The 72089-nt window shown below is 37.8% G+C and overlaps 3 protein-coding genes across 3 annotated transcripts; 2 read left to right on the top strand and 1 right to left on the bottom strand.

Annotated features, from left to right (window-relative positions):
* The first annotated feature begins 32811 nt into the window (after positions 1–32811).
* On the top strand, positions 32812–33729 carry LOC143400214 (olfactory receptor 14C36-like). The gene has a single exon (XM_076857525.1). The coding sequence runs from the start codon at positions 32812–32814 to the stop codon at positions 33727–33729; it is 918 nt and encodes a 305-aa protein (XP_076713640.1).
* A 15441-nt stretch (positions 33730–49170) lies between these two features.
* On the bottom strand, positions 49171–54970 carry LOC143400213 (olfactory receptor 2H1-like). The gene is made up of 3 exons (XM_076857524.1): positions 54915–54970; positions 50236–51150; positions 49171–49345 (listed from the first exon to the last, which is right to left on the bottom strand). The coding sequence occupies exons 1-3, from the start codon at positions 54968–54970 to the stop codon at positions 49171–49173; spliced, it is 1146 nt and encodes a 381-aa protein (XP_076713639.1).
* An 8840-nt stretch (positions 54971–63810) lies between these two features.
* On the top strand, positions 63811–64833 carry LOC143400212 (olfactory receptor 14C36-like). The gene has a single exon (XM_076857523.2). The coding sequence runs from the start codon at positions 63811–63813 to the stop codon at positions 64831–64833; it is 1023 nt and encodes a 340-aa protein (XP_076713638.2).
* The last annotated feature ends 7256 nt before the right edge of the window (positions 64834–72089 follow it).

Genomic DNA, 72089 nt, shown 5'->3' with positions numbered 1-72089 from the left:
TTGGCTCCTGCTGTCCTTGTTTCAGTATCCGCCCATCAGTACCAACTCACAATCATGAGCCCTGACTGAGGGAACAAGTCTCCATGGAACCATGAAACCCCAGAGACCCAGCTTTCCAGCACATTCCTCACATGAGCCAGGATGCAAACCTTGACTCCCAGTGAATCTTAAGATGGGTTCTGTTAGAAAAAGCCATTGAAGTTCTGCCAAAGCTACACAGAAACTGTTAAGTGTTGCCAGCCATCTGGAAAAGACACACAGTCTTCTACCAGCATGACTGTGCACCAAGGAAAATAAAATAATGAGACTTTTTTGGGCTCTCTGACACGGGCAGTTGATTTTTTTCCCACTATAATTTAGTACAGGCTACTGGAAGTAAACTTCTTTCACCTGGTAAGACCAAAAACACACCCTCAGTGTCCTGTCAGGTAAATATTGACATTTCAGCCTTACATCAGGATTTTTAGCAGAGACTTGACAACCTGCACCATCTCCAGGACTAGCAATTGTCGATTGTGAAATACTGATTGGACCCACCAAGCAAGAAGCAGGAACTGCTCTTGGCTGGCTGACAATAATTTGTGTGTCAGAAACAGAATAAAAACAATAAAAGCTCAGGGTCTCACATATCAGGAAAACAGCTGGGATATCATAGTCTGGGTCATTAGATTTGCCCTCTTATGTGAAGTATAAGTCATTGTATCTGGTCTCTTCTACAACTGAAAGGAGTCACACTGGGTAGAGAGCTGCTCTGAATTTGCAAGACATCCTACTAGTTGCATGGATATGCTACTTCAGCCCACTGACCAGGTGGCCATGAAGCTTCTGACTCTCAGTGGGAAAGAGAAGAGAGGGCTCTGTGGCAAGTCCAAGCTGGCATGCAAACTTCTCAGTCACTTGAGCCCTAGGCTCCAGCAGAACCAGACATGTCTGAAGTGACAGTGGCTTTCAGTGACACCGCTCAAAGCATTTGGAAGGTCCCTATAGGTGAAGCACACTATGGATACTTCAGTTTTTGTAGCAGATTCTTGCCATATTCTGTGAATACATTTCTTTATTTTAATTGGTATATATTAATTAATTTAAAATGGAGCTTTGTAGAGACACAAAGCACTACAGGAAACCAGCATGAAGAAATGCATGCTGAGCACCAGAGGATGAGTCCTGGAGTGAGGAAAGGAATCTTGAGTTCATGCACTTGCCACAGCTTAGAGGAGAAGAACTACAACCTCTGTTCAGACCAGTAATGTGCAAAGCGAAGGTATCTGTGGGAAGTTATGAAACAGGCATGAAATCATCTTCCTGAAACTTCTACTTAGCAAGGAAGACTTCAGGACAAACAGATGAGATAGAGCAAGAGCATGCATCCAATAGGATAGGGAGAAGAGAAATTGCCATTGTCATTGTCTGATATATAGAACTCACACACGCCTGTGCAAACACACACCCAAAAATAATAATTGCAAAATTGATAGCACATTTAAAATAAAATTTTATTTTATTTACTCTGGCTTGGGGTGGTGTGATATCTTTTAACCACTATTATCAGTCACATGTATCCCTGGTGCACAAAGAAAGTTAAATATATATGGAGAACTTCATCGTCTTTAGATCTGTATCATAAGTAAACATATTTTTTGTTTGTTTGTTTTTATTGGTTGTTCAAAATGTTACAAAGCTCTTGACATATCATATTTCATACATTAGATTCAAGTGGGTTATGAACTCCCATTTTTACCCCAAATACAGATTGCAGAATCACATCGGTTACACATCCACATTTTTACATAATGCCATATTAGTGACTGTTGTATTCTGCTACCTTTCCTATCCTCTATTATCCCCCTCCCCTCCCCTCCCATCTTCTCTCTCTACCCCATCTACTGTAATTCATTTCTCTCCTTGTTTTTTTCCATTCCCCTCACAACCTCTTATATGTAATTTTGTATAACAATGAGGGTCTCCTTCCATTTCCATGAAATTTCCCTTTTCTCTCCCTTTTTCTCCCACCTCATGTCTCTGTTTAATGTTAATCTTTTCCTCCTGCTCTTCCTCCCTGCTCTGTTCTTAGTTGCTCTCATTATATCAAAGAAGACATTTGGCATTTGTATTTTAGGGATTGGCTAGCTTCACTTAGCATAATCTGCTCTAATGCCATCCATTTCCCTGCAAATTCCATGATTTTATCATTTTTAGTGCTGCATAATACTCCATTGTGTATAAATGCCACATTTTTTTATCCATTCATCTATTGAAGGGCATCTGGGTTGGTTCCACAGTCTAGGTATTGTGAATTGTGCTGCTATGAACATCGATGTGGCAGTATCCCTGTAGTATGCTCTTTTAAGGTCTTCAGGGAATAGTCCGAGAAGGGCAATAGCTGGGTCATATTGTTTGAATTGCTTAAGTTTAGGAAGATAAATTTAATATATAGCATCTGCTTTTTATCTCCAATATTTTACAAGAAGAAATTTTTTCAAAATTATAGTTGTATACAAGAGTAACTTTATTGATCAATGTAGATGTTAGATATTTTAAAGAATATGAAGAAAGAACTAAAGTTGAGAAAATTATGCTTCCTCCTGACTAATCATTTTCTTGTAGTGTCAGCTGCCGGTGGGCACCCATTGGCACCACCAATGAGGCCCAACCTGGCCAGCAGGTGGCCTCATACTGCAAGGTCCAACACATCTCCTTTCTATCTTCTGTGTCTAAAAATCTGAAAAATTTCCTCCAAAGAATCTATAATAAATTGCATTTATAACACATTTTATAATGCTAATTCATTTTCAAGCAATCCATTTCATGACACCAATGTGAAACTTTGACTTTGCATGTAGCTCAACACTGATTTTGATGTAGACTATCATGTTAATTATAAGTCTGCTCATGAACAGTTAGATGAAAAAATAAACACTTGATCTTTTGATTTGGTATGCTGACATCTTTTCCCATGTTGCAAAAATCTCTCTTAAATGACAGGAATTTCATTTTACTTTTTGGAAATCATTTTTAATATTAATGCATGCTATAATTTAACTACCTACACAATGTCTAGCATATAAAGATTGCAGTGAATATGTTGATCTAAGAAAATGAAATAGACCAATACTTTGAACTTCAAATCTAATTTTGACTCATTTCAATTTTTATTTTATTTTTTAGTTGAGATGTAGTGTCTGTATGTGTTAGACAGAAAACCATGTTAATGTGATTCCCTGTCAAACGTGTGATGATCAAAACTGAGCAACCTCCTTAGACCTTTGCCTTCCTGTATGCTGGGCATGCAATCCTCCTCTTCTCCAGTCCTTCTGAGTCCTCACCCCACCTGCTCTCTCCAGTAGCTTCCCACTGCCCTAAGGCAAGTCTAGGGCCCAGTCCCCTCTTCTCACTGGCTGGGTGGCCACCCTGACACTTCTTTCTGTCCTCCCTTCCCAGGCCTTCCGTGTCTTAAGTGATACCACCCCGTTCTCTTCTTCCCTCAGATCTGCTTTTCAGCTTTCACAAATGATTTTGAGTGTGTGGTGTCTGCTTTCTGGGTCCATTTATTCCACACAATGACCTCCCTTCCACCAGTCTGTGTCCAGCATCAAGCGACAACATTTCACGATTTTTCACCCTGAGTACCATTCTTTGTGACCATATTCCACACATTTCTCCATTCACCCACTCAGGGGTATCCAGCTGGAGGCCATGCTTCAGCTTCAAGGATTAGACCATCATGAAACCCCATTATCGAGATGATGTTTCTTGCTAGCATTTTTCATACTCAGACTGAATATTGTAAGTAAAACACTGTAATAAATAAGTTCATAAAAAGATGCCTTGATATTTAAGTTTTTCTAATTCATTTTCATTATAAGTAACACATAATAATTTTGCCATTAATGAGATTCATTGTGAAAATGAATAGTAAATGTGGCTCTACCAGAAAACTTCTAGAACTAGTAAATGAATTCAGACAAGTAGCAGGATATAAAATAAACACCCATAAATCAAATGCATTTCTGTATATCAGTGACAAATCCTCTGAGAAGGAAATGAGGAATACCACCCCATTCACAATAACCTAAAAAAAAAAAAAGACACTTGGGAATCACCTTCGCGAAAGAGGCGAAAGACCTATACAGTGAAAACTACAGAACCCTAAGGAGAGAAATCAAAGAAGACCTTAAAAGATGAAAGATCTACCTTGCTTTTGGATAGGCATACTTATTATTATCAAAATAACCATACTACCAAAAGCACTATACATATTTAATGCAATTCTGATCAAAATCCCAATGGCATTCCTCATAGAAATAGAAAAAAAAAAGAAATCATGAAATTCATTTGGAAATATAAGAGACCCAGAATAGCTAAAGCAATCTTTAGCAGGCAGAGTGAAGCAGGTGTTATTGCTATACCAGACCTTAAACTATGGTACAGAACAACAATAACAAAAACAGGATGGTACTGGCACCAAAACAGACTGGTAAACCAATGGTACAGAATAGAGGACACAGAGATTAACCCACAAAATTACAATTATCTTATATTAGACAAAGGTGCCAAGAATATGCACTGGAGAGAAAATAGCATCTTCAACAAATAGTGCTAGGAAAACTGGAAATCCATATGCAAAAAATGAAATTAAACCTCTATTTCTTACCATGCACAAAAGTTACCTCAAAAAATGGATCAAGGACCTATGAATTAAAAGAAGAAAAAGTAGACCCTAATCTCCATCAAGTGAGATTAGGCCTCAACTTCCTTAATAAGATGCCTATAGCACAAGAATTAAAACCAAGAATCAATAAATGGGATGGAATCAAACTAAAAAGTTTCTTCTCAGCAAAGAAACAATCTGTGAGGTGAACAGAGACCTACATCCTGGGAGCAAATTTTTTCCCCTCACACATCAGATAGAGCACTAATCTGTAGGATATATAAGGAAGTCAAACAGCTAAGCACTGAAAAAATAAATTACCCAATCAATAAATGGGCCAAGGACCCGAACAGACACTTCTCAGAAGATGATATACAATCAATCAACAAATATATGAAAAAAAAACTGGCCTAGACATTCTTGCCTGTCCAAATCTCCACTAAGCAAGTTTCTAACAGTGACTTGAGACTATGCAGGTTACTTGTTAAATGTCACCACTTATTTTTGGACTCTCAATTTACCCAGGGGATCAAGTGATAAGCTCATGCCCCAGTGTTTAGAAACAAGCAAGCACAGTATCTCTGCAAAGCTATATCAATAATGCATGTGCCAGGAAAGGGCCCTCAGCAAATGCTGTTGGTCACCCCTCAACTGTCACTGATGGAGGAAATGAGGCTGAAGCCACCATCGCACTGAATAGATTTATGCAGATTCTTCTCTGGGTGGTCTCTGTGATTTAACTAATGTCTTCTCACGTAATCTTTCTGAGCAGAAAATAAAAACTAAAGAAAAAGAGAGGCCTCTGGAGCACTCCTGTGAGAAAGCATGGTCCCAGGGAGCAGGGGAAGGGGAGGCCCTGTGCTGGGTGCATACGCCCCTACAGGGGGTGGCGCCCTCTACAGGCTGGACTTTAGCCGGCTGGCTTCTTGTGCCCAAGTTTTCACATATGGCCCAGGCCTTAAGTATATATTCCACTTGACACTTATATTTTCAAACAGTGAAATAAATATGGAAAAATACAAAATTTCAAATGACAGCATTTTATACACTTAAAGAATGTACAATTAAATATTACCTTTGCAAATGTTCATGAAAATTAAAGGATTAATGGAAAATAAATTTTAAAAAATCATGTGTACCCAAAAGAGTAGAGACAAAAATTCATAGAAGAAAACTACAAAATTGTTCAGGCAAAGATTTTTAAAAAGCAAACTATATGTTTACTGGAAAAACTCCATCTGGTGCAACAACAACTGAAAACAGGAGAAAACAGCAACTAAAGATAATGACTGACAGCCAGAAGTATCCAAGTCCTAAGTCCATGGCTCCATTCCAGTGGTGATAGAGCTTCATCAAATGCTCTTTCTTCAAAATACAGGCACTAGATGTGTTTTTGCACATGACAATAAATTGAAAAGCTTCCTTCAAACATTAAACGTGACTATAGAACTTGATATCCCAATGAAACCAGATGTCACTTAATATATAAAATATACAGAGAAGAAACTCACTTATGAGCATCAGTAGAACATTCTACCAAACTTCTAAATAAAGTGGGGGATGCACAATGACTCATATACAGACACACAAACACACACACACATACACACACGCACACACAATGCAGCAAATTGGAGATTAATTGACAAAAATAAGAGGTGGCAGCTTTATAGAACATGATACAATGTGTACCTGGGCTTCTAAGACAGTGCCTGCCCTCCACATGCCCAGTGTCCCTGGACTGAAACAACAATCTCTCTTCACCCTGAGGATGATATCACCAGGAATTACTGAGGGCAAAGAATGAGAAAGATGGAATCTCAGTTCAATTCCCATGTTCTGTGAACATATATGTTAATTCCATAAAACAAAATTATTTGGATATTGCAACAAAGTAGATGTGTTGTAGGAAGCTATGGGAACATCCAGCAAGCAGTATCAAAGCTCAGACTACAGTCTTCATGTGGGTTTATCTCAGGTTAACTTCCTTATATTCTCTTGCTTTACCTGCTACACACCACAATGACCATTCTTTAATATTCCACAATGAACAAGTAAAACTCTTATATGGAACTTGAGTTATTTTTTAAAAAGTGAAAGAGGATTGGCATACATATGAAATATAATCTATATTGCTGCTGTTTTCATTCATTTCCATATTATAATTAAAAACAACTAATGCTCTGTTTTGAATGTGTTTTGAGTATTTCCTTTAAAGTTTTATGTGCTAGAAGAATGGTCCTCAGTTAAACTATAGAGGTGGTGTTTATCCTAAAGAATTAAAGTCAGCATACTGCACTGATACATGCATACCCATGTTCATAGCAGCACAATCCACAATGGCCAAACTATGAAAACAGCCCAGGTGTCTCTCCTTGGACAAATGGATAAAAACTTTTGTGGCAATATATACAAAAATTTATTCATCCATAAAGAAGCATGAAATTATGGTCATTAGGAAAATTAATGGAGCTTGAGAAAATTAGATTAAGTAAAATAAGCCAAACTCAGAAAATCAAGGGTCATATATTTTCTCTCAGATGTGTAAGCTAGAAAGGACAAAAAGGTGTGTGGGGTGGATCTCATGAAAATCAAAGGGAGATCAGTAGAGTAGAGGAAAGGTGCAGTTGAGGAAGGAGGAGAGGAAAAGGGAAATATTGGGTATGCTATTGACCAAATTATATTGTTGTAGGTACATATGAATCTGTGACCATTTATCCCATCATGTACCACTGTAATGCAACAATGAAAAATAGAAAACAAAACAGTTCTGAGGTGGTGAGGCCTTGGGTGATTCCATCATCTGAGCAGCACCATCTGACGAGATTGAGGCAGTCCTATAGGACGAGATTCCTTCATGTGAAACCAGGTTTTTATAAAACAGTGAGCTCAGTTCCTTCCTTCCCTCATAATTCCTGGCTCACACAGTGTCCCTTCCTCGCCTGACCAATTCTCTTTGTGGTTTTTCATTGTTTTGGCATATCCAGTGGTGATACCATGATGTTTGGACCATGATATCTGGACTTCCCAGGCACCAAAATAGTAAGCCAGTTAGTTTTGTTTCCTTTAGACATTACCCGAAGCTGTATACTCTTACAGCAACACAAGAACCAAGAAAACTCTTCTTTAAACAAAATTATGAGAAGTCAGCAATATCATGGGCTATGAAGTCAGAAACAATCAATCCACATGGAAATATTGAAAATCTATAGACTGACCAAAATAGACTTTTGAGAATTATGGACACTCTTCAATGACCAATATTAACCCAGTGGATGTCCAATCACCAAAAACACACATCAAGTAAGTTGGGAATTTTGTAGAGTCTTTTGTTTTCTTTCTTTCTTTTTATGTTTTTTAATCTTTATTACATCATGACATAGACAAGAAGAGGTAGTCCAATTCCCAGTTTCCTCCCTTGGAAATAAAGGGACAGAATTTGATGTATTCTTTCATGTTTGTGGAATATCACAGGAGTTACTTCTATATCACTTGGCTCACAGGTCAAATAGTAATAGTGGCAAAGTTGGCTGCCAAAGTGAGAAACCTCCAATTGCTGTGACAGGTACAACAGGAATGAAAGATAAAGACCTGCAGATATGTGAGGGCAAGAGATCTTAGGCCAAGGAACATAAAAGAACAATCAGTTACTGAGAAAAAAAATAGATAAGAATCTCAGAAAAATGAAGACATTTAAAGCATCCATGAACTTGGGAGGATTGTGGGGAGAGATGTGCACAGGGAAGGGAAGACACATGCTGAGAAAAGATGCCCTCAGTGAGCCTTCAATCAAGCAGGTTTCTAGCACACAGAGAGCCAGGCATCAATGACAGCTGATGTCTTATAGTTGATGTCTTATATAAAGCCCATTTGTCAACAAAAGATCACAAGACACATAAAGAAATAGGGAAATGTGTCCCATTAAAACAACAAAATTAATCTACAAATACTAATATAAAGACACTAACTTCAAATTTACTAGACAAAGACTAAATATCCATTGCTTTAAATAATTCAAAAATATAAGGGAAAATACTAAGAGAGTATGAAAGCAAAAAGAAAAATATACATAAAAAATAAGAGTACTAAGATTATTGTAGAAGTTATAAAATAAAGTAAATGGAAAAATTCTGAAACCAAAACTACGAAACGAATTGAAAAATGTAGTAAAAGTTTCAATGTCAAATTTAAACACATAGGAAGAAAAATCAAGAATTGGAAGATGGTTAAATTGAAATGATCAAGTCTAACAAACAAAAAGAAAAGAAAATGAAAACAGCAAACATTCTTAGAAACTCACAGGATAATATCAAATTGTAGAGGAAGAAATTAAGACCTTCTTAAAAATAAAAAAATTACCTATTTAAAGATATGATATGTACATCCAAGACATTCATGTACTCCAATAAACCCAGAGATGAAGACTAAGAGTCATAAGTATCAAAGCGTCTAAAGCCAAAGGTAAAGAGAATATTAAAAGGCATAAGACAAAAGCAGCTCATCATACAAAACTAATCCTCTATAATATTACTGGTCAGTATCTCAGTAGAAACTTTGCACACTAAAGAACAGTGGTTTGATATATTTAGCACAGGAAAATAAAACCCATCAGTTAAGAATTCCCTATATGACAAAACTATCATCTATCTCCTTAAAATAAGAGAGAAATAATGATACTCTATGAAAAAAAGGAATCAACTTAATTAGTACTATACAGATCCAACAAGATATGGTTAAAATAAAAATAAATGACTCTAGATAGTGATCTCTAGACATAAAAAAAAACATTCTCTGGTAAAGGAAAATATAAAAACTATTAATATTGGTATTTCAGTTTATTACTCCACATTTAACTTTTCTTAGGGATTAGAACACAAAAGCAAAACACTGATTTTAGGTCTGTTAATTGGTAGACCATATGTGACATCAATAATATAGTGTATAAGGTCAAAACTAAGAGAGTAGAACTTTTGTACATGATCAAATTTAAGTTGTTATCTGTTTAAAACATATAGTTATAAACCAAGATAAACTAAGATTGATAGATGTAATTCCCAAAATAACTACACACAGACACACACACACACACACACACACACACACACACACACACATACAAACAATATCTATATATATTGCTTCAATACAAATGAGAAGTGAATCAAATATCACTACAAAAATAATCAAACACAAAGGATATAAATAAAGGAATGAATAAAAATGAAAAAAGCTCCAAGACATACAAAAAACAATAAATGGCAAAAAGAAGTCCTTCCCGTCATTAATATCATTAAAATTAACTGGATTTGATTGTCTAATCAAATCGCACACATCAGAAAATAGGATTTTAAATATCATACAACCTTATTCTGTCTCCTAGAGTATTGACTCAGATCTTAGTCCACACATAGGATAAGACCAAAAGGATGAAGAATGCATAAACAGCAACCCAAAGAGTCCAGGGTGCTACAACAATGTAAGAATGAAATTAATTCAAAGTCAAAAACTTTTAAAAATACAGTGATCATTACATAATGATAAAAGTGTTAATGTACAGGTGGGATTAACAATCAAGAGAACATACGTACCATGTATCAGAGCTTCACAATAAATTAAGAAAGATTAGGCAGGAAGAAAAGAGAGATACAGCTCTGAAATAATATTCATACACTTCAACATCCAACTCTATTCAACTAGTAGCTCCAACAGACAGAGAAGAAATAGGAACACAGAAACTAGAAGAGCCACCCCAGTCCTACATACCCAACTCCACCCAGTAATGGGGAAGGCATGGACTTGGGTTCACAATGGATTGCAACTACATAGCGAAGACGGAATGGCAAAATATGGTAAATATACAAATATGTGTAAATTAATATTGTCTCCTACGAAAATAAGAGGTCAGAAAAGAAGTTGCCTTCTCTACCAGAAAATCTCCTTATAAAAATGAAGTAAAAGCACAACACACTGAAATTGAAAGGATGCAGAGAGAACAATGGGAATGGGAGATTTGTATTTGAAAATACTCAGACTCATAAAAGAAAGATTTCATATCAGTCACTTAACTTTACACACTGAAGACATAGAACAAGAGAAACAAATTAGACATGAAGTTAGTAGCAAGTGGAGTAATAGAGATAAAATAAAAGGAAAATAAAATACAAAATCCTCAAGAAAAATCAATAAAACTTAGATTATTGATTCTTCAAAACAAAAATTTAAAGAAATGACACCAATCTTAGCAAATCAGCAAGATTCTCACACAAAAATGAGAAAAAATAAAAACATTGAAAAGGCCTGGCGATGGAGCTCAGTGTTAGGGTGTCTTGTGTTCAATTCCTAGTACCACAAAAAATAACTTTTATAAAACTTATACAAAAACAAAAGGCAGAAAATATATCCTAACACATTGTTTGAGACTAGTATTACCTCATAGAAAGCCAAAGTCAAATTAGGAAAATTAAACCCAAAACAGATAGCCCTTATGAGTATTTTTAAAATCATACACCTTGGTACTTATCCAAAATAACTAAAACCAGTGTACTACAATGAAACAGGTTTATCAATGTTTACAGCAGAGCAATTCACTCTGGCCAGTCAAGGACCCACCCAGAAGCCCACCAACAGATGACTGGATTAAGAAAATGTGGTACAAACACACAGTGGGGTTTGACTCAGCCACAAAGAATAAGGATATCATGGCCCTTTCAGGTGAATGGATGGAACTGGTGAACATCATGCTAAGTGAAGAAGAAAGACTCAGAATTCAAGGGTTGAGTGCTTTCCCTAATGTGTGGAAGAGCAAAATTAGTAAAAAAGTGAGGATATCATGAATGTAGAAGGAAATCCATGGAGTAAAGGTCAGGAGTTGAGGGGAGTGAGGAAGGATGGGAAAAAGATCAAACTATTGTATGTTCATATGTGAATACATCCTAGTGAATTCCACCTTCAAAACATCAAATGAGAAAAAAAAATGAATGGAAGGAATATCAGAAGAGCAGATGAAAGGGAGACGAGTAGAGGAAAAGGAGACACTAGGGAGTGGATTAGAAGAAACTATGTCCCATGCTTGTACAACTGTGCCATTATAATCCCCAATATTATGAATAACTAGACTGCACTAATAAAATATTGAAAAATGATATCAAAAAGAGTTTAAAAGCACAATGAAAGTGTTACTCAGCAAAATAAGTGGTGTGTATCCCTAAATGCAAGAGAGTTTCAATACACACACACACACACACACACACACACACGCACACACACACACACACAAATCTCTCAATGTCACAAACAGGCTAGGAGTCATAAGGGAGAGAAGTCACTCATGATTCTCTCCACTGGTGGAGAAGAAGCACTCTGTAAAACTCAGTATTTTCATGATCAGATATTAAACTGGAAATTCAAGGAAATAGGAATCCACAAAGAGAAACAATAGGAACAGAGAAAGAATGTGAATCGTAAGAAGTAAACACTAAGAAGAAAACTACCTCCAAATAGTCAGAATCTCATAGTAAATACCACAGCAAAGATAATGACCAACTCTGAACATCTGGGAGGTTCTTTTAAGATAAGAATAAGACAAATTTCCTGCTTTCACTATTTTCACTTAATGAAGTACTGAATGTCACAGGCAGAATTATGAATTAAATAAAAATAAATAAAAGATATCTGACAAAGTAACTGACAGAGTAAAATTATCTTAATTTGACACCATAACGTGATCTTTAGTGTTAAAAAAAAACAGTTTCCACAACGAACTGCAAGAATTACTAAATCAGTGCAGCTAAGATGCAGAATACAAAACTAATAGAAACAGACATTTATCTCTATAACATAACCATGAGCAATCAGTGGAGATAAAGAATTCCATTGTAGTAGCACCCAAAAGAATAAACATGATCTTCTTTTGCTCAGATTTCCTTCCAATGTTGACTTGAGGTCTCTCCTTGACAGTGGCCAGAGGCCAAGGTTGGCACTCCCTGGATGAGCTCTGACTGACATCAGGTTCAAGTGTGTCAGACAGAGGGCAGAGGGGGAAGAGAAAGTCCAGTGCACGACACAGAAGAATTGTACTGCTCTCCTATGCTCATGTCCCAGAGATGTTATAGGTGCCCACTGAGAGTTGGAAACGACAGGGAGTTGCAGTCAAGTTCCAGGGGAGACACCATGGGATTCTGCCTTTACCAAGGTCAATGGGCAATATCCATAGGCTTCCCCAGGGTACTGGCTAATTAAAAAACATAATAATAATAACACATGTGAATGGAGACATTTGTTCACCTAACTGTGGTGCTGGCCAGTAGGTTGGCAGTTGCAGGAGTGTTGGGTTGGGGCTCAATGTGATGGGAAACCAGCTGCCTCATCTCCACAACAATATGAGGAAAGCTTGTTTCACTCAGGGCAAAGGCAGGGTGCACCTGGGCTTCAAAGTGTTTAAAAAATTAAAAAATGCACACCAAGGCAGCAACTGTACTAAGCAAGGGCACAATAATAAAACATTCAGGAATCAACTTGAACAAGGAGGTTACAGTCTCATGTGCAGAAATCTCCAAAATGCTACAGAAAGTAGTCACAGTAGACATGGATGAATGGAAATGTATTCCACACCCATGTAGTTGAAGACTTGAACAACAACTTTGATAGAAATGTTCAAATTTGATAAAAATTCAGAGAACTTTGATAGAAGTGTTCAAGTGACCTAAAGACATTTCTCTAGATGAGATAAACAAATGGATTATGATAAGTTCAAATTATAATAAATTCTGAAGAGGATATGGGTAAAGGGAACACTTCACACTGTTGGTGGGACTGAAATTTAGGACAACCACTATGGAAATCTGTATGGAGTTTCCACAAAAGACTGGGCATGGAACCACCATTTGACCCAGGAATACCACTCAGTATTTGTCCTAAAGAATTAAATTACTCACTCTACAGGGATACATGCAGACCCATATTTATAGCAGCACAATCCACAACAGCCAAACTATGGAACCAAGCCTAGGTGTCAAACCATGGATGAATGGATAAAAAAAATGTGGTGTATGTACATGATGGAGTTTTAGTCAACTATGAAGAAAAATGAGATTATGTCATTTGCAGGAAAATGGATGGAACTTTAGCTCATTGTGCTGAAGGAAATAAGCCAAACTCAGAAGGTCAAGGGTATGTTTCTCTCATGAGTGGAAGTAGATAAAAAAAGAAAGAAAAAAAAGAAAGAAAGAGAGAGAGAAAGAAAGAGAGAAAGAAAGAAAGAAAGAAAGAAAGAAAGAAAGAAAGAAAGAAAGAAAGAAAGGAGGGAGGGAGGGAGGGAGGGGAGAGAGAGAGAGAGAGAGAGAGAGAGAGAGAGAGAGAGAGAGAGAGAGAAAGAAAGAAAACATGAGGGAATCTCCTGAATATAGAAGGAAGATCAGTAGAGTAGAGCCAATATCATGAGAGAGAGGAGGAGGAAAAGGGAAATACTGAGGAATGATATTTACCAACTTATATTGTTATATTGTGTATGTGTGAATATGTAACAATGAATTCCACTAGTATGTAAAACTATAATTCACTAATAAAAACACATACAAAAGAAGATTAAATAATATATCATACAAACTCAATCCCAATTTACAAAATTATATTTAAAATTCTTTATCATGACAAAGATTGATTTATTATTTCAAAACATCAAATGTTGTTTAGTCTTATTTGAGAAGAGACATGTATCATAAGACCTTAGGGCTTCACAAGTCTAAAGATGAAGAAGCATCAAAAACAATAACAGAAGAATGTTTCCCATTTAGAAATATGGGAAAAGATAGATAATTTTGTATTCATAGAGAGTGAAATACAGAAGAGTGTTTAAAACATAATTTTGAAAATTTAATTTTTAAAAAAAATTTGATTATACTATACAAGTTCTGAAATATTCATATGAGCATTAACAGTGCTTTATAGACAACCAGATTTCCATATGCAGAACAGCATGAACACCTCCCATCACATCCTATATGTATCAGCTCAACTGTATGAAAGACTTAATGGTTGGATAGTCTAACACTACCACACCAAGAATCTCAATCTCACCACTTCTACCACCCAGGGTATGGAAAGTACTAGGAGGAGGTAGCAGGCAAGAAAAAGGGATAAAAGTCACCCAAATCAAAAAGGAAGATATATAATGATCTCTGTTTACAGATAACATGAAGTTATATTTAGTACATTTCAAAGTAACACACACATACACAAAAAAAACTGTTAAGACTAATAAATACATTCAAGAAAGTCCTTGATACAAAATCAACATTAAAAAGTACATCTTGGCACAGATAATTACCTAGGTAAAAAAGACATAAAGAGAATAATCCCATTTATGATTGCATAAAAATAACTGTAGAACTGAATTAAGCAAGGAAGTGAAAGATTTGTACACTCAAAACTGTGAGCACTGGTAAAAAAAATATACAAGGAATATATACATGGAAAGATAACTTATCTTCCTGTATGGGGAGAATATATATGGTAAAATATACAAATAAAATATAAAATAACCATGCTACCAACAGAAATATAGATATGGTGGAATCTTTATTAAATCTCAAAAGACATTGTTCACAAAAATAGAAAAAAAATTCAAAAAAATTGTATGAAACCACAAAAACCTAAAATTTTCACAGATATACTGGGAAAGAAAAACAAAGTTGAAGGTATTCCACTTTCTCATTTAAGGTATTTTTACAAAGCCATTGCAATCTACAGGACTAGCATAATACTAACAACCTAGACAAATTGAACAGAGTAGACATGGTCAGAACTATTCTAAACATATGTAATCAGGTGGATTTCAACAAGGGCACCAAGAAGACACAGTGAGGAAAGAGGAGTCTATTCCATACACATTGCTAAGAAAAATGTGAATTTCCAGAAGTAAAAGAATGAAACTGGGTGCTCATCTTACTTCACATGTAAAATCAGCTTAAAATGGATAAGTGACATAAAAGTAATGCCTGGAACTATCAAACTTCTGGACAGGAACAAAAGGGAAAAATATCTCAATGCTGATCTTCACAGTGATTTTTTATTTATTTTTTATTTTTTATTTTTTTTTATTCCAGCCCTGGAATCTTACAAACAGCCTGAACTCAGAAAAAGCACTCCCAACCCACTCTGGGTACAGTTAGAGGGCCACACAGGACAGAGGCAGAATAATGAGCAAAACACAGAGATAATCATTGGCTGGAATCATGAGGGGAAGTTTGAAATCTGACAAATGAAATTTTGAAGAATCGTCATGGGACTCATTAAGCTAAGAAGGTAGAAGATAACCTCTGGGAGCTCATCAGAGCTCTGTCTTCTGAGCATCCCTCCCACATGAACCCTGGTGCCTCTAACAGACAACACCCAGAGGCATCCCATGTGACCCTCAGGTGTCTGATGCAAGCAGGGATCTTAGGGAAAACTAAGGAGTCAAAAGGACTGAGAAAATTAGTGCCCCAAAGCATCTTGAAAAGTAAATTGCCAAGAAAGAAGAGAGAGGACTGAGATGCTGGGGTAATTATGCTGCTAGAGGAGCACTTGGCTCCTGGCATGAACAGGCAGGACATTCCATGTTTCTGTGAGAGAATACAGTTTACCTTTCTATCACATTTTTTTTCAAATAATGTGAAAATAAAACATTGATAGTTTATATTTTTAGAAGGATGATTTTGATTGACAATTCTTTCCTTTGAGAAATGAGATAGAGAGGTGATTTACTAGATAATTCTAACCAATATTTGAAGAATTTACAGCAATCTTTCTCAAACTCTTTTGAAAAACTGAAGAGAAGATAACACTCTCACTTCATGCTGAGAGGCAAATCATTTTCCTGAAACCTCAACCATGGAAATTACAAGAAAAGAAAGCAAAAGAGCAATATCCCCAAGTGACTAGTAACTCAAAAATCCTGAAGAATAAAAAAACTAGCAGATTGAAGTGGACAGCACCTTTAAAAAAAAGCCATACTCCTGAGCAGATGGGATTTATACATGGCATGCAAGGATGGTTTAACCTATGTCAATCAATGTAATACAGCAAATTAAAAAAATGAATACAAAAACTATGATCATTAAAATTGATGTAGAAACATTTAACAAAACTGAACAAGATAAAAATGTACATTAAAGTAGGAATAGGAGGCAAATACATCAACGTAGTCAAAGGCAGGCATAAAAAGCCCACAGATAACACCAAATGCAATGGAGAGATGAAATCTGTGCATCGAAGAACAGCAATAAGGCAAGGTCCCCTCTCTCAGCACTACTGCATAACAGAACATAGGATGTTACATTCTACCCAGAGGACACAGATATGTAGAAGCAGCAGGAGGCATTCAGACGCATTAGCACACTTACCAGTTCACATAGTTATCATTATTTTGATCTGTGGTGAGAACATTTAGGATCTTCCCTCTTCAACTATCAAGTACACAGTGCCCTGAGTACAGTCTTCATGCTGGGCAGTTGCTGACCAGAACTTACTGACCCCACACAACATCACTCCATTTCAGCCTCACATACTTATGTGGGCTCAAAATTTTCAGATGTCACATACAAAAAGTTTATTTAAAATTATCATTTTGTGCATACTGCACATATGCCTCACAAGTACCTGAAACAGGTATATCTTATATATGTCTATATGACATACACATGTAATATATGTATGTAATAAAACATAGAAAAATTTTGGAAAATTTGTACGAAATCACAAAACTTTACATGTTCACAGACATAATGGGAAAGAAAAACAAAGTTGGAGGCATTCCACTTTATCATTTAAGGTATTTTTACAAAGCCATTGCAATCTACAGGATAGCACTGGCATAAAACCAGTAACCCAAGCAAATGGAACAGAGTAGACAGGTCAGAAATATTCTAAATATATGTAATCAGGTTGAAAAATTTTCAACAAGGACATATTTATATAGTAAATGTAAGCAAATTTTGTTGTTTCATTATACCTCTATTAGATGGAAAAAATGCCACTCTGAATATTCTTTGTAACAGTATTCTTTTTGTTTCCTTTTTCCTACAGCTCAATCGAGGTGTGTTTCACCACTGAACTACGTTCACTGCCATTTTAATTTTTGACCTTGAGGCAGGGTCTTGCTCCATTGCCAGACTGGCCTAGAACTTTTGATCATCCTGCCTTAGGCTCTCACGTCACTGGGATCACAGGCGTGCACCACTGCACCAGACCTCAACTACACCCTCAAAGAGAAACAATCAATTCTAACTCCTCACAGTTCTACAAAGTCACTGCAAATGCTGGATTCATAAACACTGCCCCGTTGCCATCATTAGAAATGCAGTTTAGGCCCTGAAAACTCTGATTGCAACTGATCACAGCCTTTTCACCAACCGACTACACACATTCCCTGTTCTGTGCATGTTTCTGGGAGAGGACCTGCTGTTCAATGCACCTCATCACTGTCAGCGTTGTGATGCAGGCCACACAAAGCTCATCCAATTGTAAGGCACATCAGAACCTAATAGTGCTCATGGACACTGGAAAGTAGGTCAACACCACACATGGGTGGCCTTCTGGACAGCAAAGCACCAAGAGCATAGTAACTAGAGCAGAGAGCCAGGACCTTGACAGAGAGAGAGGACACTGGTGTACAAATTGAGAGCCCAAAGAAGAAGAAGAAGGCAGAGTCCTGCTGCATCCTTCCTAAACCAGGAGTATGCATTGGGGTAACTAAAATAGTGCACTGTTCTTGAATTTTAGGGATGAGAGGTGGGAGGAAAAGGGAGAGAGAAGGGAAATTGCATGGAAATGGAAGGAGACCCTCAGGGGTATACAAAATTACATACAAGAGGAAGTGAGGGGAAAGGGGGAAAAATATAAGGGGGAGAAATGAATTACAGTAGAGGGGGTAGAGAGAGAAGAGGGGAGGGGAGGGGGGAGGGGGAATAGTAGAGGATAGGAAAGGCAGCAGAATACAACAGACACTAGTATGGCAATATGTAAATCAATGGATGTGCAATTGATGTGATTCTGCAATCTGTATACAGGGTAAAAATTGGAGTTCATATCCCACTTGAATCAAAGTGTGAAATATGATATATCAAGAACTATGTAATGTTTTGAACAACCAACAATAAAAATTAATTTAAAAAAAATCTTAATGATTCTTACATGAAAGTATAATAAAATCATTGTCCAAATAAATTAAAGTTATACATAAGTAGAATAATGTTCCATGCCTGTGGATAAGAAGTCTTAATGTTATTAAAATAACTTTAGTTTCTAAAATACTCTACAGATTCAATGCAATCATTCTCAAAAATTTTTTATTCATCTTTTTCTTTCAGTAACAAAAAATGTATTATAAAATTCATATAGAATAAAACTGTCCTGAAAAGCTAAAATAGTCTTGAAAAGAAATGAGCAAAATTAAAGGTCTCACACTGAGGTTTCCAAATATACAAGAGGGAGATTATTTATGACAGCACCTGCATCCCTCACACAGTGCAAACAGCAGAAGGTCGAGCCTCACAGCAGCCCTTCCACTCTGGGCCTGGAGATTTTAAACAAGGGTGCTGTAATTACCCAATAGGGAGTCAGGCTTCTCCATTGCATGGTACAGGGACCTCCACAAAAGGGTGACTTGGGCACCTGATCTTAGCTCAAAATGCACAAAAGCCTAACTGTGAGCCTTAAATCCATTGAACTCCTACAAGAAAGACCTGTGATAAAGCTCCAGGACTCAGGACATGATCACAGTTTCATGAATCTGAACCTAAATGCAGAGGGAAAAAATGAAAAATAAACAAATGAAAACTACATCAGGGGCTGGGGATGTGGCTCAAGTGGTAGCGCGCTCACCTGGCATGCGTGCGGCCTGGGTTCAATTCTCAGCACCACATACAAACAACATCAGCAAAGATGTTGTGTCCGCCGATAACTAAAAAATAAATATTAAAAAATTCTCTCTCTCTCTCCTCTCTCACTCTCTCTTAAAAAAAAAAACTACATCAAACTTAAAACCCTCTGCATATAAAAAATATTGTAAGATTGGAAAGGCAACCTGCCTGTGGGATGGGAAAGAGAAATTTGCATCTGATACAGAATTTTATTCTAGATGTAAGTGACTTCTATATTCAATCACAATGAGCCTGATTAAAAGTGGGCAAATGACAGATATTTTCTCCAGAGATAAAGCAAAGCACATCCCTGTGTGGGCGAACATGCACATGTGTGAATGTGAGCATGCATGGGGATGTCTATCACTGGGCATTTCCCAGCACTGCTGCTCACTTCATGTGGTTGCTTATGAAATAGAAACATACCCCCCTACCCTGCAAAGTGTAGAACACATAGCACATGGCAGTTTTATTCAGACACATACAAAATGAACAGGAAGTTCCTCTCCTTCCTAATGACCTCTACCTTGGTAAATAAAAAGTGTTTGAGTGAGTCAATAACTCTAATTTATTTTCTCAGAAACTTTTTTCTAAAATTACTTACCAATTCACAATTTCCCAGTTTTATGGGATTTTATAAAATTAGAATAATAGAATACTTCTATCCCAGCTACTTACGCTATCTTTTGTGATATCTTTCCTCCAGGCTCCAGGAGGAAAGACTGTGTTGTTTACTTCACTGTTCTAACTGGTGCAACTAGAATTGCATGTGGATGAAATACAAACATACCAAATAAAGTAATGAGTGCTTCCTCCCTTCACCCTAGAACATGGAGTGGGTGCTACCCATTGTTATTATGGTGGACAGAGTTTGGCATAGCTACTCACATGTGGGAAGTGAAACTTCCACAACCTCAGCCCCTTAACTCTGGGGTAGAATGAAGCCAGTTGCAGAAGCCTTGCAGATGTAGAGGGAGGAGAACCAGTCATCTCCACATAGCATAGTAGTCACAGCTGTGACACTGCCTTGCATAATGTTTCTTCACTCTTTTCCATTAGATGACGTAACCCTGATGTAGACAACACCACTTTATCTCAGGTGGTGACGCATGAACCAGCTAACTCCAGAGCACTGGGAGCGGTCATCTCTTTAGGGGCCTCCCTTCTTCCTGGATATTAGTGCTACAGAACCCCACAAAACGAAGGAAATCTCACCAACAACAAGGTAAAATTATGAACCTGAATTTTTTGATGTATTTGAGAACCTAACGTGCATAGCACAAATTATAATTTTTTTTCCAGTACAATTTTTGAATGACGTCCCAAATTAGCAAACCATGTAATCTTTTAAATTTTTTTTAGTTTGTCCTCAAACACAATGAATTTAATTATTTTTTACTGAGAAACCTGTTTCAGATTGAACAAAATGGTAAACAGAAGATAGGAGATAGAGAAAATATAAAGCAGCCTGTGTACATTTCTGTGAACACCTCCATGTAACTAATTAGGTGTCTCCATTTCCTTCCACATAGCTAGTATACAGGAAATATGCAGATATAGCTCTTTTATCTACATGTGCACAAACTGTTATGGGGAAGACCACTCAGAAAACATACCAAGTCCATTTTGTTCAAATTGGAGAGTCTTTATTTACCTGGCCAGCTGGCAACTGCTCCCTACAGCACCCACAAATTTTTCAGCAAGGAACAGCCCCAAGCCTGAGCATTTCAAGTTCTTTAAAGGCAAAAACTGCCAAAACTACATCTGGGTTGATGTAGCTGCAAGCAAGCAGGGGCACAGAAGCTACACTGAGCAGTTAGTAAGACAATGAAATGGGTACATTGGTATTTCTCATGGGTCTTTCCAGGTTGGCATAGCAGCAAGCAAGCACAAGGGAAATGGTTCAAAATGACACTAGTTGAGTACAATTTAGAGAATGGTTACTAACATCTAGACAATCAATCTCTGACAGGGTACACTGCCCATGAAAAATGGGAACCAAAGAGAGAACAATTTCAAATTGTATAAGAATTGCCAATTTATGCTGCAAACTTGCTATGCTAAGCAACTATTGATAGGTACAGAGGCATAGTGTTTCCATGGGAGATGCATTTCTTACATGACATGGAGTCTTAGGGTAAAATGGAGTCTGTTTGGTCATTGCCCATATAGCCTGACCCATAACACAAACAAAAAGGCACTGAGCTCTATATTTCCTTTAGCATATTTACAAGTAAATAAAGAAACTTCTTTGCCATTTATAATTCATTTTAAATAGTTATTACATTACAGTTTCTAAATATGCATCAACTTCATTGGAACAATTATATATCTTACTGGATCCTAACTTATCAAATTCCTCCACTGTTGATTGTTATACAAATTACTTTCAGATTTCACTACCATAACTGCAATTCACAAAGCCCACACTGTTTACTTGTTGGTTATTTTCTAAGTTTCTAAAAGTGGAATTTTAATCAATATTGTGATAACCTACTTACACATGTTGCTTGACTTCTTAAAAATTGTACCAACATGTGTTCTAGCTAATATGAAATGGATTGTTAATTTCATGATGTCATAAATTCTCAATAATCTTCATATTAACTGATTTTCAATTGAAAATCACATGGTTTTGTTCATTATGAAACAAAAATGTAGAGCAAAATAATGACAAAAATGATAATGTCCCTGTTTTAGTACATCCTAATTCCTGGGCATTCTATATTTATGAATCAACTGATTATTTACTAAGACAGACAAGTAAGAATGCTGCTTACTATTAATTTAGTAATAAGATCTATAGAATATGCATATTGAGAGTGTGATTCATTCAATTCTCCTACCCTGAAGGCACAGGCGTGAACTAAGCAAGCTAAAGAAACAATGTCACCAACAAGCAGAAGCTTATTCCAAGGGCTCACCCAGACTACCCTGTATACTTACACTCTCATATAGCTATTTAATTAGACCAAAATATTACATGGTATCTGTACACAGACTTTCCATACATGTAAATGGAAGTACTGAAAACTCTAGTAACATTCTAATGTGACCCTTCTACAGATAATCAAATGGTTCCTTGGGTAGTGCAATGTTCACCTGAAGTTTGTGTTATCTTTCTAGCTGTTGTGAGAGATCTCTGGACCCAATGGACCCTGGAGGTTCCTGGTGTTGTCATCTAGGGCTCCTGCATTCACTGGAAGCTCTATGTCAAGTCATGTTGACCACATCAAAATTGATAAAGAAAAACTGAGACCAGTATAATGTAAGAAAGTTTACTGCACTGAGAAAAATGTCTTAGCACTGGCCAGCATTCCACACAGAAGAAATTGCTAATGTGCCCCAGGCCTCACAACCAGGAAGACAGAAAATGGCATGCAGGGAGTCCCCAGTGGATGAGGCCTGGCCTTGGCCTCATTTTAGCATCACTGGACAGGCTTCGGCCTAGGATTGGCTGAGGCACAGTTGCTTAGATATAAGGACACACTGATGGGTCATGTTATATCCTGCTTGGAACCCAGCTAGGTGTAGTTCATGTATGGAGGCTGGTACATGCGTACTCATCATGAACACAGAGGCTTCCCTGATCTCCCTCAAATAATGATAGATTTAACAAAACTACAGATGTGGGCAGTGACAGCACCTACTGCCACCATCACAGGCAAGCTGCCTGATACCTGTGCAGCTTATGTCACAATGGCATTCCATTTAGGTGACTGTTATGCTCTCCTTTATTATGCCAGTCACAATAGCGCCATGATACATGAGAGATAACTGCCTCTAGGTGTTCAACAGCTCTGGGTGATTACAACACAACCCAATATCCAGAGAAAAAATACTGAAAAATACACACTTCCTCATTAAGGAGAGTCTCCAGGATGCAAGCTAGTCAATTTTCAAATTCCTTTTCATTACAGCCTTTTCTTGTTTAAATGTTAAACTTCTCTAAAAAGGAAGAAAACTGGCATCAAAAATATCATTCCAAAAGGAGAAGAAAAGCAAATCTGCTTCCACAGCTGGACAGTTGCTTGAGGTCAACTGCACTGGCCAACCAGGTTCCTGGAGCACCTCTCAGGTTTAAGGCTCAGAATATCTCTTCATGCCAATCCACACTCAGTCTTCAGAAATTCATCAGCATTGTCCTGTAAGTGTGCCACAGTTTATGGCCCCAGCAGCTCTGCACCAGGCAGCTGCTCTTGGCTGCCCATCTACTTTCCCCTATTGTATCCTCCATAGTCCAGGGAGGGGCAGCAGCTCTGCAGCCTTTAAACAAAACACTCAGGAAACTCCATTAGAAGCAAGTGACAGATGGGCACCCAGCTTCAGTGATTTATCATTTGACAAAACTCTGAATAAAGACAAGGCAAGCTTCCGATGGACACTCTCCTCACCTGCAGAAGGCTTCCTGGGTCTGGTCTCACTTTTGGTTTTTCTCCTTGTCTTGCTTGTTGCTGTTGTGTTTCTATAGGTAACTCAGAAAATCTGTTGGTTACAAACAAAAGATATTTCAAGGAAGGAAATCTACAGACCAATGTCCCTGATGAACATAGATGCAAAAATTCCCAATCTTTTTCAGAAAACACATTTAAAAATACATGAAGAAAATAATAAACCATGATCAAGTTATTTTATCCCAGGGATACATGGGTGGCTTAATAAATGCAAATTAGTAAATGCAATACACCACATAAATAGAATAAATAGATTTAGAGCTATGGTAACAAAAAGGGCATGGTTATGGCACTAAAATAGATATGAAGTCCAATGGAATTGAAAGTAGTTGCAGAGACAAACCCATGCACAATCGTCTGACTCTTGACAAAGGGGTCAAAAATATATGTTGGAGAAATGATTGCTGTGTAAACATGGTGCTGGGAAAATTGAGTATCCACATGTAGAAGAATAAAATTATGTCCTTATATCCCACCCTGCACAACAGTCAGATCAAAATGGATTGAAGATGTAGAAATCCAGTCAGAAACGTGCAACTTCTAGAAGAAAGCATAGGGTCAGCAAGTATTGGTGCATCCACTGACTTCCTTAGTAAGACCCCTGAAGCTCAAGAAATAAAACCAATGATCAGTGAGGTAGTGTTAAATTAAAAAGCTTCTGCATAGCCAAGGAAATCATAAAGAGTGTGAAGAGAGCCCAACTTCAGAGTGAGGGAAAATCCGTGTCAGCTATTCTTCTGACAAGAAATTTATATCTAGAATATATAAAGAAGTAAACAATCTGAATACCAAAAAAAATCAAATAACCCAATAAAAATTAAAAGAACTAAACAGATATTTATTTAGAAAAGAAATACAAATGGCCAGAAAATATATGAAAAAATGTTCAACATCTCTAGCAATCAAGGAAATGCAAGTCAAAATTACATACAGATTTCATCTCATACTAGTCAGAATGGCAATTGTCAAGAATAAAAATAATGAATGTGGGCAGGATATATGGGGAGGAAAGGACCCTAGTGGGACTGCAAATTAATATAAACATTGTAGGAAGCAGTATGGAAATTCTAGGAATGGGATCATGATATAACCCAGCTTTACCATTTCTTGGTATTTATCCAAAAAACTAAAATAAATATACTATAGAGATACAGCCATATCAATGTTTATGGAAGCACAGTTCACAATCGGCAGTTATAGAACTAGCTCAAATGGTTGTCAACAGATGCATGAATAAAGAAAATGTGATATATGTACACAGTAAATTTTATTCATTCAAAAGGAATAATTAAATTGTGGCATTTTCTGGTTAATGGATGGAAAAATGAAACATCATGCTAAGTAAAATAAGACAGACTCAGAAAGTCAAGGATCAAAAGTTATCTCCCAAATGCAGACTCTAGAGTAAAGTAAGGGGGGAAATGGAGTTGGATATCATAAAGATATATGGAAGACCAGTGGAATTGAGGAAGGAGATACAGAGAAAGGGAGAGGGATTGGAAATGGTCATGTGCATGTATAAATATACAACAGTGGATTTCAACTGTATGTGGATCTGTAAAGCACTAATTATTAATTTAATATAAACATTAATTAAAAATAAAGATAAGGCAGACCAGTCGAATAGAAGATGGGGAATCAGGGGAGGAAGAAGAGGAGAGAAAAGAGGGGAAATCAAGAACTATAATGCAGTAAAATAAGTTCAATGTACATATGATTATGTGAAAATTAGTCTTTATGTACAACTATAAAGCACTAATAAAAGAAAGATAAGTAAATAAAATAAAAAGGTTCCCATAAAGTAATTCTGAGACAAGCAGTTACTACCTTTGGAAATGTAGCATATCAAGTAAATGCTGGGTACTAGGGGAGAGATGACCCCTCAAATCTTCAGAAGAGACTCCTGAAAGGAGGGTCTACTAGTGAACTTGACATTGGGGGTTCTGAGCTGGATCTCGCAGTGCCAGGATGTGGACTTCTAGTAGGGAACTGTGCCTGGCCAATGCAGGTATCCCTGAAGAGTTCAAGGAGGCTGGTTCTCAATATGAACTGAGTTAAAGAAGAATAACCCAATGACTGTTATTAACCACTGTTCATCACACACAGGGGAAACTGTAAAAAGAGACTCTCTAATACACTCCCTTCTCAGAAATTAATGGTGAAAACCTATAGAGGATTGATATTCATTGAATTACAGAAGAGGGTGTGATAGAGGAGAAATTTTTGTGTTGGTGAATATGCCTACAGTGGCATTTCTGTTCATTATAATGTACTATCAAAAATCAATTAAGAAAAAATCATATTTACATTAGCATCAAAACTATGTATACACTTCACAATACTGTGATCCTGATTAGAATAAGATGTACTCCATGTTTCTATAAATATGTCAAAATATACTCTACTGACATGCAAAACTAAAGAAAATTAAACTATAGATCAACTATTTATGAAAAATTTAACCTAAGAGTGAACTATCTGTGGACCTAAACTACACAATATTGATGAGTGAAATTGAGAAAAAAATTAAAAAATGGTCTCAGATCTCTGGACCAGGTGGTGTGAGCTGCTGTGTGTACAGCTTGGCCAGGCACTGAGGGCAAAGGGCCACCAAAGCTTGAGTGGCAGCATCCATGTCTGTTTAGGGACCCTGGGTCAGGCAGAGAAAAGCTGTAGACAGAGCAAAAGAGACAGTGGAGGAGATAAGATCCCAGAAGATATGCAACATAGTAGATTGGATATTCCTGCTTTAATACCCAGTGTGAGGACTCAAAGTGAAAGGAGAGTCTCTGAGCCACTGTGAGGAGAGAGGAACGTCCCCTCAAGGTTGGTGACTGAAGGTGTGGGTCATATTCAACATGAATAAATTAAATAAATAGCAAAGGAGAGTAAAATGATATTGACTAGCCATATACTTAGGTCAGTTGGTGAAACTCTTGTAGCTATAGTTGAGAGAAATCAGTGTACTCACATATTGCTGAAAAGAACAAAATTAGCTCAACATAATATGCACAAATTTGTCCACCAAATATTGGCATAAATGCATACTGAAACAATGCACAGAAATGTTGCCTGATCTGGGTACTTTGTATGTATTTTGTATGCGTGAAAATGCGTGCCATTTTATATTGATTGATCATTCTTCCATACTTCTGAAGCTGGGAAAATTTTTGTTTATGGACTTTTTTCTGATGATCAACTTCCTTTGCAAAAATAAAAAGTAAACTAACTTTAAATTAGAGACATTTGAAGACATTAGAAAATATTCATTTTACTAAAACTATTAATGAAAATGCAACCATAACATAGCAAAACCTATGACATTCATGAAGCACTACTAAGGGAAAAGGTGTAATACTAAATGCCTACATCAAAAAAGCAGAAAGTCTAAGAACAGATCCTACAATGACAGTAAAAAAGCAAACACAAACGACACTTAAAGTAAGCAGTTGAAAAATCAATGATAGATATTGGAGAAGAAATAAATAAATTAACACTAAATAGCAATACAAAAAGTATCAATGAAAGCAAAAGTTGTTTATGAAAATACAAACAAAATCAACACACCTTTAGACCTTTAGAACTTTAGACCTTCTACACTAACAATAAAAAAACCCAAGGTAAATAAAATATCACAGAATAAAAGAAACCTTATAGCTGGTGTCACAGAAATGCCAAGATCATTAGCAACACTTTTGAACAACCACATCTCAACATATTGTAAAATATACAAGAAAAGGATAAATTTGGGACAAATATAGCATACAACATCTGAATTATGAGAAAATATATGACCTGGACATCCATAATGACCAAGAAATTTGAATCAGTATTAAATACTTCCGAGTAAAACAAACAAAAACAAAAACATAAAAACCTCCAATAGCTCGTGGCTTCACTACTTTTCTATACCAAACATTCAAAGAGAGGTGACCCCACCTGTCTCGAAACCACTCCAGGGAATTGAGATGAATTTCAACTCCTCAAGTCACATTCCACAAAAAACATCATTTCCCTAGTATAAGATCCAGAAAATTACACAAAAATCACAAAAAAGAGGATTAGAGACCCTTATCCTTCATCAAGACCCATGCAAGCATTCTCAGCAAAACATAGAAAATGAATTACAACAGCACATCAAAAAGATAGCACCCTTTGTACATATGGAATCTTTCCCAGAAGGGGAGAAGCTCAAAGACAATGACAAGCAATGCCACACTATGATAACAGAACAAAGGACCAAATGCTTATAGAAGGATATATAGACTTTTAAAGTTGCTGGTATACATATATAAAATGTTCATTCTCTAAAAGAATTAAATTGTAATAAACACTACAATGTGGATTAATTTGAAAAACATTTGACTGACCCAAGTCATAAAAAAGAACCCATACTAAATGATTCTACTCAACCAAACCTGCAAGACATAAATTTAAACATGGAGATTATACTTAGTGTCTTCAAGTGACTGTAAGTAAGGATACGTAGGGACAATGGATAGTGTTTCACTGAAAGTGATAAAAATATCTGGGAACAAGATGTATTTGGAAGTTGCACAATTTGTAATGTGGTAGATAACACTGAATTGATAACCATGAACTTTTACAAAGGTTAACATGATGTCATGTGAATTTTATCTCAATGATAAGAAATTTTTGCAGCAAAACTGCAGATAGTGTTAGAGGTTTCCCATTTACAGGCTGGTGAGTGAATGAGAGTTGCCCACTACTCTTAATATTATCTGACTCCCAAATACCCCTAATTCACACTGAGGTGAAGGAGGGCAGAGATGGAAACACACAGTGAGAAGCATCAGTCTCTCCTCAGTGTTTCTCATTTCTCCACTGATGTCCAGCAGAGGAATTCCACTGCTTCGTCCACTGTCCATGCTGGCATGTGGCCAGGTCCTTTCTCCTGGGCTCAGGAGGGATGATACCTGGTGGTGTGCTCAGGCCTCCTGCTGTCTCTGCAGGCTGAGCTCTGGGCTCCCTGGAGTCCTGCTACCACTGGGCAGGCACCAGGTTCACATAAAGCAGAGGGGAATGAGTCTCCCACATCCCACATAGCATTGAGCTGACTGCACACATGCACCCTGGCTGCAGACAGAGTTGATGGGAAAAACCAAGGAGAGATGCAGTTCTGCTCCCCCCAGAGAACAGGAGACACTCAGGAGTGAGTACTTGGCAGTCAGAGTCCAGGCACTTCTGAGCCTTATTTTCATGCTGCTCAACAAATTGCAGTTTCATCCAGATTGTCAGCCACCCCAGGAAAAAAAAAATGGTTAATTCTTCAAAGAATTATAGGAACAATGAAGTCTTGTAAACACAGTACTATTTTCTGATTTCCAGTGGACTGGACGTCTGCACAGTGTTTGCAAGTAATACATGTGATAGTTCTTCATGTTACTTCTTATTGGTTTAAAATTCTTCTATTCAAATAGCTTTTATTTACCACACACTTAGAAAATGCACAAAATTATCTGCACAGTTTTGATGGCTGACAAAGAAATATATTCAGATTAAGGCACAGGGACAAAATGCCAAATACATTGCAGATGACAGGGAGGTAGATATGAATTCATTTATGCAAATTACATACATTCATATTTTCCAGTAGCTGTTGGAAATAAAAACATCCAATACGGTATATAATTTTTATTGAAATATTTTGAATTCATCAACCTCAACTTTTTGTCCTAATCACAAATATGTTCTCATTTTCAATAATTGTTCACATTTTAGAATGAAAGCATATCATTTAATGAGGATGTGAGTTTAGTGGTAAAACTATAACTATAGGGTCATGCAGCTTTGGAAGCACAGTATGAGGGTCAGAAGTGCTAAAGTGCTCCTCAGCATCACTCAGTAACTAATCAATAAAACTAAACCATAATTGCTAATATAAAAATATGTAATTTAGAAAATAATTAAAACCTGTATTTTATAACACAAACAATCCACTGCATTTTTTAATGCAATCTACTTATTTGATAGTTAAGAACTGTCAGAGAAGTACCAAAAGGAAAAACTCCCAGCTTTCTCCACTAACAGACAAAAGTATTTGCAGAAGCCCTTCTTTAAATTACTGGCATTAAAAATATGCTAATTTATCTTTATGATTCTATTCTTGACCTTTTTGTTTCCTGACCTTTGTTTTATTTATGTCACCAACTTTTGGTGTTTATGGGAATTTTCAATAAGCATTTAATTCCTTAGAGGACAATGTAGTTCTAAACATGCTAAAATTATGAGGTCAAACTAGAAAATTGAAGGCTTATTTCTTATTTTTAAAAAAATCTAGGTGAAGAAATTAATCACATTTTGGAGATCTACAAGAATACTTGGAGGACCCCAGGAAATAAGGTAGTGGTCCCATATTTATTTTGTCATATCCATAATCTGAAGTTTCCTGTGAGACTGATCCATGAAAAAAGTAAGTCAAATATAGAGAAGAATTTTTCAAGAAGTAGTTAAACACATAAGCAATGAAGGACATCAATTAAATTCATATGATTCAAACTGATTACTAGAAAATTTACTAAGTTCTATTGGAAAAATAAAAATAGTACATGGTTTAGTATAAAAAGTGGAAACAAAAAAAGTCTCTGTAGTTTATGCCAACTTCCAGATCCTGAGCACATATTTGTTTATCTTATATTTGACACAAATGTCTAGGGGTGGTGAGAAAGGACTCCTGTAGTGTCTGGAAGTCAGTATAAAAGGATGAAAACCTGCAAAGTTTTTAATATGCATTTGTCTCATCACCCATCACCTTCTGAATTTGTCATATGCATTTATATTTTCACATAATGTATTATTGTATTATTTCTCTTAGGGTAATCAATTTACTTGAAAATACCAATATTTTTCTTCTTTCCAAAACTTAACCATCAAAAATAGCTGTAGCCATAGTTGTGTCATCGGTTATGCTTCTTGAGCAATTACTGCTATAAAGACATCTTACCTTGCAAGTGCACAGGGCACCTTCGATTGCATGACCTCCCACCATCCTGCACTGTGTGTGCTATAGTAGTGTAGAAGGGGCAGAGCCTGCTTGGGAGCTCTTCATCTGTAAGTCAGTAGCATAAAGAAATCCAGTCCAGGGGAGTGATCAGTCAACAAAGCCACCAGGCATTAGTTCATTACCACTGTGAATGAAGTCATGCACAAGCTACTAAAAAAGATGAACAATACAAGGTCCCAAATCAAGAAATTTTCACCAGTGATCTGAGTGATGAATACATACAGATTTAATTCAAAGCAATACAATATGTCTCTTTCTAACACTGTGCAGAAGGGGGAAAAGTTTAAGATTGTAAAGCAGTTTCCAGAGGAAAAGTTTCATTTGAGCCTTCTTTAAAGCCCAATACACAGTAATGGAGAAAAGTATATCAAACTATGTCACAGTTAGAAAAGGCTTCTGTCAGCAAGTTCCAAGGTATGCTATAAACAAGGGGGTCACGTGGGAGTGAGCCTCAGGTTTGTGTCAGGGAGGAATGGGGGATGAAGCAAGACAGCGTTCAGGTAGACAGAGTAGGACTCCTTGAACTTCACCCTCACTGTAAAATTAACACCAACCTACATGTGTCTGGCTACCCACCCCTGACCCTGGGGGACACACATTTCCAGAGGATCCCAGGGAGGCTCAATAGGAAGATCACTTTTCTAAGGGTAAGTGTGGTTAACCTAGAAGGTCCTGAGAAGGACCAGGTTTGCAGAGGGCAGAGGAAATGACAATATGAGTGATTCTGAATTGAGTCACCTATGGGTGGTCTGAGCTGCTGTAGAAGTGTTGTAACTAACCATGGGAAAAACATTCTTTTAACATATATATTCAGTACTTTTTGTATAATTATGATGCCATTGAGATGAAAGAAAAATAATGGAAGTGTCAACAAAAAAAGTATAAATTATTTTCTAGACAAAGGAAATTTCAACTTTATGGTGCTGAACACAGAGTGAGAACATATAAATATACAGAGTAGAGGTTTAGGAGAATGTCAGCTGGACGGGGACCCAGAGGCTCTGAAGACCTTACCCTGATTATCTGGAGAGGAATAAAGAGCCCCAGCAGGAGCTGGAACAGGTCTGGCTGAGGGTGTGTGTCCATGAGACAGCACCACCTTTGTCCTGGGGAGCACCAGGGAGAGTGGGGGACTTCAGCAGAGTTCAAGGGCACTCAGGTCACCTCAGTTTTCCACAACACTGTACTTGTGATGCTGGAAGGGGAAAATTTGAAATCTTGAGATCGTTTTCTCATGAGTAAAATGTTTTCATGTTCGTAGTGATCAGTACTCCACATGATATGTATAGATCTTTAAAAAAAACAAAAAAAATACAATATACAGTATAAGTTGAATTATTAGGTGTGGACGTAATGGCAAAATAATATTGAATTTTGTCTATGGAGAAGGATGAAGGTAAATAAACTACAGATCATTAAACAATGAACTGTCACACAGGTGGGCATGCAGGCGAGGAGGTGGGCAACCCTGGAAGTGCTCTGCATGGAGTCTCTGGAGGTCAGGGGAGGCCTTATGGGGAGCTGAGCACAACCCGTGCAGGTCAGGCCCAGACCCTGTGCTGCAGACTTCAACACCAGCACTGGGAGGTTCACTCTGCTCAGAAATGAGTAAACATATCAGAAAAACAAGAGTGATGTTTCAATGCAGAGAAAGTGACTACAAAATATAAGAAAATTATTTGGACATGAATGTGTGAACTAATTGCATTAATGAGGTTTTTTACTTCCTCTTTTTAACTCTTCATCATCTCAAACAACCAGAATTTCTAGTAAATGGCCAATTCCACCATGGTAACTGAATTTCTCCTCGTGGGCTCTCCTGATGGCTGGGATCTGAGTTTCCTCTATTTCACAGTATTCCCAATGACCTACCTGGGTACCCTGTTAGGGAACCTTCTCATCATCACTGTCACCACTGCTGACCAGAACCTGCACACATCCATGTACTTCTTCCTCAGGAACCTGTCCATCTTGGACATGTGCTACATTTCAGTAACTGTCTCCAATGCCTGTGTCAACTCTCTCACTGGCAACAGGGCCATTTCAGTGGCTGGCTGTGCAACACAGACCTTCCTGGTCTTTTTTTGTGCATATGTGGAGATGCTATTTCTTACCATCATGGCCTGGGACCGCTATTTGGCCATCTGCCAGCCCCTTCAGTACCTCTTCATCATGAACCCCCAGATTTGTGTCCGCATGACCCTGGCCACCCTGATCAGTGGTGTGCTGTATGCAGGTATGCACACTGGGAACACATTCTGGCTGTCATTCTGCCAGTCAAACGTGGTCTATCAGTTCTTCTGTGATGTCCCCTCTCTGCTGAGGCTCTCCTGCTCTGACACCACCAGCAACATGATTCTTATTCTTGTCTCTATTATAGTTGTTGGTGGTGGCTGCTTTGCTATAATAATCATGTCATATATTCACATATTTTCTGCTGTGCTGAAATTTCCCACCAGAGCCCCAGGGAAGGCCTTCTCCACCTGCACCCCTCACATCCTCGTGGTGTCCGTCTTCCTGAGTTCTGGCACAGCTGTGTACCTGAGGTCCTCAGAAACCTCTGACACTCTCCAGGACATGGTTCTCTCTGCCTTTTACATCATGGTTCCTCCCTTCTTGAATCCTCTCATCTACAGTCTCAGGAACAAACAGGTAAAGGAAGCTGTGAGGAGAGTTATGCAAAGACAGTTGTTCTCAGGGAAATGATAAAGTTGCATTTCAAGATTATCCTCATTTCCCTGTTTGTGGTTCTTAGATAAAGCTCTTCACATTTGGACTTTCCATCTAACCCTGCCTACACTGGGATTACATCATTAGGAGCTGATTTATTTTATAAGGTATATTTTGTGATTTACCATATTTTTCCATGGATACTTCATAACATGTGTAATTTTGTCATTGTATACATTTTTATTTTTAATTATTTGTTTTAATTTGTTATACATGACAGCAGAATGCATTTTAACTCATTATTCTAATTGGAGTATAATTTCTTATTTCTCTGGCGGTATATGATACAGAGTTTTACGGTTTGTGCAACCATACATGTATGTACATAGGGTGATAGCGACTGCCTCATTTTGCCAGCCTTGTCCACCCACATCCTTCCTCCCCTCATTCCCTTTTGCTCAATCTAAAGTTCCTCCATACTTCCCTATGTTCCCCCCATTTATGGATCAAAACTTCATATCAGAGAAAACATTTAACCTTTGGTATTTGGGGATTGGCTTATTTCACTTAGCATGATATTCTCCAACTCCATCCATTACCCGAGAATGCCATAATTTTATTTTTTGAGGCTGAGTAATATTCAATTGTGTACATACTACATTTTTGTTTTCCATTCATCTGTTGAAGGGCATCTAGTTTGGATCTATAGTTTAGCTCTTGTGACTTGATCTGCTATAAACATTGATGCAGCTGTGCCATTATAGTACGTTGTCTTTAAGTTCTTTGGGTACAAACCAAGAAGTGAGATAGCTGGGTCATATGGTGGTTCCATTCAAAGTTTTCTAAGAAATCTCCATACTGCTTTCCAGAGTGGTTGCACCAGTTTTCGGTCCCACCAGCAATTTATGAGTGTACCTTTCCTCCACATCCTCACCAACAGGTATTGTTGATTTTTGTTGATAATTTCCATTCTGACTGGAGTGAGATGAAATATTAGAGTAGTTTTGATTTGCATTTCTCTAATTGCTAGAGATGTTGAAAATTTTTTCATATATTTGTTGATCAATAGTATATCCTCATCTGTGAAGTGTCTGTCCAGTTTCTAAATCTATTTATTGATTGGGTTATTTGTTGCTTTGGTAATAAGTTTTTTGAAGATATATATATATATATATATATATATATATATATATATATATATATATATATATATATATATCTGTCCTGGAGATTAGTGTTCATTCATGTACATGTGGTAAAGACTTTCTCCTATTCTGTAGGCTCTCTCTTTATGTTCTTGATTTTTTTCCTTTGTTGTGAAGAAATGTTTTAGTTGATATCATCCCATTTATTGATCTTTGATTTTATTTCTGGTGTTGTGGGAATCTTTTTAAGGAAATCATGTCCTAAGCAAACATAATGAAGATGTGGTTCTAATTTTTCTTCTACTAGGCACAAGGTCTTGGGTCTACTGCCTAGGTCTTTGATCCACTTTAAGTTGAGTTTTGTGCAGGGTGAGAGATGGGGGTTTAGTTTCATTTTGCCACATATAGATTTCCAGTTTTTACAGTACTATTTGTTCAAAAAGCTATTCTTTCTCTGAATTATTTTTGGCACCATTGTTTAGTATGTGATAATTGATATTTATGTGGGTTGGTCTCTATGTCTTGTATTCTGAACCATTGGTCTACAAGTGTATTTTGGTGCCAAAACCATGTTGTTTTTGTTACTATAGCTCTGTAGTATAGTATAAATTTCTGTATTTTGATGCTTCCTGCTTTACTTTTCTTGCTAAGGATTGCTCTTGCTATTCTGGATCTCTTATTTTTCCAAATGCATTTCAAAATTGCTTTTTTCTATTTCTATAAAGAATAACAATGGGATTTAATAGAAATTGCATTAAATCTGTATAAAGATTTTGGAAATATGGTCATTTTGACAACATTAATTCTGCCTATCCAAGATCATGGGAGGTTTTCCATTTTCTAAGGTCATCAATTTCCTTCTTGTTTTTTGTTGTTTTCATTGTAGAGGTCTTCTACCTCTTTTGTAAGATTGGTTCCCAAGTATTTTTTATCAATACATAATTTAATAAAAAGTATAATTCAACATATTTGCTGAAATTCTTTGAGGATATATATATATATATATATATATATATATATATATATATATATATATATATATATATTTCATCCAATTCATCAAATATGTCCTCTTACCGATATCAAATACTGTGAAAGAGGAAAATTTTACCAATTTAAACTACAGATAACTTATACTCCATAATCTATTCTTACTCAGAGCCAGTGTCAAATATGCAAGAACTGTGATATATACTTTTGTCAATTAATTATTTGAAAAAAATACAAAAATCAAATCCTAAAGAATTTGTGACCAAAAATCCAGAGAGAAACACAATAATATTTCTCTCCATCTAGAACATTAAAAAAGAAGAATTTTTTCATCCATGAAGTATTCAGAGGACCATTGTTACCACCCCCTGAGTCCTGATAATAAATCCAACTGCTGGGAAATAGACCCCACCTTTCTTAGCTGTTCATGAGTGACCCAGTGTCAGGGACCAAACCCCAAGGCTGAAATGCAGGTCATCTTTTGGACAGTTTTCCTCCCACAATGTAATTGTCTGGCCTCAGTGTCTGATTCCATGAACACTTAAATTTCTCTCACTTTACTAGACTTTTAACTTCTCTCTGTACTTGTTTCCTAAAACCTTGGGGCAGTTTATTTAATTATTTATTGTTCCCAGAGCAGCAATTGAATTCAGGGGAGCATCTTCATAGTTTTATGTGTTTAATATAGAAACAGGATCTTAGTAAATTGTTTACTGTCTCATTATGTTCCTGATGCTGGCTTGGAAACTCTTCTTCTCCTGCCTTAGCTCCTGATGCACTGGAATTGCAGGGGTGGGCCACTTCCAAATCTTGTGGCAATTTTTCATCATCTCACAAAAGTTATTATTCTCCAAACATTCTAGTGTCCTCACTGACATATGCTTTGCAAACTATTAATTATAGCTGGCATATGCTCATATCAAGTTACCTAGGAATATTTATATAATAAAAAGAGAAAAAAATGTATATATATATATATATATATATATATGAAAATAATTACATCAAATTCTAACTTTTGAGAAACAATTTTATTCACCAGTACACTAATAGGAAAAAAATGCAAAAAAAAAAAAAACCTATGTAATTATTACCTAGGTAAATTTAAAAGCCTGAACATATTTGATTGATTAGTAAAGGCATTTCTTAAAGTTTGCAGGTAGGGGAATGCTTGTAATAGGAACCAGTGAACACCTCAGCACTGGCTGCTACAGGAAGCCTTGACTTGCTTAACAGGATCCAAACAGAACACAAGCTCCATCCACACACTGTGTCTATGGTTTCTGGTTCCCACTGCTCCAATGTTCCCTGCTAGAGCAAAAAGACCTTCAGAGTATCCCAGATGAATTCTGCAAACCCCACATTTACATGTATTTCCTCCAGAACTATAGCTTACTGAACCTCTATGGGTGACTTGTATCAACAATTTTTAAGTTAAGTTAGGTGGGTAAAGTTTATACTTAATATATGAATTAAGAATGAAATTAAATTGCAAAACCATCCCTAATGACATGTATCTATCTTGATGAAGACTTTGGATGTTTTCCTTATGTTATAAGATGTTTTATATTGAAATATTTGGTGATGAAGGAAACCAAAAGAGAAAATATTGATATAATAACTTCATGATATTTTATATCTTGTGTCAAATTACACAAAAACACTGTAGGTGTCTGGGTGTGATATGAAACTTCTTCAGAATTTAGAAAAAAACTTTACTTTGTGTGCAAGTTTTGTACAAAGAAACAAATTTTTATAGTAAGATAAATTGTGTGATAATATCTACTGTAAAGAGAGCCACCAACAAAACATTATGGTAACATAATCTACTGATTGCTTTCAGATAATATTCATGACTGACAATATTATGCCATACCATTACATTTTTCCATGTTTTAAATAGCCTTTACAATATTCATATAAATACCATAGACATATAGCACTGTAAGAAAGCAGTTGCTTACTTTAGTAGAGTTAAAATCCATACTTGATAAAGAGTTTTAACGTGATCATTGAGAAAATGAGGGCCAAGGAAGGTGTGGTGGTAAAGTCATTGCAGTCCCTTAAGAGATGTCAACTATTTCAAACTGACAAAATACAGAAGAAGCTTAGGACATGTAAGGAATTTGCAAGATCACCTCTGTTGTACACTCAAGGATGTAGAAGACAAATTCCATTCCAAACTGCCTTGGGGCCACCCCACTATCACAGGGGCCCAGAAAGTGAGTTTTCCCTGCTCAGCAAGGAAGACATTCAGAAATCATCACAGCAGTAATTTCAGGTACCCAACTGTAGCGCAAGCTGTCAACAGACTTTGGCATTATATGCACTGTGCTGGCTCTGCAGGAATGCAGGGTGCTCAAGTTAAGGGGTCATGCTGCCTTTCACCACCATCTCTAAAAAAGGCCTCATATGCCAATCAAACTGTAGTAGGGACTGAGGCCCTGCAGGCTGCTCCTGATCAGGTGATAGATGAAGCTCTGAAGGTGAAGCCAAAGTTTGAATAGAATTTCCAGAAATTAGAGGTTACCAAAAGCATGAACTGCAGGCCAAGAAAAGCTTCTGGCTACAGAGATAGCTAAAGTAAAAGAGAGCATTTGCCTGTGCTCTGCAAATGGCAAAGCCAAAGAGCAGGAATACCTAAGCACTTTGGAAATATCTTCTTGTAGTCAAGGGTCTTAGATGCTACCTGAGGAATTATAGGCGGAGTTGAGGGACATATTTGTTCAACAGGGTTTTGCATTTCCTCATCCCTAATCCATTCTTTATATGCCCCTATTGCTGCCTTTTGTTATTGGAAGATTTACTCTCTGCTAGTGAATACTGGATGTATGTAACTTCTTTTGATTTTTTATAGGGGTTCACAGCCAATAGTTCACCTACAGTTTCAGGAAAGATTTTGGACTTCCACTTTGGGGCAATGCTGGAATTATTAAGACTATGAAACACTTGGAGATGGACTAAATTAATTTTGCATTGTGAAATGGACATGGGGTTTGAGGGGCCAGCAGTAAATGTTATGAATGGGATGTGAGGTGTCTCCAAGTAGTTCCTCTGTTAAAGCAGAAGTTTTTGACATTTGTCTCTGTGTCTTCTATTCTGTACCATTGGTCTACATGTCTCCTTTGGTGCCAAGACCAGGTCATTTTTGTTACTATAGCGCTGTAGTATAGTTTAAGGTCTGGTATTGGGATGTCTCCTGCTTCACTCTTCTTGCTAAGAATTGGCTATTCTGGTTCTTTTATTTTTTCCAAATAAATTTTATGATTGCTTTTTCTAGTTCTATGAAGAATGTCATTGGGATTTTAATTGGAATAGCATTAAATCTGTTTAATGTTTCTGGTAGTACAGCCATTTTCACAATATTAGCAGAAGCATCCTATGACCCAGCTATCCCATCCCATTATTTATGCAAAAGAACTACAATCAGTAACTACAGTGATACAGCCATATCAAATTTTATGGAAGCACAATTCACTATATCCAGTTATGAAACTAGTCCAGATGATGGTAAACAGATGAATGAATAAGGAAAATGTGATATATGTACACAGTAAAGTTTTATTCATTTAAAAGAAATAATTAAATTGTGACATTTTCTGGTTAATGTATGGAGGAAAAAATCATCATGCTAAATGAAATAAGACAGACTCAGAAAGTAAAGGGTCAAATGATTTCTTTCATATGCAGAATCTAGAGGAAAGTAAGGAGGCAAATTGGGTTGGATATTATAAAGACATAGGGAAGATATGTGAAATAGAAGAAGAAGATCCAGAGAAAGGGAGAAGGGATAGGAAAGGGTCATGAGTGTGTGTAAATGTACTACAGTGGATTCCACCTCTATGTGCATCTATAAATTTCAATAAAAATAAATAAACAGAAGCTGGGGTTGGGGCTCAGTGGTAGAGTGTTCACCTAGCATGTGTGAGGCCCTGGGTTTGATCCTCAGCACCACATAAAAATAAATAAATGCAATAAAGGTATTGTGTGCAACTACAATGAAAACATAAATTTTAAAAATAAATAAATAAACAGATGAGGATAAGGTAGACTAGTAAAATAGAACAGGGGAATCAGGGGAATGAGGAGGGGAAAGAGGGGATCCAGGGATATAATAGAATAAATTAAGTTCCATGTGTGTATAATTATATTAAAGTGAATCTTTGTGTACAATTAAAAATAAACAAAAAAGGCAAAATAAGTAAAAAGAGTTCCATGAATAAATTCAGAGATAAATATTTACTACCTTTGGAAATGTAGCACATCAGGTAAATGCTGGGAACCAGGGGAGAGATGACCCCTCAAAGCTCAGAAGAGACCTCTGAAAGGAGGGTCTGCTAGTGACCTTGGTATTGAGGGTTCTGAGCTGGATCTAACAGTGCCAGGATGTGAACTTCTGGTAGGGAACTGTGCCTGGCCAATACAAGCATCCCTGAAGCCTTCAAAGCAACTGGTTCTGAATATGACCTGTGATAAAACAGAAGGACCCAGTGACTGGTATTAACTACTGCTTCTTACACACAGGGGAAACTTTAAAAAAAAACAATGTATAATATGAACAATTCTCAGATATTAATGAGGAACAACTATAGAGGGTTTATATGCAATGAACTACAGAAGAGGTTGAGATAAAGAAGAAATTTTTATTTTGATAAATTTGTCACCAGTAGCTTTTCTGTTTATTTTAATGTACTACCAAAAAATCAATTAAAAAAACCATCATATTTACAATAGCATCAACCTATGTATATGCTTCAAAAGACTGGGATTCTCATTAGAATATGATGCATTCCATGTTTGTATAAGTCTGTCAAAATACACTCTACTGTCATTGATAATTAAAAAAGAACAAATTTTTTAAAAAAATATAAACTAATTAGACTAAATTTAACCCAGGAAATGAACAATCCGTGCACTTAAAATTACAAAATATTGATGAGTGAAATTAAGACAGAAAAAAAAATGGACTCAGCCCTCTGTATCTCAATGCACACAGCTGGACCAGGTACTGAAGGCAAAAGGCCACCCAGCCTGGAGTTGCAGCTCCCCTGGTCTGTTTGGGGACACTAGGCCAGGCAGAGAAAAGATGTGGAAAGAGCAAAAGAGATAGTAGAGGAGATCAGAGCCCAGAAGACATGATACACAGTAGACTGGATTTTCTTATCTTCATACCCACTGTAAGGGGAGCCTCTGAACCACTGTGAGGAGAAAGGAATGTCCCCTCAAGTGTGTGACTGAAAGTGTGGGTTGTGTTAAAAGTGGATAAATCAAATTTTTAAAAAGAGAGTATATGTCTTGATCAAGGATCCATATATAAGCATTCTCAGCAACACCTAGAATACCAAATCCAATGGCACATTGACTAGTCATAAACTTCAAGTCAGTTGGTGGATCTCTTGTAGCTAAAGTTGAGAGAAATCAGTGTACTCACATACTGCTGACAAGAAAAAGAGTTAGTCCAACATCACATGCACAAACTTGTCCATCAAATATTGGCAAAAGTGTATTCCATGGTCAACCCACCTAACCCTAACCCTAACTTTAAATGAGAGATATTAGAAGCCACTGGAAAACACAGCTTTTACTAAGACTATTAATGAAAATAGAACCATACAAGGAAAAATGTATGACATTCATGAAAAACCTATGGCATTCACTACTAAGCGAGAAGGTGTTGCACTAAATGCCTGCATCAAAGAAACAGAAAGAATAAGTGCAGACCCTATCATGACAATAGAAGACAGACACCCACAGGTGTAAAAAGCAGTTGGAAAAGAAATGATAAACATTAAATCAGAAATAAGCAATGAACACTAAATATCAAGAGAAAATATCAAGAAAACAAAAATTTGTTTGTAAAAATAAAAACAAAATTAGCAAATCTTTAGCTATGCTAACAATAAAAAGACCCAAATGAATAACATATCAAAAAAGAATAAAAAGAAGACCTTTTCACTAATATTACAGAAATGATAAGACCTATTAGCAACTCATATAAACAAATACATACCAACATACTGGAAAATCTATACAAAAGGAATAAATATGGGACAGATGTAACACACCAGAACTTAATTATGAGAAAATAAAAGACTCAGACATTAATATGACCAATAAATTTGAATCAGTAATAAAAGATTCCTAATAAAGAAACCTCCAGCAGCTCATGGCTTCACTACTCTTTTACCAAACCTTCAAAAAGAAGAGACACCACGTCTCCTGAAACCACTCCAGGGAACTGAAATGAACCTCAACTCCTCAAGCCACATTCCACAAAACCATCATTTTCCTAATATAAGATCCAGAAAACTACACAAAAACCACCAAAAAAGAGGATTATAGACCCATATCCTTGATCAAGACATATACAAGCATTCTCAGCAAAACTTAAAAACCAAATCCAACGGCACATGAAAACAATAGCTCTCTCTCTCTCTCTCTCTCTCTCTCTATATATATATATATATATATATATATATATATATATGAAAAATCTAACACTATCTGCCATTTAGCTGCAAATTTTTTTTGTCATGGAGATGAAAGGCACATGTCATGAATTTAGCCTTTGTAACAATTTGTTATTATCAATTCAGTGTTATGTACAAAAATATGCAATTGTACAACACCCAAGTACATCTTATTCCCAAGTATTTGTTTCAGTCTTAATGAAACATCTATCCGTTGTCCCAACTTATCTTTACTTACTATCACTTGAAGGCACTAAGTATAATCTCCATGCTTGAATTTATGTCCTGGAGATTTCTGGCATATGCATATAATGGTATGTCATTCATCCTTAAGGAATGAACAAATGGTATATGCTACAAGGTGGATGAATCTCAATGATGTTAGGCTAACTTCAGTCAGAATAGAGACCATACACTGAGTGATTTTATTTTTATAAAATTTCAAAAATATGTACATTCAAATATACAGAATATCTGTAGTGTTTTCTAGTGACTGATATTAGGGATAATGTGGGCAATGTGTATAATGGATTAAGGGGTTAATTTGAAGTAAAAATTAAAAAGTAGGGGAGTGAGTGAGAGTTGCTCACCACCCTAAGTGTTAACTGATCGTCATAAACACCCCTCAATCACACTGAGGTGAAGGAGGGCAGAGATGAAAATACACACAGTGAGCACCATCAGTCTCTCCTCAGTGTCAATAGTTTCTCCATAACGACTTAGGGTGATGCCCAGCAGAAGAGTTCCTATGTATCATCCACTGTCCATGCTGGCAAGTGACCAGGTCCTCTATCCTGGGCTCAGGAGGGCTGCTGCCTGGTGGTGTGCTCAGGCCCCCTGCTGTCTCTGCAGGCTGATCTCTCGGCTTTAGGGGCCCTGCTTCCACTGGCCAGGCACCAGGTTCACATAAAGCAGTGGTGACTGAGCTCCCCACATCCCACATGTCATTGTGCTGACTGCACAGATTCACCAAGGCTGCACATACATTGGATGGGAAAAGCCAAGGACAGATGGGGTTCTGTTCACAAACAGAGAATAGGAAACACTCAGGAGGGAGTACTTGGCAGAGTAGAGTCCAAATACATCCGAAGTCTCATTTTTATTCTACTCAGCAAATTGCAATCCCATCCTTCATTTATCACTAGTCCAGGGAGTGAAGTGTTAATTATGCAAAAGTAACAGGCACAGAGAAGTCTTGTGAAAACTGTAGTTTTTGCCATGATTTCTAGTGCTTCAATAGTAATATGCATGGAGTGTGTGAGAGGTCTGCACAGTGTTTGCAAGTACTGCATGTGATAGTTCTTCATCCTGCCACTTATGGGTTTGAAATTATTTTTTTCAAATTAATTTTTCTTACTATACTCAGAACTTGTCATATATATTTACTTTTTATGTATTTTACTATTGTATTTGTCTTCTAATAGTAATACAATTATTTTAAAATTATATTAATTTACAAAACCTGAAGATCTGAAATATTTGTGGCCCTATTTGTATCCTCAGTAATACTTGTTGAGCAAGCACTGATCTAAATAGACTTACATTGCAACTTCACAGGGGCCCAAGGCTTGAATGACCTCATGGTAGCCTACTCTGTATGCTACAAAAATGCAGAAAGGGCAGAACGTGCTTAGTAGCTCTTCATCTGTAAATCAGTAGAATGAAGAAGCCAATCTAGGTGAGTTGTCAACAATGCCACCACGCATTATTAGTTCATTAACCACTGTGCAGTTTAAGGTCTGGAATAGTAATGCCACCAGCTTCACTTGTTAGGGATTACTTTGACTATTCTGGGTCTCTTATTTTTCCAAATGAATTTCATGACTGCCTTTTCTATTTCTGAGAGGAAAGTCATTGGTATTTTGATTGGGATTGCATTGAATCTGTATACTGCTTTTGGTAGTATGATCATTTTGACAATATTAATTCTGCCTATCTAAGAACAAGGTAGAGTTTTCCATATTCTAAGGTCTTCTTCAAATTCTTTCTTTAATGTTCTGTAGTTTTTACTGTACAGATGTTTCACCTCTTTCATTAAGTAGATTCTCAAGTATTTTATTATTTTTTGAGGCTATCATAAATGGGGTGGTTTTCCTAGTTTCTCTTTCTGAGGATTTGTCATTGATCTACAGAATGTCTTGGATTTATGAGTGTTGATTTTATATCCTGCTACTTTACTGAATTTATTTATTAGTTTTAGAAAATTTCTGGAGGAATTTTTTGGGTCTACTAGGTATAGAATCATATATCATTGGCAAATAGTGCTAGTTTGAGTTCTTCTTTTCCTATCTGTATGGCTTCATTTCTTTTGTCTGTCTAATTGCTCTGGCTAGATTTTCAAGAACTATGTTGGATATAAGTGGTGAAAGAGGGCATCCCTGTCTTGTTCCAGTTTTTAGAGGAAGTGCTTTCAATTTTTTTCCATTTAGAATGATGTTGGCCTAGGGCTTAACATAGATAGGTTTTACAATGCTGAGATATGTTCCTGTTATCCCTAGTTTTTCTAGTGTTTTGAACATGAAGAGGTGCTGTATGTTGTTAAATGTTTCCTCTGCATCAATTGAGATGATCACATGGTTTTTATCTTTGAGCCTATTGATGTGATGATTACATTTATTGATTTCCATATGTCAAACCAACCTTGCATCCTTGGGATGAACCCTACTTGATCTTGGTGTACTATCTTTTTAATAGTTTTTGTATTCAACTTGCCAGAATTTTATTGAGAATTTTTGCATCTATATTCATTAGTGACGTTTATCTGAAGTTTTCTTTCTTTGGTATATCTTTGTCTGGTTTTGGAATCCGGGTGATATTAGCGTCATAGAATGAGTTTGAATGTGTTCCCTTTTTTCTATTTCATTAAATACTTTGAGGAGTATTGGTGTTAGTTCTTCTGTAAAGGTCTTGTAGAACTCAGCTGTGTGTCCATCTAGTCCTGGGCTTTTCTTGGTTGGTAGGCTTCTGATGGTGTCCTCTATTTCCTTGCTTAAAATTGATCTGTTTAAATTGTCTATATCATCCTGACTTAGTTTGGGCATAGCATAAGCCTCTAGAAATTTGTGAATGCCTTCAATATTTTCTATTTTATTGGAGTAAAAATTTTCAAAATAATTTCTAATTATCTTCTATAGTTCTATAGTGTCTGTCCTGATATTTTCTTTTTCATCACATATTTTAGTGATTTGAGTTTTCTCTCTCCTCTTTGTCAGCATAGCTAAGGGTCTGTCAATTTTATTATTTTTTCAAAGAACCAATTTTGGTTTTATCAATTTTTTCAATTGTTTAAATTTCATTGATTTCAGCTCTGATTTTAATTATTTACCATCTTCTACTGCTTTGGGGGGATGATGTGTTCTTCTTTTTCTAGGGCTTTGAGATGTAATGTTAAGTCATTTATTTGTTGACTTTTTCTTATTTGAAGGAATAAACTCCATGCAATGAACTTTCCTCTTAGAACTGCCTTCATAGTGTCCCAGAGATTTCTATATATTGTATCAGTGTTCTCATTTACCTCTAAGAATTTTTTAATCTCCTCCTTGATATCTTTTGCAACCCATTGTTAATTCAATTGCATATTATTTAGTTTCCAAGTGATAAAATAGCTTTTATTTTATATTTTGTTATTGATTTCTAATTTTATTCTATTATGATCTGATATAATTCAGGGCAGTATCTCTACTTTTTTGTATTTGCTAAGAGTTGCTCTGTGGCATAATATATAATCTATTTTAAAGAAGGAACTATGTGCTTCTGAGAAGAAAGTGTATTCGCTCCTTGATGAATAATATACTCTATATATGTCAATTATGTCTAAGTTATTGATTATATTATTGAATTCTATAGTTTCTTTGTTCAGCTTTTGTTTGAAAGATCTATCCAGTGGTAAAAGAGATGTGTTAGAGTCTCCCAGATTTATTGTGTTGTGGTCTATTTGACTCTTGAACTTGAGAAGAGTTTGACTGATAAACACAAATGCTCCATTTTGGGGGGCATATATATTTATAATTGTTATATATTTTTGATGTATGTTCCCCTTAAGCAGTATGAAATGTCCATCTTTATTCCTTTTGATTAACTTTGGCTTGAAGTTATTTTGTTTGAGACAAGGATGGAAATCGCTGCTTGTTTATACAGACCATGTGAATAATACATTTTACCTCAAACTTTCATTTTCAGTCTGTGGATGTCTTTTCCTTTGAGATGAGTCTCTTGAAGGAAACATATTATTGGGTCTTTTTTTTTTAATCCAATCTACCAGTCTAAGACTTTTGATTGGTGAGCTTAGGCCATTAATATTCAGAGTTATTATTGAGACATGATTTGTATTTCTGGTCAATCTTATTTATTTAAATTGACTTGGTTTCTCCTTTGGTTTGTGTTTCCTTTATTATAGTTCTTCCCTTTGCAGATTTTTATTGTTGTTTTTTATTTCCTCCTTGTAGAATATTCTGCCAAGAATTTTCTATAGTGCAGGCTTTCTTGGTGTAAATTCTTTTAGCTTTTGTTTATCATGGAAAGTTTCTATTTTGTCATCAAATATGAAGCTTAATTTTGCTGGCTATAAGATTCTTGATTGGCATCCATTATCTTTTAGAACTTGGTATGTGTGTTGTTCCAGGATCTCCGCCCACTCCAGTGCTCTGTGGCCCAGCAACCCGGAGAGAGAGAGGCACCCCATGCTAGGTTTCTTTTTTACCAAAGTGTGGCTCCACAGCCCTACATCAGGGTACATATAGGCTTGAGGGTGCCATCACCATGAAACTGGAATATCACTGCTTCTATCAAGGGACAACAATAAGGACCTGGTAAGATATCACCAAGGTCCCTGTGGTCCTGGTTACACCAGAGTTATCTCTACTAGGGTTGGTAGCAGTTATCCTGTTGCTGAGGTGACAGGGAGTCTTGCATGGGTTTACCTATCTCTTGTTTCTCCTTCTAACAACAAACTTCTTATGATTACCCTCTCATTAGTCATATAATCTAATACCACCATACTCTCACATCCTACCTCATAAACATCTCAGCCAAACCCCCAGGCCCCCCTTCTACAATTAGAAACTGCAAACCATTACATAAACCTATTGACTATATGGTATAAGATAACCAAACTCATTTATGATTATAGTGACAAAAGTGTAAATGTAAAAATGGAAGCTAACTGATCTATGGCTGCATGTTGGGTACAGTGAATGCTGTGATATTGATCTCCCCCTTAAAGGTGAGGTATTGGTAACCTATAGAGACATTATAAGACAATAGGGCAGAAACTGTAATACATCGGATCTACGCTGCAAGAGAGGAAGTCACATAGACATCATGAAAACACAAGGGAGGAAAGTGCCCCAACAAACCAAGATACTACAATAATAGAATCCATAGATAGCACCATAGATGATGTATCAGAGAAGGAGTTTGGAATATACATAACTAAAATGATCTGGGAATTAAAGAACAACTTAAGTGAGCAGTTACAGGCAAAAATTGATCACTCCAACAAAGAGATAAGAGAGAAAATACATGCAACCATCAATCACACCAACAAAGAGATAAGAGAGCAAATACAGGTAGCAAGAGATTACTTCAAGAAAGAGATATTCTGAAAAACAAACAAACAAACAGAAAGTTTTGAAATGAAAGCAACAATAAGCCAAATAAAAAACACAATAGAGAGCATCAACAACAGACTAGATCACTTGGAAGACAGAACCTCAGAAAATAAAGAAAAAATATACAATCTTGAAAATTGGCCTCACAGTGAAGATGGTAAAAAAAAAAAACCATGAACAGAATACTCAAGAATTATGAGATACCATCAAAAGACCAAATTTAAGATTTATTGAGAGAGAGGAAGGTTCAGAGATTCAAATCAAAGGAATGCACAATCTCTTCAAAGAAATAATAGCAGAAAATTTCCCAAGCATAAAAATGAATTAGAAAATCAAATACAAGAGGCCAAATGTACAAAATTACAATATATCTACACCAAGAAACATTACAATGAAAATGCCCAGCCTACAGAATAAGGATAGAATTTTAGAGGCCACAAGAGAAAAAAAAATGAAATTACATATAAGGAAGACTAATTCAGATCACAGCAGATTTTTCAACCCAGATCCTCAAAGGCAGGATATCCTGGAACAACATATTATCAGTTTTTAACTTGATTTAGTTTCTCCTTTGATTGGCTTTTTCTTTAGTGTATTTCTGCCCTATGCTGGTTTTCACTTTTTTTATTTCATCCTCATGGTATATTTTGCTGAGAATATTCTGTAGTGCAGGCTTTCTAGTTGTGTATTATTTTAACTTTTGTTTATCATGGGCAGTTTTTATTTTATCTTCACATCTGAAGCTTAATTGTTTTGGATATAAGATTCTTGCTGGCATCCATTTTCTTTTGGAGTTGGTATATGTTGTTCCAGGAGCTCCTAGCATTGAGGGTGTGGGTTGAGAAATTAAATGAGATCCAAAATAGTTTCCCCATAGGTAATCTCATAATTTTCTCTTGTGGCTATTAAAATTTTATCCTAATTCTCTGTGTTAGGCATTTGTGCATTCATGTAGGTCTGTTGTAATTTTGTTCGTTTGGGGATCCTGAAAGACTCTTGTATTTTACTTTCCATTTCATTTCTCAGTTTGAGGAAATTTTCTGTATTATTTCACTGAAAAGATCATGCATTCCTTTGACTTGTATATCTGTGCCTTCTTCTATACTGATAAATCTTACATTTTGTTTTTTCATATTGTCCCATAATTCTTGGAATTTTGGTTTGTGGTTTCTTACCATCATCTCTTTGTGGTCAACTTTATTTTCAAGTGCCACAGTCTGGCTGGGCACAAAATAATCGAGCCGCCATGAGGCACTTGTAGGTTCAAAACAGGAACTCCTTTATTGCCCAAACGCCCATGAATGCCACCCACAGGGCCCTTCCAGGAACACCACCAACCAGAAATCCCTCCTCAGGAACTTCTCCAACCAATGTGAACTCCCCAGACATCCCTGCAAGAACTCCAAAGTAGTGGGTGCCAGAGGCAAACATCAGGGGTCTAATATACAATTGAATACACAGCTTAACATAACCATCATCATCTCAATGGCTCGCTGGCATCACCTCTCAACCACTCCCTTCTGGCAAAAATGCCATGCATCGTTCCAACTCGGCTGTGGCTCTCAGCATTCAAGATTATAGAATTTTCTTTTTTTTTTTTGAATTTTTTAACATATATTTTTTTAGTTTTCGGCAGACACAACATCTTTGTTTGTATGTGGTGCTGAGGATCGAACCGGGCCACATGCATGCCAGGCGAGCACGCTACCACTTGAGCCACATCCCCAGCCCAAGAGATTATAGAATTTCTGTTTGATTTCATTTCATAATCTGTCTTTATTGAAGTTATATTTTACCTCCTAAAATTTGCCTCTGATTTCACTCTTTCCATCATACTTTATGTGACAGATCAGCTTAACTACACGCATTCTGAACTTCTCTGATATTTCTTCCACTGTTTCATCAATGGATTCTATTGTTCTAGCATCTTTCTTTCTCTGGGGCACTTTGTTCCCTTGTTTTTTCATGTTGTTCATGTGGCTTCTCATACTGTGGATCTGAGGCAGCACAGTTTCTACCCTATAGACTTATATTGTCCCCTAAAGTCTTCAATATCTCACCTTTAAGAAGAAGATCAATATTAACAGCACCCAATGCAAACAATATATAGCCTTAAACTTAATAGCTCTTACTAAACATCCACAGTTTTGTCACAATAAACAGAAATGGTGTGATCAATTGTAGTTTAACATATAAGTAGTATGTTTGCAAAAGGGTTTACACCTCTTTTGCAGAGAGATTCTGTTTAGGAGACTGTGTGCATGTCATTAATAAGCTTCCTTTTTGATTCAAATCCTCCACTATTTGCTTTTCCTTGGGCTCACCCACTTTCCCAGCTGTCTCAGCCAAGCGTCCTGTACCTCTTGGTTCCTCAGGGTGTAGATGAGAGGGTTCAACAAGGGTGTGACCACAGTGTAGAAGAAGGTGAAAAACTTGCCATTCTTTGAAGCAAAGTTGCTCTTAGGGTCAGTGTACACCATGGCCACTGTCCCATAAAACATGAAGACCATGAGGAGGTGAGAGGAGCAGGTGGAAATGGCTTTCTTCCTTCCTTCCTCTGACTTTATGCTCCTCACAGCCTGAGCTATACAGCCATAGAAAGCCAGGATCAGCCCCACAGGGACCATGGTGAAGATGACAGCTGTGATGATCATCTGCCACTCATTGGCAGTGGTGTCTCCACAGGCAAGGCGCATGAGGACAGGCACCTCACACAGAAAGCAATCCAGGAGGTGATGGGGGCAGAAGGGCAACTGGAAGGTGGTGAAAGATTGGAACAGAGACACTATCAGACCAGACAGCCAGGCTAGGAAAACCAGCTTCCAACAGAGTGGACGGTGCATGAGGACAGTGTAGCGCAGGGGCTGGCAGACAGCAATGTAGCGGTCAAAGGCCATCTCCACCAGCAGCACGCCTTCTGTGGCTCCAACACAGAGGAACACACTCAGCTGGATGACACACCCTGTGTAGGTGATGCTCTTGTCTGCCCCCCAAAGGTGGGACAACATCTGGGGCACAGAGGCTGTGGTTAAGCAGAGATCCAAGAAGGAAAGATTGCCAAGAAAGAAGTACATGGGGGTGTGGAGATGGGGGTCCATGCAGGACAGCAGGACGATGCTGGAGTTGCCGAGGATGGTCACGGAGAACAAGAGGATCACAACCCAGAAGAGCATCCTCTCCAGCTGGGGCCACTCAGAGATCCCGAGCAGGACAAAGCCCACAGGGAAGCTCTGGTTGATCCTCCTGTGGTTTTTGGCATCAGGGCTCGAACATAATGGTAAGCAAAATTTTGTGTATGAAATTTGGAGAAAGACTCTACTGCCATTTATTTGGAGAGGATAATTGGATGCAATGACTTTCTTATAAATGTCTGTTTAAAGGTGGTTTTGCAACACTTCTTGTAACTGTTCTGTAAAATCTGCAGGCCCTGCATTCCCAGATGAAAACCTTACATGGTTACCTTAGAATACTTACACACTCCTTCCAGATTATACACTCAGCCATGCTTATACATGGAATTAAAAGTGGAAAAAGCTTAACTTTCATTTATCTATGTTTTCCTCCAAAAGAAGCAGATATTATTTAGCATTATTTGGTGATATTAATAGAAATGCATGGGCTATAGATTATCCCAGAACCAATAGTCCTGTGCCCCCAGTGTAATCTTCAGTATCGTTCTCTGAGTGATTGAAGCAGTACCTGGGCATAGAAGAGATACCAATGTTTAAGGAGTGTAAAGTGGGTTGGGCACCACTTCCTTGGCCTTAAGAAACTTAAATTAAAGAACCAAGCATAGCAACCCCATTACTGTTCTTACCTGATGAATGGCTACAACAACCATTGCCATAGAGGATTCTGTTCCAGAAGAAAGGGGGCGACAGGTTCCTTCCAGAAACAAGTGCTGACATTCCCAGAACTGGTGAAACTGAAATCACTATAACTGCTGTTTGATTCTACCCTATACATGTCCATCATCGTAATCCTCAAAAACCAACTAGGAATAACATATAAATATCAAGAAATTACCATTCCTGAAAAATAGAGATAGACCGGGTGCAGGGAGCTCAGGTGACTTCAAATCCAGCCTTGGCTATTTCTTGAGGGTTAAGCAACTCAGTGAGTCCCTGTCTCCAAACAAAAAATAAAAAAGAGCTGGGTATGTGGTTCAGTGGTTAAGTGCTCTTGGGTCCAATCCCCAGTACCAAAACAGAGAGAGAGAGAGAGAGAGAGAGAGAGAGAGAGAGAGAGAGAGAGAGAGAGAAATTTTTCTACTTGGCAAGGTGGAAAAGGTTTGGCAGAGGCATTGGTTAAATAAACTAACTAGGTCACAGAACTTAGCACCAGAATACTGATTTTTTTTTTTTTGTCTTCCCAGAAATGTAGAAATCTTCCAAAGAAATCAGGAACGTGAGAGGCAGAGGACATAAAACTTGTGTTAGGTGAAAGGGAATTGTAGTTGTTCATTTGGAAATTAGCCTTTGAATGTGGCCAAATAGTGTAAAATCTTATGGAACATTCTAGAAACCTATCACTGTTCTTCAGTAATTGATTCTCATGAGCCAGGTGCTTTGCTCTGATCGGTGGACATACTGCGAACAAGAGATGAAATTCTTGCTTTGGTGCAGCTCAGAAGTCCATGGAGAAAGTAAGTACATTGATGAACAAATAAATCATAAGCGTCCCATTTTTTTGAAACAATGTGTTCTACAAAAGCAAACAAGGCTGCCTGTCATAACTGCAGATGGTGGTGAAGGGGGCTAGAAGTGGAGATGGCTGCTGCCATAAGGACTGGAAGCCAAGCACTGAACAGGGCACAGCCTGAGAGCCCAGCAAGGAGGGCAAGGGTGCAGGAGCAGAGGCCACAGGCCTGCAGCTGAACTCGCCCCTCTCCTGGGGTGCCCACCACGTCTCAGGACTGACCTGCACTGTGTTATGTTAGGAGTTCCCCCTCCTCCAGGTGCCCCATCCCCTGAGTCTCACGTGACCACTTACTTATGCTGACTCTGGCACTGGACTCTGGCACTGGACTAGAGCTTGCAGGTTATGCACTGGGATTTGACTTTTGAAAAGACTTCAACAGGTTCTGGTTCTTCATACAAAAGGAAAAAGTAAGTTGAGGTCAGTGATATTATGTGTTTACTTTTAAAAAAATGTATTGAATTATATTTGTAAAAGATTATATGCTTTCTTTATAAATGAATTTTGTGAATACTACAAATAAAGATACATTAAAAAGAAGCAATAAAATAAACTGTAATCCCACTGTAACTTCAATAAAATATTTACTATAGAGGTTTGATTTCTTATTTTCATAATACATTTTATTAGATGTGATGTGTAAATATATGTAACTGTTTTTCATAAAGGATGCCAGATATGGATTAGAATCCCAAGTCCAGGAGCATTACAGTTGTGCATGCAGCCTCATGTCTTTAAACTCCTTCATAAGTGTCAATCCTTGAGTGTGATTCAGAGCTTCATACTACTTGACCTTAGTGCCAGACTTTGTGTAATTATTTTAATCATATTTTGGATGTATTTTCTATTCATGTTTTTCTTATCTAAACACTGAGAAAAATATTGGTGTAAATAATTCCTCCATTCTTGCCATGAGTGCATTTTTTATGAGAGCAACCCATCTCTTTCCAAAATCTATAATGACAGAGCTTCCAAGCAGGGATGGGAGATGCCCTCCCCCCTGCCCCACGTGCAGGGTTGATTTTTACCTAACTCATCACACCACCAATAAATAACCTCTGTATCTCCTCTCTGTAATTCAGAACTAAGATGGTAAGGCCCTCATGGGCATGTGATTTACATTTTCATTACAAATCTATTATTTTGTATTCAGGATCATCTGGGAATTCTTCCTCACTAAAATAAAATATTTATGATTCTATTTAAATTTATGTAGTTTATTTTTCTAAAGTTAATAGTACTCATTCCCTGATAATAGGAATTAACCTTTGAGCTTATACCTATATTTAAATATGTTTTAGCTTATTTGATATTTTAGCCTTCATGCTTAGCCTTGGATTATTATATAAACAACACAAATCCCCAATTAAAAGCATTTAATATTGTTTACCATCCTTTCTTCTTCTATGTGATTTTTTTTCTTTCTTCATTTTTATTGGTATTTCATTCATTGCCTTTTTTATAGTTTAGGTAAATTTTTACCAAGGCATTTGTGTCCTTGTTTTCTAATATCACTTTCTGCACCTAAAGTTTAAATCAATTGGATTTTGAAATGTTGAAAATGAAATGCAAATGCAATTCCTAACTTATTAAATATTCAGAGTACTTCACTGAGACCCCTCTTTCATCTCACTGAAACAATGGCCATTTTGCACTGGTATTTTCCAAAAGCCACCATTGTCCAGGTTAAGGCCCCAAACTACCTCATCTGCTGAGGGAGAATCTGCCCTGCTCCTGCCTCCCTCTGAAATTGTCAGATTTGGGCTCAAGAACACCTCAGCTGTTACATCAAGTTATCTTACATAAAGAAACGTGTGCATTTCAATTCTAACTAGGTATAGTTTTACTATGACTGATTGTGATTCTTACGAGCACGTGTAAAGTGAAGAAATGTGTGATAATTAATCACTAGGCTTGCTTGACAGTGATGCTTCACTTAATAATCCTCCACCTCACTTCACACCTCTCAATATGAGGTGTTTTAAGTTCATTGCTGTGGTGTGGAAATGAAAATGTGCTAAGAGATTTCTGCAACAGTAGTAAAAACAGGTGTGTGTGAGTGTGTGTGTGTGGGGGGGGTGTGTGTGCCTGTGTGTGGGTGTGTGTGTGCTGTAGCATGAAAAATCTACAACACAAACATGATATTCTTGAGGTTGATAATTTGTGTGTTTTTAATATATTCTGCTCCACAGTTGCACATAGCTTCAATCCCCTTCAAGTCTGAGACCTGTTATGCCTTCTGAGCCTTTTCTAGTTTTATTTATTCTATTGTCATATCTACTTTCTATCTCACAAAATCAGCAGCTTACCAGTGAGGAAGCAGGTCAGCAACAGAGCTGGGCAAAGCAGGGTCCAGACCAGGCATCACCTGCAGACCTACCTGTCTTGAGACTTCTCTCAGCCCTGAATATCTCTGTGTTTAAATACAAGGAGGGCACAGACAGTAGCAGTTGGGAAGTAAAAGGGCAACAACTTTTTTTTTCCATAAAGAAAGAAAGTGATTAGAAGAAACTGTCTCTAGGGCATTGTTCCTCACAGTAATTAGTGGCCAGTCCCAAGATGTGGCAAGTTGAAAGAATGAAAATAAAATAAAATGAATTAAATGTTTCCCTTGTCTTCAGTGAATAAATTCCCTACTTCTTCAACTGTTATCACTTGACTGTTTAAATTCATTGCCATGAACACTGATCAATTGGTTTAGTGATTATATCATCTAAAGGTTGCAAGAGGGCATGGTTTATTACTCATGACATCAGGTTCACTGAGTGCCTGCTGCAACCCACCCTGCAACACCTGTGAAGACAGAACAGAGACAGGAGAAAGCCAAAAAAGGCCAAACAGCTCTGTTGCCTGTCTGACCTTAATTGCAAGTATTATTCCAAAACTAAAACAGAGATATTGGACAATTCAAAGAAAAGTTACATCAGACAGAATCACATTTTAATATGAGGGTTGGGATGCTTAATGACAAAGTAGAAGATGAAGACAAAGAGGTTCATCCCAGACAACCTAAGCAGACAATTAAATTTATTTTTAGATATCTTTTGAAACCATTAAAATATATTGACTTCTTGATTTGTTTTGTAGCAATTTTGCTATTACTCTGTAGAGATGATACTTGTTTTGTGTATTTATTTTGTATCCTTATTTCTTCTTGAATTTGTTTATTATTTCTAACAGTTTTTGGTGGAGTTCATCAATTATCCTGGGAATCATCCATAACATAGCAGGTGTAGCAGGCACAAACTCATCTCAAAAAAATATTCTGAATATAGACCTTGATGGCTTGGAATAAAAACATTCTTCTTTTAAGTTTAAGATACTTCAGTGTAGGAAACATCATAATCAAATGTAAAAAAGTTGAAGGAAATGTGAGAAGAAAGTCAACAACAGCATGATTGTGGGAGACCAACCTTGTATGTGACTGAGTCACTTTCTGGCTGAGTGTTTGAGGCATTTGGCAGCAGCCATGCAAGACTGCCCTGCCCTTTGTGGGTTCCAGGGACATTGTCTTGCTACAGCCCCATGGGTGGAGCTATGCTCACCTGTTCCTTTGTAATATAACCCCTTGCCCTGTTTAGGATAGAGTGTTCCATGGAAATGCCTTTGTGTGTCCCCTTATCTTACTGTGCCCTTGGGTGTGGCCTACCAGGTGTCAGTCAACCTGCTGACAGTGGGCATCATGAAGCTAGACTCAGCCCTCTGAAACCTGACCCCTTGCCTCATTTGAATAGCTTCTTCTCAATAAAAGTGTTCAGAGCATTCTCTCTCTCTCTCTCTCTCTCTCTCTCTCTCTCTCTCTCTCTCTCTTTCTCTCTCTCTCTCCTTCTGAGGACCCTTAAAGTCAAAGGAGCTGTCACAGCGACCCCAATGAAAAAGGTATTTGTATCTCTTGTGTGGTTATTTTGAACAGCCCAGTTAGCCCAGTTCCCCTGGAGTGACCCATGAGTGTTTTGGTCATGAACAAAACCCAGCAATTGGAGTCCCTGGGTGGACAAAAAGATCTAAGTGCTTAAGTCCCTGGGGAAAAAGCCTCACATGATAGAAAATTAGAATCAGAATTGATGATAAAAATAATTTTCTTTAAAGAAAAATGTAATATTTGGTGATGCTATTGTGAAATAGAACTCAAATATTATGTATGAGGTATCCAAGGAGAAATATAAAACAAAAATTGAAGCTAACATTGTAAGTCAGCAAACTTGGGGTTTCAAATAAAAGAGAAAAAATAAAATTATGTCAAGAATAACTTAAAATGTAGAAACTGCTGCAGATGTTTAATAATTTGAAAAAGACTACTTAAAATCTTGAGTTAAATAAGACAAAATTCAAAATATTAAAAGAGAAATAATTAATTTGGAAGACAAAAAAATTAAGATAATATATAATTAATAAATTTGAAAATATAAATGAATAGAAAGAGAAATTCAAACAAAAGTGTAATTCAAAATTCTAAACCACATTGCTTGCCTCAGGATACACCGACAGGCCACAGTTTGTGTGCTCACATTAGAATTCTTTGTAGTAAACCATGCCAAACTGAATGAAATTCTTACTGAATCTTGGTTTGGATTTCATTGAGATTTGGGACATTTAGAAGATGTCTATCACTCTTTGGCTTTGGATCCTGCCAGAGGTCCTGGGGCACAAGAACAGCTCCTCTAGGTGCTATGGACATACTGCCACTGGTATTCTTGAGACAGGGTCTTGCTAAGTTGCTCAGGTCCATACTTAGTTACCCAGGTTTTCCATGAACTTGTGATCCTCCTGCCTCAGCCTCACACTGAAATTACAGGTACTTGCCAACCTGCCCAGCCTTTCCCCCATTTTCAAGTGGAACAGTCTCAGGAACAAGCAGGTAAAGGAAGCTGTGGAAACAGAAATGCAAAGAGAGTAGTTATCAGGGAAATTATAAAGCTGCCTGTCAGCATTTGCCTAACTTTACTGTTAAGATATATGATTAGATGAAGGTCTTCAAATCTGGGCTTTACAAGTTACACTGCCTACCCTGGTATCACTTAATTAAGACCCATGAAAGTTTTAATATAATAATTTTGTGATTTACACTATTATTTCTATTCAACCTTCATAAAATGACATTAAGTTGAACTGTAGAAAAAGAGAAAGCAGTAACATATTTAAGACTTACTCCACATATGAGACTACCTGCTGAGCTATGAAACAGCATCCACATTTTGGCAGTAATACATTTTATCCTAGGCACAAATATAAATAATAAAGACCATTCTGAGTAAAAGGTGTTTTTTTTCTGTGTCCCTCTGCATGTGAGAGGGTACAAATGTATAAATTCAAATGGAAACTCTTGGGAGAGCAGCCAGGAGGTCTCTCGGGGACTCAGAAACTTGACACAGAAACCACTGACCATGCCTGTGGTGCATGGTGGCCATGACTCTGAGTATGATCAGGGAGATGCATGGAGCAGATGGGCTGCTATTGAATGCCAGGATCAGTATGGCTCCAGCCTCTGCTGAGAAAACCCTGTTTTCACACTGTGCTTGCTGTAGATTAGAGACTTAATGCATCCCTCTAAAGAAAAAGCCCACAGGACAACTGGATTTGCTTTAGCCTTGAGCACAGGCCTCCCACCTCCACAGAGGCCATCGTGCCTAGGAGGGGCAGGCCCCCAACTCACTTGCCCTTCACTCTGGAGAATGTTTGATGAAGGTTGTGTTCATGAGGACTCTGCATCTGGCTCTGCCCTGAATGATGCTGCTGGCCTCTCTGAGGTCCTGAGGGATGGGAGGAAAAACAATTCCAATAGTCCAGGGACAGTCCAAGGCCAAGAAGGACAGGATTCCATGGAAGGTCATAGTGTTCCTCTCCCTCCATGGTGAGCACTATGACTCCCGGACCCCTCTGGGGCTCCAAGAAGCAGATTCCTCTTCTTCATTATTCTTAACTTTCTTTCCTGATTTCTTAATAATTCCTTCTCATAAATATAAAAACAGAGGAGTCCTTTTTATCTGGGATCCCTCGCCTGTAGAACACTGCTGATGGATTGAAGAGAAGGTGTCCATCCACATCATTCTTTCTCCATTAAACTTTTTTCTAGGCATCTGACTTAGTATTCTTTTATAATACTTTTTGCATTTTGTACTTTCTTCCTAGACATAGGGAAGATTATACTAGAAATGATAGTTAACCTGGGAAAGCTAGACGGATCACCAGTACACCTGAGATTGTTCTTATTTTAGAAACTACATTGTTCTGATGACCAACGCCAGGTCTTGTTCACTATGTCTCACATGAAATGTCCATAAAGGAGTGGAGGCTCCTGGCCTTGGCCCAGGATCTGCTGAAGATCCTGAATGAGACAAGGAGACGATGCTCATGGGTCATTCTGTGGCAGTCCTTTATTAGGCTTCCCTCTGTGGCTCATCATAATCAGTGTTCCTTCCCTGTGCTGGGCTCTGGGTCTTAGTTTGGTCTGTACCAATACAAGTACAAAAGGTTAAACATTCCTTTGTAACTTTTGAATTTTGAGGAATGTAGGATCACCCTCTAGCTGTACAATGGTGACCAAGTCAAATACTGAATCCTGTTCCTGGACATTTCCCTTCTTTTCATTGTCTATGGGACTCAAAGTCAAATAAGGTGCATAGACATAATAAGTAATGTTGTCTCTACTGCAGATGAAGTCACTTACATTGTACTCTTTTCCTAGCCTCGGAGCCCCCTAGGACCATAAAGTAACATGCCTGCTTATTGGGTGTTTCAATCTCACAGACCTAGTGGCCTAAAGACCAAGGTGGCCATCATTCCTATGGCTATAGATACAGGGTCTTTTTCTCTCATTTTCTGGATCAACACAGATTTATTTTCTTCCTTATTTTTCCTTTAGGACAGGCACAAGGTGGGGGATGAGAAGTTAAAGACAATATGGAAAATGGCAGCACAATGTGGGGTCAAATGCATGGAGTTCTACATACAAAGCATACATTAAGGGCATCTGAGTGGCAAACCATCCCCCATGCTAGGTGTGTGAGCGGCAAACCTCTTAACCCCTAGGCACAGACCTGGGCATGAGGCATGAGGCCCTGTGTTGCAGTCCCTGTTCTTACTCCAAGGCCTGCTCCTCGATTGGTCACTGCAATGACAGTTGGCCAAAAATTGTGTTGGTGTTGGCATGTAATCTGCTTGGCTACTGCCTGAGTATATATACATGGTAACTGCAAATAAAATCAGACCTGCTTCCTGCTTGGTCTCTGGAGGTCTTCAATAGTGACTCCACAGCCACATTCTCCTCTACCCTGTTCTGTGGACCTCCTCACTGGAGAAGAGAGTGACCACAAAGTACAAGAAAAGAAGATTACATAATTATTGCTTTGATCAGAATATAGACTAACATTCCCAATAAAACCTAGCAAAAAAGTCCAGCCACACATCAGATGGATTATAGACCACATTCATGTGTACTTTCTCCCAGGATGCAAAGAAGCCCCTATAGAAGATCACCATCAAATCCCACATTGTGTTAAAAGAGCAAAGGGAAAAACATCTATCAGTGGACATGGATTTTTTAAATGCTGGTTTATATATATAATGGACTCTTATCCGTTGACTTAAAGAAATGAAATAGTGGTAAATGCTACACTGTGGACTAATTTTGAAAACACCAAGCAGAGTTAAGACATAAAAGCATCACATATTGAATTATTCTAGTCAAACAAAAAATCTAGGACATATAAATTAAAAACTGGAGATTATACACAGTGGTTTCCAGTGACTGTAATTAATGATAAGCAGATATAGTGTGTGTAATATATTAGATGGTTCATTTGAAGAAATAGAAATATTTGGTAACAAGATAAAGTTGGATGTTGTGCAATATTGAAATATAGTATATAACACTGAATTGATAACCATGGACTGTTACCAATGTTAACTTTATATCATGAGAATTTCATCTCAAAGATAAGAAATGATGCTGCTGACCTGGAGATACTGTTAGAGGTTTCCCACTTAGAAAGAGTTGCCCATCACCCTTATTGTTAACTGATCCCTTGTAAACACCCCACACTCACACTGAGGTAAAGGAGGGCAGAGACTAAAACTCACAGTGAGCACCATCAGTCTCTCCTCAGTGTTACTTGATTTCCAATAATGACTTAGGGCTATGCTCAGCAGAGGAGTTCCACTGTAATATCCACTGCCCATGCTGGCACATGGTCAGGTCCTATCTCTTGGGCTCTGGAGGTGCTGCTGCCTGGTGATGTGCTCAGACCTCCTGCTGTCTCTGCAGGCTGAGCTCTGGGCTCCCAGGGGCCCTGCTCCCACTGGCCAGGCACCAGGTTCACATAAAGCAGAGATGACTGAGCTCCCCAAATCCCACATGGTACAGAGCTGGCTGGACTGACCCATCTGGCTGCAGACACAGTGGATGGGAGATGCCAAAGAGAGACAGAGTTCTGCTCCCAGGTCGAAAACGGGTGAAACTCAGGAGTGAGTACTTGGCAATTAGAGTTCAAACTCATCTGAGCCTCATTTTGATGCTGCTCAGCAAATTTTCATCTCATTCATATTGTGAGGTATCCCAGGAAATGCTTGGTTAATTGTGCAAGAATAACAGGCACAGAGAAGTCTTGTAAACAGTGTAGTATTTGCTATATTTTCTACTGCTACATCTATAGAATATAGAATATAAACTGTCCCCACTTACAAAGGGAAGCACTTGGAGCAGTCTCTCTACATACTTCCGCCATTAAACATTTTCTAACATTTCCTTGTACTTATTTTTTGAACTCTCAAAATATCTGGTCGTGGTTTTTTTCTTTTATTTATGTTTTTTGTGTTTTCAAAGGGATTTTCAATAAGAATTTTTCACCCATTAAAGGAGAATGTAGTTCTGAACACTCTAAAAATATGGAGGTCAAACTACAAAAATTAAAGCCTATTTCTTATTTCTCAAAATCTAGGTTCATAAAGTAATAATATTTTGGAGATCTTCAGAATATGCTGAGGACCTATGAAAGTTAGGTGGTGATTCATATATTTACTCTATCACATACATACTCTGAAGTTTTCTAGGAGACTCACCCATGAGAAAATTAAGTTAAATTTAGAGAAGTTTTCAAGTTGTAGTTAAACCACATAAGCAAAAAAGGACATCAAATAAGTTGATATAATGCAAAATACTTACTAGAGAAATTACTAAATTCTGTTGCAAAAACAAAAACAGTAAATGGTTTAGTATAAAAAAAGTGAAACAAAGAAAATGTCTCAAGTGGTTCTATGTCAGCTACCAAATCCTAACAGATAGTTGATTTTCCAACTAATATTTGTCACAAATGCCTGGGGTTGGTCAGCAATCACCCAGTAAGTACCCAGAAGTTAGTATAGAAGGGGGAAAAGCTGCTGGTTTTTTAACATGGAATTATCACATCACCCATCACAATCTCAATTTGTCATATATATTTACACCTTAGGTATTGTGTTATTATATTTGTCCTCTAATGGTAACCAATTTATTTTACAATACCAATATTTTTATCTTTTCAAATCCTCAAGGTCTGAAATACCTGTCACCATATTTATTTCCTTAGTAATATTTGTTGGGCGAGTACTGCTTTAAAGACATCTCGATTTGCAGGTGCATTTGACCTCACACCACCCTGCACTGTGTGTGCTACAGCAGTGCAGAATGGGCAGAGCCTGCTTGGGGGCTCTTCAGCTGTAAATCAGGGGCATTAATAAAGCCAGTCTAAGTGAGCGGTCTGAACAATGAACCAGGTGCTAGGTTATTAACCATTGCACAGGAAGTCATGCAGTGCTACTGAAAAGTAAAATGGTGGATAATACAAGATCCCAAATCAAGGAATTTGCACCAGTGACTTGGGGTGATGAATATATATTGATGGGCTGAAAGGTTTTATATCATGGTGATTTCTAACACTCAACAAAATTGGAAAAAAAAATAGAAATTATGAAGGTTTCAGAGGAAAGATTCCAGTGGAGTCTCCTTTAAAGCCCAATATCAACTAAAGGGAAAAGGAAATTAATACATCGCAGTAAAAAAAGTCAGCAGTGAACAAGAGGGTCCCTCAGGCTAAATGTCAGGTGTGTGTCAGGAGGAACAGATTGCAGGTAGACTGACCCCTTGAACTTCACACTCACCACCAAATTAACAGCAACCTACCTGAGTCTGACCACTCACCTATTGCCCTGGAAGACACACAGACTTCCAGAGGAGCTCAGGCAGGATGAAAAGGAAGGTCTTTTTTCTAAGAGCATGTGTGGTTAACCTGGCAAGGGGCTGAGGAGGACCCCGGTTTGCAGAGGGCTGAGGAGATGAAGATGCAGGTGACTCAGGAGTAAACTGGTCTGAACTGCTGCAGAAGTGTTGAAACTATGAGCAAAACCTTCCTTTTAGGGTTTACAGCCAGTTTCAGTTTGTGGGATTATGATGTGGATAAGAAATCAATATAATAGAAGGTGTCACCAAGACTAAGGCAAATTATGTGTTGGACAAAAGAAGCTTCAACTTCATGGTGCTGAACATGAAATAAAAATAGAACAAAGTAAAAGTAGAAGTTTAAGTCAATTCCAGCTGGGCTGAAGCCTAGAAGTTGAAAAGTCCTTATGCTGCTCAGTTGGAGAGGAAAGAGCCTCAGTGGGGGTTGGGACTGGTCTGGCTGAGGTCCTGTGGCCATAAGACAGTACCATGCATGTCCTGGGGAGCAACAGTAAAAGTGGGAGACTGCAGGCAAGTCCAAGTGCAGTCAGGTCACCTCAGTTTTCACAACACTGGACCTGTGAGCCTGGGCGGGAAAGTGAATTCTTGAGATGCTCTCCAAAAGAGGCCAATTTTTTCGTGTTCATGGAGATATATTCTCCACCATTATGAATAGTTTCCTATATATTAAAAAAAGTAGAAAGTAATTATTATTTGCATTATTAAGGGTGAATAGAATGGCACAATAATATGGAAATTATATTCATGGAATAAATTAAAGGTAAATAAATCTGAGAATATTAAAGAATGCACTGTCAGACAGGTGGTCATGCAGGAGAAGAGGGGAAAACCCCTGGAAATGCTCCACATGGGTGTCTCATTAGGTCAGGGAGGTCTGATGGGGAGCTTAGGACAAGGCCTCTAGGTCACACACAGACCCTGTTCTTTTTTTTTTTTTTTTTCTACTTCTCTCTTCTCTCTTTATCTTCCCAGACAATCAGAATTTCCAGCAAATGGCCAATGTCACCATCGTAACTGAATTCCTCCTCCTGGGCTCTCCTGAAGGTTGGGATCTGAGTTTCCTCTATTTCACAGTATTTCCAATGACCTACCTGGGCACCTTGTTAGGAAACCTTCTCATCGTCACTGTCACCACTGCTGACCAGAACCTGCACACACCCATGTACTTCTTCCTCAGGAACCTGTCCATCTTGGACATGTGCTACATTTCCATCACTGTCCCCAATGCCTGTTTCAACTCTCTCACTGGCAACAGGGCCATTTCAGTGGCTGGCTGTGCAACACAGATCTTCTTGGTCATTTTCTGTGCATGTGTTGAATTTCTGTTTCTCACCATCATGGCCTGGGACCGCTATGTGGCCATCTGCCAGCCCCTCCAGTACCCCCTCATCATGAACCCTCAGATTTGTGTCCGCATGACCTTGGCTTCCCTGCTCAGTGGTCTGCTGTATGCAGGTGTGCACACTGGGAACACATTCCATCTGTCCTTCTGCCAGTCAAACGTGGTCCATCAGTTCTTCTGTGACATCCCCTCTCTGCTGAGGCTCTCCTGCTCTGACACCACCAGCAACAAGGTCCTCCTTCTTGTCTCTGCTATGGCAGTTGGTGGGGGATCCTTTGCTATAATAATCATGTCATATTTTCGCATATTTTCTACTGTGCTGAAATTTCCCACCAGAGCCCCAGGGAAGGCCTTCTCCACCTGCACCCCTCACATCCTTGTGTTTTCCCTATTCCTCAGTTCTGGCTCATGTATGCACCTGAGGTCCTCAGCAACCTCTGACACACTCCAGGACATAGTTCTTTCTGCCTTCTATACAATGGTTCCTCCCTTCCTGAATCCTCTCATCTACAGTCTCAGGAACAAACAGGTAAAGGACGCTGTGGGGAGAGTAATGGGACATATTGTTCTTAGGGAAATGATAAAGATGTGCTATCATAATATCACTGAGTGGAGTTCAATGAGATTAAGGGATCTCCTATGTGGGCTTTACAGGTTACACTGCCTACACTAAAGTCACCTTATTATAAGCTAGGTTATTTCATAAATTCATTTTTTATGATTTAACATATCATTTCCATGGATCCTTCATGAAATGTGTAATTTTATTCATGCATTTAAAATATAAATATAATTCACTGTGTTTTCTGAAATCATTTGTAAATATATACATTAAAGTTTCATTATATATAAACAGTACCTGTTTCAGTTGCTGTCACAGAGGAAACCTTTACAAATAAAACATGGAGATGACACATAGCCAAATAGTCTGCTCTTGCAGAGAGAAATGGAAAGCATATTTTAAGCATTGTGATACATAATTGTGTCAATTTAATATGAAAATAAACAAAAGTCAAATCCTAAAGAACATTTTACCAAATACTTAGAGATAATCACAATAATATTTCTCTCCATCTGGAATATGAAAAAGGAAGACACTCTTTGTCCGTGAAGTAAACAGAGAGTGATGGTTACCACCCCCTTTGTCCCATAGTCACATATGTCCACTGGGGAAGAGCACTTGCCTTCCTCAGGCACATCGGCTGCCAGGATTTTAGTGTGTCCTCGAGTGACCCAGTGTCAGGGAGCTAATTTGGGGGTTGAGTTGAGGTCAGCCTTCTGATCATTCCTCCCCCAATGTTTACTTCTGTAATGTCTATGGGGATGTGTCCTGCCTGAAATGACCAAAGATGGAATGTAAGTGTCTGACCAAAGAGTGTGTCTTCCGTCGACTTCAAAATTCCCCCCAGTTTCCTGGAATTCAGAAAGGAACCCTGTCTCTGTCTTGTGGCTGTCTTTACGTTGTTTCTGCTGTTGTTTTCAGCAGGGGTGAACCCAAGGGCCCAGCTCCAGCCCTTTTTCTGTTTAATCACAAAAAACAGGGTCTGGCTAAGTTGTTCAGGTACATTCTAAGTTGCTGAGGCTGGCTTAGAACCTGAGATTCTCATTCCTCAGAGTCCTGAGCCACTGGGATTGCAGGTGTACACCCCTGAGCCCATTTATGGCAACACATCATCTCACACAGATATTCCTCTCCAAAAATTTTAGTGTCCTCCCTGGCATATGTTTTGCTAATCATTAATTATAACTGACATAGGCCCAAGTCAAGTTACCTAGGAATGCTCATATAACAAAATGAGAACAATCGTTTATGCAATATTACAATCAATATATTAAATTCCAAATTTTAAAAAACAATTTTGTTCACCTGTACACTAATAGGATAAAAGTGGAGAAAAGCATAAGTGTATTTATTACCAAGGAAAATAAAAAATCTTCAATATGTGTGATTAATTATCTAAGGCATTACTTAAAGTCTGCCGACAAGGGAATACTTGTAATAGGGACCAGTGAAATGCCCAGCACTGGCTGATGCAGGTAATCTTGATCTGAAGTAACATATCCAACCAGAACACAAGCTCCACCCACACACTGTGTCCCATAGCTTCTGGTTCTCACTGCTCCAATGTTCTCTTCTAGAACAGAAGGACCTTCAGGGAACCCAAGATGAATTCTGCCAACTCCATCTTTACATGCATTTTCTCTGCAACAAAACTAACTGAATCTTAATTCATGAGTTTTTCATGAGCTGAGGTGGCCATGAAAATGAAGTTTAAATTTAATGGATAAAGTTGGAAAGACATTGAATTGCAACCACCAGTCTTATTGAGAGGTGTCCATTTGATACACACCTTTGGGCATTTAATTATGTTTTATATTGAAAGGCTGATGGTGAAGGAGATAAAAAAGGGAAATATTGATATAAGGATTCCATGATATCTCAAATATTACATCAAATAATGTAAAACCCTCTAAGTGTGTGGATGTGGTATGGAAATTCTGCAGAATTTGGCAAAAGCATTTATTTCGGGTACTAGTTGTTAACCCAGGAAACAATTTTTATAGTAATATTAATTATGTCAAAAATATATTTTGGTAAGCCAGGTTTTCTGAAATATCATGTCTCCCCTTATAAGGACACTATATTTAGGAGTCCTTGGTAGAGCCTTTTTTTGTGTTTCTGTTTGTCAGTGCTTTATAGAATCAAAACTATGGAAGACAAAGACTTAGCACAGCCAATAGTTAGAAATCTTTTGAGAGTTTAGCTACCAAAAAGACATAGTAACTTAATTTAAAGAGTGTTTTAAGGTAGTATCCAAGACTGAGAATATTTTGCCAGAAGCAATAGACTTTTCCAAGTTTTATAAAGGCTTTAGAATGTTTATATCAATACTATAGACATATAGCATTTTAAGAAAGAATTTGTTTGTATTAATAAAGTTAGATACCAGATTTGATGAGAATTTTAAAGTGGTCATTTAAAACTAATGCCAAGGAAGGTGTAGTTGTAAAGAGATGGCAGTCCCTTACAGATGGTAAATATTTCACAAAGAGACTAGGAAAGAAACTGAAGGAATGTAAGGAATTTGCAAGACCACACACCTTGCAGACTCAAAGATATATAAGGGAAAATTCCCTTGAGAAGTGTCTTAGGGGCACCCTGCTTGCACAGGGGGCCCAGGAAATTATCTTTCCATGCTCAGCAAGGAAGATATCAGAGACGACCATGGTAGTAATTTCAGGGACCCAACAATGGTGTGATCTGGTAGCAGGCTTTATCATCATTTGTGTGGTGCTTGCTCTGCAGGAATGCAGGGTGCTCAAGGTAAAAGGTTCTGGAGGCTTCCATCATCATTTCAAAAAAAGCGTCTGAGAAGCCAGGCAAACTATAACAGGGCATGAGGTCCTACAGGCTGCCCCTAACAGGGTAATAAGTGAAGTTGTGAAGGTGAAGCCAAAGTTGGGATAATACCCAGAAATTAACAGATGCAGTACAAAGAACTCTCAGCCAAGAAAAACTGCTATCTGAAAAGATGGTCAAAGCCAAAGAGAGCCCTTGGGCTCTGCAACTGGGAATTTTAAAAAGGCTGGAATTTGCAAGTGAAAAGCCAGCCTCTACCTGAGAGCAAAGCCTGTCCAAGGAAGGGGGCACAACCTTGGAAAGATCTGCAGAGCACTCCTAGGCCAATACCCACCCTGCTGATTTTTTATCTACAAATAACAGGAGAGATCTGCTGTGCCAGGTTTCTGATTCAGTCAGGCTAGGTGGGAACCCATAGCAACCCCCTAGCAGCCACCAATCGGCATGAGACAGGGAAATACCTGGGATGCCAGATGACCCCCAGTAGTTTATGGTGGGGTGTAGGGAAACCATGTAGTTCATCACATACTCTCAGTGACACCAGTTGCTATGTGCACAAGCTAGTTTGCAATAAACACCTCTTCGCTGCTTACATCGATCTTGGTCTCTGGTGGTCTTTTGGAGGTCCCGAATTCGAGCATAACATAAGCCCTTTGAATTTGCCTTCAGTTTCAAGTGAGATTGTGGACTTGGAATTTGGGGCAGCACTGTAATTGACCCTTGGAGATGGACTAAGTTGATTTTGTGTCGTGAAATGGACATGAGATTAAAGGACCAGCAGTGAATGCTATGGGTGGAATGTGAGGGTGTTTCACAAAAGTTCCGGAGTTGAGGCAGGAAATTTCAAAGGTCAAATAATGGGTGCTGAGAGCTACAAGCTATTTAGTCTATTCTGGTTTGCATAATGTGACTGTGTATTAGCTTCAGATATGTGGGAACATTGCTGGAGGAGATGGGACACAGAGTTAGCCCTGGAACTATTCATCTTCCTGCATCACCTTTCACTTTCCCTGTCTTTGTTTCCATGAAGCCATAAATTGAGCAGCTTCCATCTGCTGTGTCCTTCCCCAATGTGCCCTCACCATGGGCACAAAGCCATGGAATTGGCCAATTATGGAATAAAACTCTGAACCCATGAGCTGAAATATGCTTTGGCTCATCATACGTGGTATTTGTTTATTGTGGGTTTTTTTGTTTCTTTGTTTTTTTGTTATGAAGGCATTTTGGTCACTACAATGCAAAGCTGATTGACACAATTATTCAACATCATCATAGAGAATGCAGACTGTGAACCAGAAATATCAAGGATAGCAAAACATATGAGAACCAATAAATCAGTCACATTATGTTAAGAGAAAGAAGAAGGATATGTCCACAAATGGATATGCTGATTAAAATATTTCTGCCATATACATATAATAATGTTACCACTGTTGACCGATGACAAGTTCTTGCTTCCCCAATGTTGAAGAATAACACCAGAGAAGCACGCTGAGGCAAGGTCAGAGTGGAAAGTAGAAGTTTATTAAAGGACAGCAGAAAAGACTTATCCAGGAGGAAGAAGGGGACCCAAGAGATGGAATCCATTGAAGGGCAAATGTGTTTCACTTTTTATAGTTTTCAGTGATGGAATGTAGGTGGGAAGGCCCCAGGTGGGCCAAAGAAGTAATCTGGGCAGGAAGAACTTCTGAGTCAGCATCTTCAAGTTTGCTGGGGGCTGTTCATTAACACTTCTTTGGGATGGGCTCTTGTCTTGGGCTTTTCCAGGACTTCATTAACATTCCAAGAGTTGTTTAACTTTTCCCAGAATTCATTCTCAACATAGCCTCCATTTTAGATCTTACTCGATATTAGACCTGATTTACCTAACTACACTGACTACCTAACTTTAAACCTGGCTTCATTCCCCCCTCTAATTTTGGGAACTCCTTACTGCTATAAGGAAAGGGGACGAAGATCGTTCTGGCTTCTCCAGGCTGAAAGGGAACAATGTTGGGCAAGCAGTTTGGAGTCCCCTTTTAAAAATCGAGTCTATCGAGTGGTCCATGATAGAAGTCCGATTGAGAAGTAATAGGCTGGAAGGCCATTTGAGTGATGGGTGGTCTATAAGAGAAACAAGAATTTATTAATACTGGAACCATATTGATGCAGCAATAAGTGCCACAGTACAGGAATATGCCAATGAGTATGATGACAAAGACAGAGACTAACAATGTCTTCCACCAGGAAGTATCAGAGAACCAGGAGCTAAGATATTGTTCTCATGACAAGGTTGGTGAGGACATGGCTTCTATCTGAGCATGTAAATCTTTAAGGATATTTGACACATTGCTAGAATTGTCAAGAATGTAAACACAACATTCAGTTTTAATAATGGCACCATTATCACCTTGAACTGCAGTGAGGACATCTAAAGCCATCTGGTTTGGTAAGACGACCTTCCTCATAAGTGTTATTTCAGTATTAAGGAGAGAGATACTCTCCTCAACATCATGGAGGGCAGTTTGAGTATAATTGTTTAAAGTCTCTACATGCCACATTACATCTTATAAACCAATTTGTGGGATAAACAGAGAAGCTAGATAATCATACCAACGAAACACAGATCATCCCCATCTGTGTTTGAGATTGGAGAGGTTTGCTGGCTGCATTATATTTGGGGTCCATCTCCCCTGCATTTAGGGGTACCCATTAGTACATCTTCCTATCCATCCTGGGGGAAGCAAGGGCCATAGGTTAGTTCCACATGTCCACTGAGTCCCATTGGGTGCTGGCCAAATAGTTTTAGGTCTAGAGAGCCAATTTTTTCCAAACCAATCATTGGCTTGTAAAACTATAATTTGTTGGCATTGTGACTCTGGGGTCCATCCTAATTCTCGAGTAGCATTAGGCCATGTGTCAGGTATGGTTTCGTTGTTCCCAGTAGATTGGGGCTTTTTGGTTTAAATGCCCAATAGTGGGAGTGAGCTGTAAATCTTCATCCCAAATCTGACAGATAATTTATATCTGTGACATATTGATGGTGCAGGTGGTGGAAGGAAAGAATTAGATGGGCCTATATGGGATTTAACAGTGCTGGAAGTCTGAAGGTTGGTCTGATTTAAAATGAAAATCTTTCCATGACCAGGTTGTGATAAAGTTTCATTTATAGGCCATAAATTAACATCTGCACGAGAGGCATTTTATAAATAGGGTCTTTCTTTCTTTTGTTGTAACATTAAGGATTGTAAATTTATCCAGTCATTTCCTTGTAAGGGGGATACCCACCAAGGTAGTCCAGAAGTGCTGGAAATGGGTAATAGTCCACATATCCAGCAATTATCTTTCTGTAATCTAGTGGCATATTGTTGAGCCCACATTAGAAAAGAGTTAACCTCAGTTGATCTGTTTATGGTAGCAAAGAAAGAGAGAAGGAAAAGTTTACATATCACCATTTTCTCTGCAGAAGAGATATCTTAGGTTCTCTACTGGAGTGCAGGAGTATTGTTCCTCAGTTTCTTGGGAAGAAGAAGTCTCTTTGGGTATCGGCTCAGAGTGGCAGGCTTTGATCCTAGAGTGGTGGATCCAATTCTCCTGTCCCAGTACATTTACTGCAGAAGGGGTAGATAAGATTACAGAAAAAGGTCCTTTCCAAATAGGGTCTAGGTTTGGAGAGTTTGAAGGTATGGTCTTAATCATAACTAGATCTCCAGGCTCATATAGAGGTGGAAAAGTACCAGGCTCAGATATAGGATATTTGTGAATTTCAGATTGAAATTTGGTCAACTTTGTGATATGAATCACTAGATCTGCAGTTTCTTGCTCTTTAAGGATATCATTTCTTAGGAATGGTCTCCTGTATAAGAGCTCAAATGGTCTGAGCCCTAATGTTTGGGGGTGTTCCTGATTCTGAGCAGTGCTAAAGGAAGCCATGGGTAGTGGGTTTCTTGAGTGAGTTTCCTTAGATGTCTTTTTAAAATATCATTAGTTTTTTCTACCTTTCCTTAGTATTGAGGTCTCCATGCACAATGGAGATGATATTTGATGCCTAAGGCTTTGGATATCCCCTGAATGATAGCTGCCTTAAAGGCTGCTCCATTGTCACTCTGCAAACTTCAAGGCAACCCAAATCGTGGGATTATTTCCTGTAATAATGCCTTGACTATCTCTCCTGCTTGTTCAGTTCGGGAGCGGTAGGCTTCAGTCCATCCAGTAAAAGTATCTATCATAACTAATAAATATTGAAATCCATTACTCTTAGGCATATGGGTAAAATCAAGTTGCCAGTCTTCCCCAGGGAACTGTCCCATCCTTTGTAATCCTGGGGGCTTTTTGGCAGAATTAAGTGGATTATTTCTTTGGCATGCATCACAGGCTTTGACTATTTGGTGGATAGTCTTTGAAAGATCCTTTCCTTCAAATATCTCTCAGGTTGATTTGAGAGTATTTTCTTTTCCTAGGTGGAAAGATTGATGTAAGGTATGTAAAATCTTCCACTGGGAATTAGCAGGTAAATAAAGTTTGTCATCTTCCATTTGAATCCACCCAGAGGGTAAAAGAATACCTCCTTTAGATAGTGCCTTGTTAGT

The sequence above is a fragment of the Callospermophilus lateralis genome, chromosome 5 (assembly GCF_048772815.1).
Source record: "Callospermophilus lateralis isolate mCalLat2 chromosome 5, mCalLat2.hap1, whole genome shotgun sequence".
Classification (NCBI taxonomy): Eukaryota; Metazoa; Chordata; class Mammalia; order Rodentia; family Sciuridae; genus Callospermophilus; species Callospermophilus lateralis.
Note: the sequence above shows the minus strand (reverse complement) of the source record. Positions and strands in the feature narration are given on the sequence as shown.

Coding starts and splice junctions, on each gene's coding strand:
- LOC143400214 (XM_076857525.1), top strand. CDS start 32,812: ATGGTAACTGAATTTCTCCTCGTGGGCTCTCCTGATGGCTGGGATCTG.
- LOC143400213 (XM_076857524.1), bottom strand. CDS start 54,970: ATGCCTGGTCTGGACCCTGCTTTGCCCAGCTCTGTTGCTGACCTGCTT. Junction 51,151..54,914: donor GCTGACCTGCTTCCTCACTG/GTAAGCTGCTGA, acceptor CAAAAACCACAG/GAGGATCAACCAGAGCTTCC. Junction 49,346..50,235: donor TGGCTGAGACAGCTGGGAAA/GTGGGTGAGCCC, acceptor ATTGTATATTAG/ACCCCTGATGTTTGCCTCTG.
- LOC143400212 (XM_076857523.2), top strand. CDS start 63,811: ATGGCCAATGTCACCATCGTAACTGAATTCCTCCTCCTGGGCTCTCCT.